This window comes from Uranotaenia lowii, chromosome 2 (genome assembly GCF_029784155.1).
Source record: "Uranotaenia lowii strain MFRU-FL chromosome 2, ASM2978415v1, whole genome shotgun sequence".
NCBI lineage: Eukaryota > Metazoa > Arthropoda > Insecta > Diptera > Culicidae > Uranotaenia > Uranotaenia lowii.
Genome location: NC_073692.1, coordinates 161,562,737 through 161,634,825, shown reverse-complemented (window position 1 = coordinate 161,634,825; position 72,089 = coordinate 161,562,737). Strand labels below are relative to the sequence as shown.

The 72,089-nt window shown below is 36.7% G+C and overlaps 1 protein-coding gene across 1 annotated transcript; it reads right to left on the bottom strand.

Moving 5' to 3' along the window:
* Window positions 1–35,852: 35,852 nt before the first annotated feature.
* On the bottom strand, window positions 35,853–36,218 carry LOC129742039 (uncharacterized). The gene has a single exon (XM_055733884.1). The coding sequence runs from the start codon at window positions 36,216–36,218 to the stop codon at window positions 35,853–35,855; it is 366 nt and encodes a 121-aa protein (XP_055589859.1).
* Between the last annotated feature and the right edge of the window lie 35,871 nt (window positions 36,219–72,089).

Below are 72,089 nucleotides of genomic sequence, written 5' to 3'. Positions count from 1 at the left end.
GCAGGCATAGAATCGATCGGAGAGATGGCCAACAAAATCATCTCCAACTTCAGAGGCAAATCGATGCAGTCTTCCATCGCAGAGATTCGTTCTCTTTACAATTAAGTTAGTTTTTAGGATTTAGGATTAAGTTTATACATCTTTTTTTTTTGCTTAACAGGATATTCTCCTATAAATCAAATTATTTATTGCTAAAGCAAATTTCAATCAAATGAACAATGTTTAATATTAACTGTATCAAAGAGTTGAACTGATCATAATTGATCTGAACACTTTAATTTAACTTTAATAATGTAACTTAAATGTAATGATTAAAAGACTAATAAAGACATATTAAAAAAAAAAAAAAAAAAAACAACAAAAACATTCCTTCAATTCACCGGCAAACAATCACCGGCCAAGCTGCCCCGCTTTAGCAGCTGTGTATATGTTGCGTGTGTATGTAATAGCAGGCAGTAAGCAAACACAGTTATCATTCAATGGGTTTCCCGTTTCCTTCACTCCCGTTCCCTTTCCCGTTTCCATCAAAAGACAAAGGAATGCATTGAAAGGAGACCAAACGCCGGGAAGCCGCCGTTGTGCGCAGAGTGCATCCAGCTACAGGTGGGTGCATATTGAGGAAAAGTAGGCAAGAGGTACCAAAAGTTTCTCATTGGTGGGGATTGGAGACGGAGCGCTTTTTGACAGCCAATTGTTCGCCTACCATGCCTCCGATTACGATTGCCTGTCACAAGATGGACGATTCCGTGCATTGGTATAAGAACACACCTGAAGCTTTACACGCCTTGGTTGTGCGTTTTTTTTTTGTGATTGATCGGTGACAGAAAGCCTATGACAAATATCCTTCGTCCTGCATGAAGCTCGAATAGTACACTGGTTAAGATTTCGGACTGGTAAGACGATTTGAATGGTGATTTGAGTTCGAATCTCCCCACGGCGCTGTGGTTGTAATTTTTATTTTTTTGTTTCTGGGATGGATTATGCAATAGGAACGAAATCCCATAAAATGTTTTTCTTGTTTCGCTTGAATGTAGTGGTCATGCATAATTTTGGTTGAAAGCCGAGTCCTTATGCCAGTTACGGTTTTTCAAACATACCGTCTTCGGCACAGTGCACATTTCAGAGCATTATCGGCACAGAGATTTGCTAAAAAGGCATTGGATTTCTGTTACCTCTTCTACGGGTGTAGGATAAAAAGAACGCATCAGCTGTTGCTAACAGAAACGTGGTGAAGTCGGTTTCTGTTAGAACAACAGAACGGAGAAATATGTCTTTATTTGTTGATGCTTTTAGAGAGAAGCTAAATTTAAAAACAATACAGCAGGGTCTTCCCTACCACATTGTAACACTTTGTTAACGTTGTAGAAAATCGCTCTTTTGGTATTTGTGTCTAAAAATTAACGTAGAGATAGCTAAAATAGAGCCACTCAAAGAACAATGACGAAAATTTGTTTTGCGCAAACTGCAGAAAAATACTGAACTCTTTCAACGGGACGTTGGAAAACAACTTTGAGTTATGCTCCAACTGTGAGTTTTGTGGAATCCAGAAAATCGTGACGGCGAAGCCAAGCCGCCGAAGTCCGAAATGTCGAAGATAATTTTCACTGGGACCAAATGAATACGCTGGCTAAGGTCGTCAACAGTGAAGTTCTTTTACCGCGGTCCTATGCGCCGGAGAATCGACACGTGACCATTAAGTAAGTAAGTAAATGTGAGTTTTGAGACTAAACGCTACCCCACAACTATGAGGAAATAGATTGGTAGGCTGTGGCCAATTGTTTTCATTCCAAAATTTATTAACGATTGCTATTGTCTCACTCTCCACTTCCCAAGCAACCAAAAGTCTCGTAAAAAAGGTCGAACCCAGCTTAATCAGCATAATCAATGTGCTGAAGTTCGTTTTATTCAGCCCAAAATTTAAGTTCTTATTGAAACTTTGAAGTTCCATTACAGATTTGAACGGCCTTCTATTCAGCCCACAAGTAAACGTTTAATCAGCAAAAAAAATTCTTCTCTCTTCTCTTACTTTGGTCACCACCAGCCCATGTGGTGCTGCTGGTTTCTCGGCATCCATCTTTATTCCTCCCATCACCTCTCCCTCAATTGATTTTACCTAATTGGTATGTTTTTAACTTTGTTCGATACATACCAGCACGCACGCCAGTTCTGCTACACAATTATTTGATTCGCTTAAAAATAAGATATGAACAAAATATTACCATGAAATATGGGCATATGACATATGTTCCTAACTATGTTTCATGCAAAAGAACTAATGATGTATGAAATTTCACCAACATTTAAGCCTTGACGTTCAATTAAATAATATCAAAATATTGCAAGCGTAAATGAAATAAAGCTAAAAACATAAATATGCACATTCAACCCGCCGGTTTCGGAAATCGGCTATTTTGACTTCTTTTATTATAAAATTCTTTTCACAAAAACTATAAGACATTTTAACAGAAAAATTGGTCTAACGTATAGAAAACAGATGTCCGCTTATGTGCATAAAGTTTTTAGACTCCTATCTCTTGGAATATGAGATAAATTGAGTACTTTCCTTAAAATGCGCATTGAGCCCGCCTCTCCCCTACCCCTTAACAATTACTTTTGAACTTTTGACCCTTTATTTAGGGATACCATACGTACTCTTTTAAGAGTACATCGATCGAGAAATGAGCGTACTCTTCTTTTTTGAAATCTTGCCAAATGTACTCTTTTTTGTTGAAAGACATTTTATTAGAGAAACGAACTTCTTTCTTCCAATTCTTAAATTTGTGTTCCTATATGTACAAAAAGTCTGAAGGAAATGCAACATTTTATGCATTCATGGCACGGTACTTCAGGTTTCCCTACTTTGTTGCGTTCTCCAAATGATGAATTGAAATGGAAAGCATCGCAAACCGATTGAAATTTAATTTTTTCGTTCAAAACAAGTTTGATATTTTACTAGCAGTGCATTTTTTATAAGAAAAATACAACAACTTCGGAAGTTTTAACACCGCTTTTAAAATAAGCGCCCAAACAGTTGGCAATGAGCACAACAGAAATTTTGCTTACAGACACGTACACAAATCGGAAGTGAACAAATCGAGAATAATGATACGCTTCTACATATATAGAAAAAAAACAATTCTTGAATTGCAACTTTTTCTCATGTCGCGATGTCTAATCTTCATCTTTTCGAATAATCCAATAAAATTGATAAAATTGTCTTTTCACTTAATATCCTCTAGAAAATAAACCAATTTTAAATCATATTTGCCAGGTAAGTCACACAACTAACAACTAATTGTTCATATTTTAATGGCCTAAAATTTATCGTTTTTTTTTTTCGTTTCTCCTAAATATTTTGGAATGTTTTGTTAATTTACTCTTTTTGGCATTGAAGGATATGGTAACCCTACCTTTAATCAATAAGACTGGAAGAACTCCTTTCAAAGGAAACAGCCGCTGTACCCTTTAAGAGGTTTTCATATTGATAACTTTTGTAGCGGATGAAAATTACCCATTATTTCAAAAGCTTCCGTATGATAGAAATTTAAGGTTCTGCTTGTATGTAGAAATGTTTTTCCTGAAAATAAATCAAAACAAAATGTTGTGTTTCATTTTTTTATTGAGATACTAGATATTTTTAGGTTTGGATTCACTTTAATAATTTTTTGATTTTTTTTTCCTTTAGTTGGTTGGAATATTCGGTTTTTTCGCTTGAATATTATATTTACCTAAAGATGAATTCTGAAATAAAACAAAAGATAAGAATGTAGGTTGAGAAAACAGAAACCATCAAACTAATTTCCAAAGCTAGTCCGCCACGAGGCGTGTTTTCATGTTAAATTCTTTTTGTGTTCGTCTAGCTCGTCAACTTTGCTGTACTGCTGAAATAAAATGAATGAATATAAATTCTGAAAGAATAAAAATTAAATTTTTACAATAACAACCTACCACAACCTCTCCCATTATGCCGAATTCAACGCTTTTCATGTAATGCATCTAAAACTAACCATTTTGAAGGGAATCTTTTCAAAATTAGGGTAATATTGATCCAATAAAATGAACCGATATTTGAGAGATCATACTGGTTCTCAATAACGGGTCAATTTTACGCCTTCATGATACTTTTACTTATAATTGAGAAAATAATACACAAATTTAGTTTTTACAGCATTAAATGCGTAAGGCTTGCATTTGCTAATGATTAAAGCAGACCGCAAAAAAAAAAAACGGTTTACATTTTTGGCTCCATTTGCCAAACTATGTACTGGAGCGATTTTCATCATTAATACCATTTTGCAATTGGTTTAAAAGACATTACTAAGTTTTTCAGAATGTCTGATTTCAACCGAGCATCCATGGATTAAAAAAAAAAAAGAATAGAAAAGTCCGTTCCGGTTGCCCAGATATCAAGGGAAAGAGCTTAAACTATTCCGGGATTTATCAACAATATTATTTAGCCACTCCTCTGTAGTTTTCTGCTAACGCTTTAGAACCATTCTTGTGAATAGGAGTAACTCGAGATATTTTCCAAATCGATGGGAATGCTCCAGTACTTAGCGACGCATTAAATAGAACAAGGAGAGGACACTTGATCTCGTTATAAAAAACCTTCAGCCACATGTTTGGTTTTCCATCGGGATCAGATGATTTTCCGGAATCTTACTCTTTCAATCCTGCTTCAATTTCATCAAGAGTCAAGCGCATATCACTTTTTAGGGAATCGTGTGGCATTTTAAATGAATTGTTTCAAAAAAATCTGCATAAAAAGCTGGGCAGTGCTCTGAGTGCTCTTTTTTACTTTATATTCACAATTTTCTGCTTGAGGTTGAATTTTTTTTCTCACCTTTTTGAATTCTAGAATGTGACCGGGGTGCTGTTCTTGACGTTCGAAGGGAACGCATCACTTTTGGGTAGTGTAAATGAGCTCCAAAGTACCATTTACGGTAACTTTCTTTCGGGAATACATTTAATTTCATAATCCATGTTTTCCGTTCCAAGAAGTGTTCCGAATATCACTCATTTTCAATTAATGTTTCTGATTGCCCTTCGCACCTGAACGTACAGCGGTCGGGTTTCGTTATTGATTGCTACTCGACCTACCCGATCATCGATCGTTCAATTCATCGCTAAAATACAGATCACCTCGCACGATGCTTGCTGTCAAAACAGTGCAGCACCATCATCAAATTGGAATCTCACCAATGCGCAATGCATATGGCGAATCTTGTTGGTCTTCGATCAGGAGTGAATGGATCAGGCAGTGAGTGAGTGATACATGAAGCCGATCATTAGCGTATTTTGTTTGATTTGATACATAGCAAATTAATAAATTTATTTGTTGTTATAACGTTTTTTAACATCAGTATGATTAAAATCAAATTGTAGTTGTGTTTTTTGAGGGAAAGATGTTCACTTTCGCCGTGTTTTTCAATTTTTTCAAGTTCTTTTACTAAACTGTCGTCCGTCACGTTAAAATTACTGAGAATATATGGTGTTCCTCACAATTGTTTGATTTTTCTCGTCCTGCAAAAAATAATTTTGAATTTCATATAATTCAGGCAGATACTGAGTGAGCTACATTCAGAATGGATCAGTTTGTATCTCAATCATCTCCGATATGCGATGTTTGCTAAACCGATTATTCTGAATGATGCGACTCGGTTTGCATAGCTGATAGGAGCGCTGATCGAGATTGCATACCAGCCAGGCGAAGCAGTTGCGAGAGGCGCTATCCCATTATACAATCAGAATGTTTCCAACAGGAAACGCATCCTGAGTGTTTGTTTTGATTGATATTCGGAACACTGGTTCCAAGTAGGTATGCACCTTCTTTGAAAACATTTATTCTCCAGCATAACACTCTAACCTTCCTTCTCGAAAATAGAATCTAGAATGATCATTCCTATCTGTTCATCCGCAAATCTGACAAGCCAGTTCACTCTCTCCGGTCACACATTCATCCATCCAACTACATCTTCTCTCACGAAGCACTCAGGTATCAGAATGGGGGTAGGCTTAATAGCGGCACGTTAGTATAACCTATATTTACGCATCCGAGTATTTGAGTCCTAGTTGACTTAATTGGAAGTAATTATATTGAGCAACGAATAAGAGTTCATTTAACTTCGTTTTATTAATGATTTTCAATGTTATTCTTTTTCTCAAGACATATCTGTGGTAGGTAAGTCCTCGAAGAGAGTTGTTAAACATAATAACAATAAAAACTAAATCAAAATATAGTTCTAAGAAAAGTTTTAATATAAACTAGACTTTTATGAAAGTGGCTCTTATACGATGGTTTTACCTGAATGCTTGGCTGCATAAATCAGGTGATATGTATTCATTTAGTATTTAGTATTAAATTCATTTTCAAAAGTTATAAGATGCTTTAAAATATTTGGAAAATGATTACTTGAATATAAGCGTGTAAATGTTGGATGAGCAGTATGGATGAACTTCAGTGTCATGTTAGAAAAGGAGGAGATGAGCGAGTGTACATGTGCGGGATAGTTTATTGATGAGCGAGAAGATGCATGAATCGACTCTGAATGGTCATTCTATAATCCAAATTAGAAGATGAAAGATTGAGCTTCTGAGTTGGAGTTTGTTTGACACAATTTTACATGCAAATGGCGAGTTAAAGGCGCAAATTAAGGAGAAGTTGTGCTTCAAAAGAACGGTTACCACAATATCTACCACGCCATTCATTTCACCTCTGAGCGAAATTGATCACCTCGGTCAATCACGGACTAGCAACCTGACAAATGATTTTTCTAAACTTTGAAGTTTGAACCTCTTGGTAAAAAACTGAGGTACAATAAAAATAATCGATGGAATCCTTCCTGGATATAAACAGGCATTGTTGGATGCATTGGAAGTAATCCATCGAATATTTTTTTCATTAAGTATTTTTTGTATCTTAAGCTTTTCACATGCATCCTCCACCAAAAAAAAAACCAAGTTTTTTTCAGTTAGCTTATTTTGACGGCTCATTCTTTCTTATACGCCTTTTCGACTAAGAACTAAGAAGTGCATTTAACTCAAAGGACATAGCAGCTGTTTTTGAAATACGTCCTGTGACAAATCACGGTATTTATTTCCACGGTTCCATGCCCAGGGCATCCGTTTTCGCGTTCCGTGAGCTCGTTACCAAGGCGGATTTCCGTCGCCAATCACCACGACCCAGAACCGGGCAAGGCAAGACAACCTGACCGGACACGTCTACTGCCGGCATGGCGAGATACCCGAAGGTAGGACACGACAAATGACGGGGCCCACGGAAAGTTGAGCATCGTTGTTTCCCCGTTCTGAAGGTATCGCGTAAATCCTGCAGAGCTGCTTCCCAGCAGGACCAAAACCGGCATCGGCATCGGTCTACCTGCAGGTCGTTGTCGTCGTCGGTTGCCTAAAAAAGACATTTTCCCGAGCTCATCCCAGCCCGGTACAATCTGGGGCAAATTTGGAGCTGCGACGCCGGGAGAGAGAGACACTTGCTTGGTGAAGCTGCCTAGAGCTATGGCTGACTCAGGGCTTGCTGGCACGTACTTCTGGTACCGAATATAATTTTGGCCGCAGCTCACCACACTGCCGCAGCACACAGGGGCCTCTGTGTTCCAGAAATGCTCTCCGGAGAGGGGCCAACAAGGTGTGTGCAACGCGACGTGTGCTTGCTGCTTATACTCTATCGGGTCCACGAGGCTGCCATAAGTCAATGCGTTGAAGCTGTTGCCGGCTGTCGGATCTAAAATGGTCCCTTAACGAGGTAGAGGTACCGATCTCGTCCTTCCTTTCTTCTTACCTATAGGTACATGCATAGACCTCGAGCTTTCGCCTTGCCGGGAATATAAATTAGCTCGTTTTCGCCAATGCAGTTGATGGAAATTGTAAGTTTGTCAAACAGCTGGTTGGTACTTCTCGAAAAAAGCTGTTATAATCAAGTGCTAACCAGGGAAAAGTGTGGAGTTTAATTTTCATCACAAAAACACTTTGGTATCATATTTTTTTGACATCATATCGCAGAAATACTAATAATGATTCGAACAAAAGACGGCATTTACTATCATCTCTATTGGATAACTTCGTATTAATCTTAAATTTTTCGATGCTTCGATGCGTGAAAGCTTTCAGGTTTTCCGGAAATTTTTACCCAGAAACCGGGCGAACCGGAATATGACATATCAATTTTTTTTTAAAAATACCCGGGTAAATCAGCCATAATCTAGGTGTTTTTCAAAATAATCCAAGTGAAGAAGTGAAATATAAACACATGATAAATTATCTTTATCGAAGAACATCAATGGCATGCAAACAATTTTACCATTCCAAAAAATGTTTGCAAGTTTATCTAGATAAAACAATTCCTTAAAATTTCGTTGTTCGAGGCTAGAACCATCAAAAATGTGAATGAAATTTTAGTTTACGGCTTGAAATTTGCTAAAGGGTGATACGGTCAAAATTTGGTCAAGGGAAAACGCGTGTAAATCGGTGAAATGGTTTATTTAAAAAATCAAATTAAATTTCTTTTTCAAGTTTAATTCGTATAAAATTCAGGAAAAATATTCAGTTAGGCTTCCGCTTTTCCAAATCCGAATTGCCAGGCCTTACGCATAACCCTTGCCATCAGATTTTGTACAGCCACCTTGTCCACCTTCTTCACCGCAGAAAGACAGTTTGCCTTAAACTGCTGCTCGTCCTTAGCAGTTTTTTTTTGTTCTTCTTTAGGTTCCGCTTGACAATAGCCCAGTATTTCTTAATTGGGCGGAGCTCTGGCGTGTTGGAAGGGTTCTTGTCCTTGGGAACCACCTGCACGTTGTTGGCCGCGTACCACTCCATGGCCTTTTTACCGTAATGGCAAGATGCCAAATCCGGCCAAAACAGTACGGAACAACCGTGTTTCTTCAGGAGAGGCAGCAAACACTCTTCACGTAAATTTCTTGGTTGACAGTCCAGGAAGCTATGAAAAAGTTGTTTCAAGCCACAGGTACAGATGGCTTACCAAACCAGGTATTTCTTCGCGAACTTTGACAGTTTCATGTGCTTGAAAATATCTGCTATCTTTCCTGTATAGAAACTCCTGTCCCGGAAGCTGCTTGTAGTCGGCCTTGACGTAGGTTTCGTCGTCCATTACCACGCAGTCAAACTTCGTCAGCATTGTCGTGTACAGCCTCCGGGATCGCGCTTTGGCCGTCGTAAGTAAATCAGAAAACTCAAATGCTGCGTTATTCAACACAGTAAAAGGAACAGTGAGTGCTATAATTTGATAATTAATAAGTTAAATCTCTTTTTCACCGATTAATATCATTAATTTTTTTTTATATCTTTTTCAAAACACCTCGTTTCAAACGATTTTATCAAAAAGAATGAATGATTCCAAGTGGTTAAAATCCCTTGTTGATTTCACGTTATAAAAAAGCTCTTAATATAAGAATAAAAAATTTATTGCATCTAACATTTTCCAATAAAAATAATTAAAACTGAAAACTTAGGGATCATTAATTCTGCTTATTTCAAATGAAGCTGTACGGATGTTGGACAACATAGTTGATTGTGCTGATGCTTTGGATCTGTTGATAAATGACATCATCCTCTTGAGCCGTTCTAGGGAAATTGCTTTGAAGAAAGCTTAATTGAGGACTTCAGGGTCTAAGGGATATTGAAGCAAAAATAATCGATTGTAGGTTATAATGCCAACCGATTTTCATTTTTCGAACTTTGTTTCGTCAGTTTTGCAGATTTTAAGAAATTTTGTCCACCTACATTTGCGTTCGAGGCAAAAACTTGAAGAATTATTTCTCAAGAAAACATTTAGCTAGCGACAGTTTTAGTGAAATCACTTGAAACCATGTTTGAATAATTTTTCTTTTATTTATTCAGTACATTATTCCAGTTGATATCTAGTATCAATAAAAAGCTGCTCAAAACAATTCCCCCATTTTAAATGCATTGGAAATTATCATTTCGAATCAATAACTCTCAAGAAATCATATCACCATTTAAACAGAAGATGATGGTTATAAAACTAAAAGCCATACAAGCGATGATGATGATGATGTCTCTCCAGGGAAAAGGCAGCTGGATGCAATCACAACCCAGCTGGAGCAGCAGCAAACTGCATTCAATAGTTTTCGCCGTAATGGAATCCTTTCAAACGTTACGATCGAACGCTTTTGAAGAACGAGCCTCATTATATGTGCAATAGCGATGAAATGTGCAAGAATTTTCTTCCGAACGACCTTTTCTGCAGTGAATTGAAAGGCGGAGAGGGCAGAGAGGCCATTTGAATTCGGAAAATAAAATAGCATTCCGGTCCTGTACTGACTGTGTTGTCCAATTAAAGGGAAAAAGGAAATTGAGGTGGTAGATGGTCGAATTTGATAGTCAATGAAATTGATTTTTTTTAAGGTTTTATTACAAACACTTTATCATTCTTGTGGCATTTTTTGTCTTGATTTGAAATAAGATGTTACTTATAAGATGTTATTTTACAAAAAAAAATCTTTCCTTAATAAGACCAGATTCCAACCCTGAGCTTCGAACAAAATCAGTTCCTCTACCGTAGGTCGATAGGTAATGACGTGCAACTTGAACCAGGCACTGCCAATCGATGCCTAATAGATACTTGAATGGAGCACGGGACTGAAGACGGAAAAACTCTGTCTAGGTGATTGGAAGCCAACATTCGCAAAGACCCATCACCGTTCAAACATCCGGAAACTCGACAAACTCAATGGCCACAGGGTTGAGTGTTATCCAATGAAGGTTTGTTTTTTTTTCTTTTTTCTCTCTATTTCTGGATCTGCTTGTAGAGTTGTCAAGACTTGGTTGATCGTTTTATATGCAATACACTATGTCCTCCAATAGTTGTGGAACTATGAAATCACAGATAACAAACAGAATAAAGTTTCCCGTATTGATGCAGACTATAATTTTTCAAGCGGCAAAAAATATAGCAAAAAAGCATTTTCCAAATTTGAAAAAATCGCAAAAAACTTAACTCCCTATGGGAGCACATGTATCAGAACCTGCTTTTCTTTATTTTAACAGAAGGTAAAGACCAAGTTGGCCAGATGTAACTAAACTAAAACCACCTAAAACTTATGTTTCTGTTTTCTGTGTCAGTGATAAAATGTTAGTTGTTAGTATGTAAGATATGAAAATTAGTACTAAATAAGGCTAAATCACTCACACCAGATAAAACAATGACGACACATTGAGTAAAAAAATACGATATGTAATACAAAGTTCAGTGATTGTTGAGATGTATCACGTTCAATTTCAAGCTCCAGTTCTCTTGATAAAATTTTAATTAATGGGTTAATGTCAAATCAGTGCATGAACCATAACGACAAATACTTTTTGTTTACTGAATGAAATTGAAAGATTTTTTACCTGTATTTATGAACTCAAACTCCATTCAATAACTGGGCTGACTCTAAAAATTAACTGCATAACGTATAAGAATCTGAGTTTATTTTAAAATAATAATGTGTCATTTTTTTCTTATTATAACCAGAAATCTGCTTTCTCTAGTTTTAATCTGGCATCCTTAATGAGTTCTGTAGTGGTCGAAATTAAAATTTTCTTAACTATTCTAAGTCTTTTTTATTTTAAAAACTCTTTGGCCGAATGGTCATTAGGCCGAATGGACATTTAGTCGAATGGACATTAGGCTGAATGATCGTAAGGCCAAATAGTCGCAAGGCCGAATGGTCGTAAAGCCTAATAGTCGTAAGGCCGAATAGGTGCTAGGCCTGAAGGTCGTTAAACCGAATGGTCATTAAGCCAAACGGTCGTGAGGCCGAATGCTTGTTAGGCTGAATGTAGTTAAGCCGAATGGTCGTTAGGCCGAAAATGTCATCAAAAATCATGGAGGAATGGTCATCGGGCTATCATCTATAAGGCCAAATAACCATCGGCCAAATGTCCCGTTCGGCCTATTGTCCTATTCAGCAGAAATCTTTTGGCCTGGTAGCCCATTAGGCCTAGCGGCCTAGACCTTGGCCTAACATATTTCGGCCTAACGGCCTTCAGCCGAATGTCCGGGCCCCAAATTATGCATACTATTGAGAAAAAGAGTCTTTTGAAGCTTCCTTCCTACTAACCTAGTAAACATGATGAGTACATGATTATAGACGTCTCAAAAGCTTACTTATAAAAGTTAAAGGTTTGGATAAATCATTTTGAAAAAAAAAATCAGCCACACGAGACAAGTATAAACAGGGTGTCAGGGGTGTTGCAAGCAAAGCAGTATTTGCGGTATACTGCAGTTGGAAAGATAAAGGTTCAAAAAGATTAAACTTAGTTAGCCCATGTAAACTTGTTCATAGACAATTGATTTTGAGTTTAAAAAAAATGCATTAATGTATAAAAATCTGTATCTGAATCTCATCTGTATTGTCGTTAAAAAATCGGAATGATACAGGCAAATCTAATATATGACACCACTGGTAAATTTAATCAATAGAATATTTATTTGATTTTGAATAGAATAAAAGAATAATATGAACGCATCAAATCATCTTAAATGAGCAGAATGAAATCTGGATTTCCTAATCTAATTTTATACTTAATTTATTATTGTAACTTAATGTTTTAAATAAATGGTTGAAGCTATCAAGTTTATATTTTTTTATTTTTTTTAAATTATATATTGTATTTTGGATCTTGCTTCTGAAAAAAAATATAATATTAGCTATTTTTCTAAAACAAGTAATTTGTTTTGAGTTTACTTCTAGAATTTTTTTCGTTGTTTAAGTACTTTTAACACAAACATCCCATTATATTTGTTATTTTAGTTTGCAGTTTAGAATCTTGAAATGAAACTAGTTCTTGTGTCTTCACCAATTGTTTCCATTTGAAAGTTCAATTTCGAAGAAAAACTCTGATCCTAATTCGTATCTTATGTAAAAAATAAAATTTTTGTCATAGACCCTCTTTGAAATCATTAATCCACATTCATAAAATACTTTACACACTCATTTGAAAACAAGCCCAATCTTTCAAACTCTATTGCATATTCCAAGTTTTCAATCTTTGATGAAAACAAATAAAATTTTCCCAAGAGACAGTAAAATCGTGTAGATGATTTTTCTAAAATATAATTTGGGGTATTTTGCATTTAACAAAACTTATAAAATTAACTCAAATTCTACTTTATATTAATGATCTTTTTCGATTGATGTTTCTCGGTGATTATTAGTAAGTGCGGTTATCAAAATGAAAAAAAAAAACTTTATATTTTTGATTTTATGATAATCACAAGCTTAGTCATTTTCTGAATTTTAATCCTGAATTCTAAACCTGATTTCAAAAATTGAACTTTGAGTCTGTTTCCGAATTCCTAAACGATTTCTGAAATGTACAAAAAATACGTTTTCCGAATTTTAATTGCAGATCAGAATTTTATGAGCCAAGTTTTAGACCCTCATTCATGATTTTTTTTTAATTTAAATTCTGTGGTGCTTGTTTAATCCTAATTTATTATTTCCATTATTTATTTTTAATCTGTTTTGTGAATCTGATTTGGAACTTGATATTTCAAATGATGAATTTGAATCTAAGTTTTCAATTTTGGATTGCCACTAACGAGCTTTAAATGTTTAAATAATGTTAGAATAAAATTTAAAAACATCGAATTACAATATGAAACTAATTTTTTTCTTTTTTTTTATATTCGGAAAATTATTATCAAAACGTTTGAAATGCATAAGATTTTCTAAAAACATGATTAAAATTTGATTTGAAATGCCAAACCGAATTTTAACCATGATTACAAAACATCCTATTTTCTTAGATTCCTAATTAAATCAAGAATCCTAAACTTGATACAGAATCAGAAATACGAAAATGTGAAAATAATACAATTTTTGTTACAGGAATATGGAACCAGAACCTCCAAATTGGTTTAATATAAAATTCAATATTCAGACCTGAATTTCTATGATTTTGCCTGGATTTATTCTCATACTTAAATAAAAAAAATTTAAAAAAAAACAAATTATGTTTCGATTTTTTTTTATCATGCATGGAGCATGTTTAAAAAAATATTCATAAAAGGTTTTTTCAATTTTTTATTCTTGATTTTCGATGAGTAATTCCTAGATTTTGACCAAAATTGCCCGGATATTGCTTGAATTTTGGTCGACAATTTTGAAATCCAATTGGCAAACAATCTACTGTCGCTCGTCCGTAAGAAACTGACGAGGCAAAAATAAAAAAATTGGGTGTTGTATCAACAGAATCTTGGAAAATCTGGGCAACTCCGCCCGGTGGGATTTTGCAAGGTTTTTATAAATAAACAGCCCGGATTTGTCTGGCCCGGATACTTGATGAAAAAATTCTAGCAATGCAGCAGTGAGAAAATTTTGAGAAACTAGCTGGATTTTGAACTTGGGATGGATTTTGGAGGGTTTGGCATTAGGTTTTAGTCTAGATTGTTACTCTTGAATAACTTAGCGCTATTATTATAATTTGTTTAAGAAATTTAAAAATTTTAAGTGTAGAGTATAATACCTCGCTAACTTTTTTTGACCCTCATGGGGGGGGGGGGGGGGTAGGGGTTTGGGATTAACTCCCAAAACATCCCCCGTTACTACGGCCATGGGTGCGATTCCCAGTATCGGCAAGTCAACTTTTGGGTTCGAACTCTTCAAGTGCTCGACAGGTAAGACGTGTGTTTTCTTGTATTATTAGTTTATAAGAATATTCAATCAGTTGCCAGCTGGCTAGGTAAACGAATACCGGATTCCCAGCTAACATTGAGCGAGGTATATCTCGGAAACAACATAATCATTCAAACTCATATACAGTGAGCGAAATAAGAATAGCACCAATTTGTGTTTTGCTTGTTTAAATATGAATGATTGAAAATTTCGAAAATTTTCTTCCACAGTTTGTTCTGAGTTACTCAACGGATAAATCAAGCATAAGTTTACTTTTTTTGGAGGAAGCAATTGGCGTTGAGGACCAAAAATGGGAAAAAGGGGTGCGAAATAAGAATAGCATCACTTGAGTTTTTCAACAAAAACAAGATTATTTTTTTCAAAATTGACTGTGTAAAAGTGAATAATAATGCTTCTACGAATTATTTGAATAGATAACTGCATTTTAAGGAGTTTTCCAGAATTCCAAAGGTTTTCAAAGGTTTAAAAAGGGGGATTTGAGAGATGCTCCTTTAGAACTAAGGAATTTGATATTTGAGCTTTAATCCTTTACCAAACTACTTACCTTCTTCATTGAAATGACGTTTAATGATGAAACAAACATTTGGGATTTATTTTGAATCAGAAAAAATAGGTTGGAAATCAAAAACTTTGATTTTGTTCAGTAAACCCACTTTTTCCAGTTTCAAGTCGTAGATGGCAGCACTATCTTGCAGTTAAAACCTTATTTAGTCTCAATATTGATTTTCCAGGTTTATTTAGGCCCATATTCATCATTTTGAGGTATTTTCCCATCTTAGTTTTGTGGAAGTTCACGCTGCAGAAAGCTTTTCCGGATTTGCGACAGAATCACCAGCACAAAATTGTACAACCGCCGAAATTCCTGCTCCTCTCAACTTCCGATTTAATTGCAAATCATACCAATAATACTACTAGACATCTGGTCCATCGAGCTCCATCGCAAAGTATAGCTTTATTGTGATAATCGGTTCGAAAAATTCACTTTTATTGACCTTGATGCAATTCTATTTTCTTTTTGGATTTAGTGATCTAAGAATTTTCAAAGCGTTCACACGGTACATGTATTTATTTCTTGAACAAAATCATCCCGCACTCCCTAATTAATCCCGGATATTCGAAAATGGGCACGAATTTGGTTAAATGGCAAGATAGTGCTGCCATCTATGACTTAAAACTAGAGAAATAGTGTTTGACTATTAAAAAACATTAGTATTTTTGAATTACAACATACTTTTTGGATTCAAACTCAGCCTTAAATCTATGTTTCATCATTTTGCATCATACTTATGAATGTTAATGAAGAAATTTAGCAGTTCGATAAAGTTTTAATGCTCAAATATCAAATTCCTTAACGCTAGAGGAGCATTTTTTAAAACCCCCTTTTAACACCTTTGAAAACCTTTGGAATTCTGGAAAATTCCTTAAAATGCAGTTATCTATTCAAATAATTTGTAGAAGCATTATTATTCACTTTTACACAGAAAATTTTGAAAAATAATCTTGTTTTTGGTGAAAAACTCAAGTGGTGCTATTTTTATTTCGCACCCCTTTTTCACATTTTTGGTCCTCAACGCCAATTGCTTCCTCCAAAAAAAGTAAATTTATGCTTGATTTATCCGTTAAGCGATTCAAAACAAACTATGGAAGAAAATTTTCGTTATTTTCAACCATTCATATTTTAACAAGCAAAACACAAAGTGGTGCTATTCTTATTTCGCTCACTGTAGCAGATGAAATGGTCGATAAAAACTTACCAAAATAGCATATAAATAGCTATAAAAGAAAAGGTGGTATATCTATAATGACACGATTTCAAACAAAACAATAAACTGGCGATTTCTTTTACCCTGCAACAAGTTAAATATACGAGCTTGAACAAATTGAGCAAAAAATAGGTAAGACCAAAATCGAACTCATGTCCTTTGAGTTCACTCACCGGTGTATAAACACGAGACCAGCTCACCAGTTACGGTGGGGGAAGAGGTTATTCTTTCTTTCTTGTACCTAAAAATGGATGCGTTTACTTTGTAACACCTTTACGTACAAACGGGCGGTCAGAATAATGTGAAATTAGGTTTCCGAGATTCAAGAATATAATTTTTTATGGAAGGGGGGGGGGGGGGGCATAAAAAATGAACTTAAAATGCAACACAAGTCGAACAATTTTTGTACGATTTTCATTAATCACGAGCACGAAAAAGTTAAGGGCTTGTAGATAAAGTTACACATTTATAACGATTTATGAATGTGAAGGTAAAACGAAGTTTACCGGATCAGATAGTAGCTCTGTAACAGGGAGTTTCAAAATTCAGCTAATGTTATCTTTACTTTCGGAAAAGGGAGAGACGCGTTCGAGTGACAAAAACCCGCCCATTCTTTGTAAATAGAAATATTTCAATGATAATTTAAATCACTAAAAACCAATCAAAAAATTTTCGACTTAAGTCATTTTTAACTACTTTAATTATAAATTCTATTACGATTTCATGTTGGTTGGGTTACCTGAAGTGAACTCCTATCTGATTAACTCGTTCTTCCAAAATATGCCTTTATCGACACACGCAATACATTAGCTCCATAACAGTTCATGGCCATGGGAATTTATGGAAGTTTAATTGGGTCGGGGTCGAGTATACCGAAAAAAATCAAATTGTTTGAATTTATTACCTATTTTTCTGATCTAAATTGAACTCAGAACGTTTGTTATATCTTACATCTACATCTACATCTACAACGCTCGTGTCGGATGATTCCATCACGTTCATCGTGGTGAAATTGGCTAACGCGCCGTTGTACTAAAACAGAGATTGCGGGTTCAAGTTTGAGCCGTTGTATCTTTTTCGAGACGGCTCATGTTCTTCCCTTTTCTTTGATTTGATAATTTTCAGATATAAAATGTCCCAAGACAAATTTTCTTCTATTAACCACTCCGGGAATACCTTCCGTTACTGGACACTGTTTTACAAATATCGAACTTTCTCGTTATATAGATGGTTTGAAACACTTACGAAAAAACTGCATATAGGATTTTAAAAGACTTAATCCTACAAGTTCGTTTATTCGTTTATTTGATGTTTTCGTTTTGATTTTGACAATATTGGCACCAAAAATTACCAGGCAAGCACCCCATCACAATCCGAAACCATTCTGTGTGCTTTATGGTCCTATCAAAGCTTCCTGAATTGTGCGTAAGCACACACATAGTTATTTATGATTTCAATTTTCATCGACGTTTAGCCACGTTTGGCCGAATTTCCACAGGTGAATTTTTTTGGCTGATCCGTGCCACTGTAGGGTGGATCAATATGAGAACAAAGGGAAAAAATATAGTCTGTATTATTTCAAAAATAACTGGTAAAATTCGACTTAAAAAAGATGACTCGTGGTGTATTTTAAATAAAAAAAATTTAATTTATTTTATGTTTTTTTTTTATCTTATTAAAATTCTGTTGTATTTGTGAAACTACCTTGTGTCCCGAAATGTGATAGAATGTACCAAAAAAACTTCACCTGTTGTGACCGGAACGCGTTTGCAAACAGGATCTGAATTTCAAGGCCGGAAAAGCAGCATTCAAACCGTGACATTTTTTCAGTCACATGAAAATAAATCCATAAACAGCAAGAAAAAAGTATCCAATGAATTAATCTGCACTCCAGGCTACGTGCTTCCTGCCGAGCTTTCGATGCCAAATTTCAGAAAACCCCGTTTGTATCAAACTGTTTAATTTTAAACTGCACCCCTCACGCGATTTGCTGCATTTCCTTGACACGTGACCATGGACGATTGCCCGCACGTGTGTATGTGTGGAGTGAATGTGTTTTTTCGGGTGAATGATTGAACTGTGGCCCTCCGGAAATTGTTCACGGGAATCCATTCAGGCAGCGCGCTGACAGGATGCATTTGCACTCATAATCGGAAACCGGAAGCGGCAAGAGCACACAAAAAATGTCATCATTTTACAAACATTGTTCCATACATCGATGCCCCTGCCCTCTGATTCGTGCTTTTATCGGTCAGTGAGCCCTTAATTGCATTCATGATCGACCATTTTCGACTGGCCCTTCATTTAATCGGTTGCAACAATTTATGCCATTTCCCGTGATTATTCCTGTTCATTTCCTCTGTCAGCAGAAAATAAAAATAAAGCGGTGGAAAATCGGAAAACTCATTTCAATCAAATTTCCCAAATTTTTAGTTTAATTTAAATTTTTTATCAGCAAAATGAATAGAAATGACATATTTAAGGCTTTTAGTCCGGAGAATTTAGTATTTTGGAAACAAACAAACAATGGCTTTGTTTAAAATAATAACTTACTATTGTGAAAATGACAAAAACTGAGATTAGGTTAGTTAAACATTGAATTTTTCAATAAATTAATTTGCCTATACATGTCCAACTTTAGTGTGGATATTTATACTTTTTTAAAACTTACTCCAAAACGTGCTTCTTTTGGATCAAAATGACGAAATAATTGAAAAAAAAAACAATGTGAGAAAAAAAGCAGAATTTGAGAGTAGCTATCTCAATTTCATTCTAATGTGTTATTTGAATAAAATAAAATAGTTTATCTGGATTAGATTTTTATAAACTAACTTCAATATACCATAAAATGTATTCTACAAAAAATAGTTATAATTTGGTACGTGGAAACACCTAAATATAATAAATCATCTTTTTTTTTGTTTCGATGGTTAATGTGGGGCTCGAACTTGCGGACATCGGCTCAAGAGGCAACTGGCGTGCCAATTGAGCTAAATCACAAGCCCAAACAATAAATAAAAATATTTAAAATTATTTAAAAATTCAAGGTGTACGAGGCTGTCAAATAACAAAATAAAAAACGATTTGTTTTCAAATCTGAGTAAAGAAAATATCGTCAACTGGGGCATCATGCAACACTTTTCAAATAGTTCCGCATTCAGCTGCGCCTCAGTACAAGATTGTTCGCTTAAGCATTTGCCACAGCACGCTGCTAAACATTGAAACTGAATTATGATTATCACGTATTATAATATTGCAAAACCCGCATTCATCACTCGAGGCGTCATCGTTTTGCATATTCTCCATCCGTTCGATCCACCGACTTCTAACTGGGCTGGAGCTTGACTCGTTCAGAAATAGGAAATATTGCTCGGTTAAAGTGCAACGCATACTCACTACCATCCCTTGCACAGTCCTCCTAGAAGTCGAAGGATGATGCTGAAAATGATTGGTATGGCTCCCTGAAACAACTTGCTCCTCGTTCATGCTATCCTAGAGTCGGATGCGTAAATTCTCGAAGCTTAAACTGCAGAGATGTCTCGTTAGGTGCCGAGAAAATCGAGCAGCTTAGCATCACTCAAGACATTAACAACACAACTTTCACATCTCAAACGTAAAGGATTTTATCACCATGACTTTTCCACTTCCGCGCTATGGCGTCGCTCTGTTAGACCAGGACTAGCTGCTCGAGGATACATTCGTCGTAGGCGCTTCCCCAAAAGGATAAGGCAGCCAGGAAATGTCACGTCGGCCGCACACCTCCTTATGTGGGACAAGCTAGAGCCATCTTGAAGTCGAATGATATGAATATTAATATTCAAAATACCACGCATTTGGAGACACTCGTTCGTCTTCACTCTCGTCCAGCCACTCCAGGAGAGTGCGAAATATGGGCACCGATAACTGGTCTATCATTCGCCAGAGGCATCTCTGGTGGCATTGTACCCTAAAATATGAACTCAAGAGCCACTTTTCAATGAGTAAAATATATGTTCGAAATTCTTCAAGAAAAACTTAAACTCCCATTCAGAAGGAATTTCAACAAAGATTCCTGGAGTTCAACAGGGTCTAGTGAACTAGTGTTCACTACTCGCTAATTTTGAAATACTCAGAGCCCGACTCCATTTAACTCAGACATTGCCTTTTGTATGGCGCAGCCGTTGCTTGATCTAAACCGACTCAGTTTTAGATCAGTGGTTTTTGTTTGTTTTCTACTACAAAGAATTGGGAAATTGATATGGTAAGTGTACATTTTTAACAGTAATCAAATAATAATAACGTGCTTTTGATAATTTTACAGGGAATCGCGATGATTTTTTGTCGAATCAGTGGTGCATCAAAACACATCCTTCGGATTGCGTTGCAAATTTACCGGCAGTAAAGTCCAGAAACGAAGAAAAACAGCATCTTGGAAAATCAGGCGTACTATGGTTGCGTTGGTTCCAAAATAATGTTTTCCAATCCGGTATCGCAGAATATATCCCGCAGGAAGCGTAGCCCAACGGAGGACAAACAGAAAAAATAAAAAAGATTAACAAAAAAAGATCCAGTAAATCTACAGCATAGATCTGGTTTGTACAAAATAAGTTTTTCTGATTATGATAAGGTGTACATTGGACAAACCAAAAGGAAACTGATAGATAGATTGGGGAACACTTGGCTATAGCTAGATCAGACTCAAAGAAGAAAATTCTTCCTTCACAGAATCCTAGATCTGCTGTAGCATTACACATGTGTTAATCTGGTCACTCTTTTGATCGAGAAAATGTTCCGTCGATTCAGTTTCTGAATTCGGGATAGCGGTCTTTGAGTAGCAATAAATTAGACGTTGCTGAAAGCAATGAAATTTTCAATAAAAAATCAGTTAATCTCTTAAACGAAGACACCGGACCAGATCGCACTTGGTTATTCAAATTCTTAGGTAAAAAGAAACACAAAAATTTACTTGCCAATATCCAGAAACGAGTACTGAAACGAAAATATTGAAGCACTACCAGACAACACCCAAAATAGGGTAGATAGACCCAAAAAGCAGACATTGGTACAACCGCCGAGCATTCGGCGATTTAAGCGACCTAATAGTAGCTTACCTAACTCGGATAATTTGAAAGAAAAAAAACGACAAACATTTATCAATAAAAACGCTCAATGAAAAAGATAACCAGATAACCAGAAATCGTAAAGTAGTTTTCATTGTAGATTGTATAAGCATCCAGTTTAAATTGGAATTGTATAAACATCATGTTGTAGCTAAACCAAGTTATATTTTATTGTTTATGGTTTGTATAGTTCATTATATACGATAACATTTTGTTAATCGTATAGAAAGATCAATAAAGTTGTTATGAATTGCAGTAGAATTGTGTAAAGCTTAATATTTAATCCCACTGTAGAATTCCCAGGCAACCAAAAGTCTCGTTAAAAAGGTCGAACACAGCTTAATCAGCATAATCAATGTGCTGAAGTTCGTTTTATTCAGCTCAAAATTTAAGTTCTTATTGACACTTTGAAGCTCCATTACAGATTTGAACGGCCTTCTATTCAGCCCACATGTAAATGTTTAATCAGCAAAAACGAAAAAAAAATTCTCCTCTCCTCTCTTACTTTGGGTCACCACCAGCCCATGTGGTGCTGCCGGTTTCTCGGCATCCATCTTTATTCCTCCCATCAACTCTCTCAATTGATCTTACTTAATTGCTTTGTTTTTAACTTTGTTCGATACATGCCAGCACGCACGTCAGTTCTGCTACTCAATAACTTGATTCGCTTACTCAAGCAATCAAACAACCTAATGGAAAAGAATAGTCCTGGTACCAGATTTGAACCCGATCCTCCGAGATGATAGCCAAACACGCTGCCACGACGCTACGCCTAGATGTTGCCTTACCGGCAGCTAAAATTCGAAGTGATTATAAGCTTCCTAGAATACCCACAAGGGCAGCCAGCGGCCAGCCAGCCAACGGCATATAAATCAATCATCGGTTAAAATAATATCGGTTTAAAAAATGAAATTCCATGTTTATAACTGTTAAGCATAAAATTATACAAATTCTTGAGTTTACCTTGATATTAAATTTATGAATTGCTTCAACTGGCTTTCAATGTGTGATAAATTCGTGGTAAGTAAATACAGTTGGGCGAAATTTTGTAAAGTCAAAATTTTCAAAAACAATCATTTGCGAGTTAGCTTTATGTTGTTCTGAGTTGAAGTTTAAATATAAATTATACGTTTCAACAACTTTCAAGCACTAAAAAATGATTTATTTATTATATGCCCTTTTGTGATGTTCGTTCACATTTCATAATCATCAAATGGCGGACATGTCTCAAAAAAGGCTATTTGAGGAACTTTTTGGAACTTCGAGTCCATAGAAGGCTGTTTGAGACCCAGTTTGTAACTTTTATTCTGAATGATGCGATTGACATGTCACAAAAAAGGCAATTCGAGGAACTTCTTGGAACTTGAAGTTCGTAGAAGGCAATTTGAGGAACTTTTTGGAAGTTCAAGCCCATAGAAGGCTATTTGAGGAACCTTTTATAACTTTTATGCTCACATTCGAGAAAATTCGGTACCAATTCCCTTTGGAACCTTGGTTCAACGAAATTCGAACTTTGGAGGCACGAGTTTAAGTAGATATGAGACTTTTGGTTGCTTGGGTTGAGCAATCTTTCATGCTTGCGATCTATGATGACATATTATTCCCATGAAAGGTCGTACAGTAATTGTAAGGACATCGTATAATGGAATTTAAACAATCTGCAAATTGTCGAATTGTTTAACAGTACAGTAAATAGTTAGCTAAGATCGCACAGCACTGAATACAATTATTGATTGTAATACACGGAAAATAAAAAAAAGGTAAAATTTACCTTTTTGCGAGGTGATTTTTTTCCACCCCTCTTTCGAGGTAAATTTTACCTTTTTTTCATTCACCTAGCAAAAAGGTAAATCTTACCTTTTTTCAATTCACCTAGCAAAATGGTAAATTTTACCTTTTTCGCATTCACCTAGCAAAATAGTAAATAATATCGTTTTCCCATTCACTGATTTGAAAGGTAAATGCTAGTTGGTTTGGTTGGTTTCTTCAATAAAAATGAAAACAAAATCCATTGAAAAATTTATATTTATTTTATAAATAAATATGGACAATTCATTATATTATTTTTTAAATATATTACCTTGTTGAAAAATTATTGAGGTAAGTCCTTTTTTCGCCAGGCTCGTGGCAATTCGGCTTCTCGTTCTTCCATAATGGCGACTTATCCAGTCAGGTCCGGCTTTTCCGGAATGATATCTGGAGGATGACGTGGAATACACCTCGAAGCTGGGCCGATCTGAAACAAAAGCAAATTATTATGATGAGAACCAGCACAACTAAATAAAAGCTAAGAAAAAACTTACCATTCTGTTCCGATTTTTCCATATTGGCACGAAACAAAACTTCCCTTCTGAACGACAAAACAGCTTAACCTCAATAAACGGATTCGGCGAATAGTCACTTTTTTTCGAGAAGAATAGTACCGTTTTGTTTAGCTCAATCCAGGTCAACTTCACCTCGCTACGAGGTAAGTTTCACCTTATTTGGTTTTACCTTTTTTTCTAGGTGAATTATACTTTTTTATTCAGCTCAATTCAGGTGAACTTCACCTCGCTACGAGGTAAGATTTACCTTTTTTGGATTCACCTTTTTCCTCGGTGAATTGTACCTTTTTTCCATCCTCGATTCAGGTAAATTTTACCTCGCTGTGAGGTGAGTTTCACCTCGAAGAGGTAGAAGTTACCTTTTTGGCTTTCACGAGCGTTCACCTTTGCTAACTCGGTAAATTTTACCTTTTTATTATTTTCCGTGTAGAATCGTCTATGACAGGGGTGAGCAACCTGCGGCCCTCGAGGCATGTTTGTGCGGCCCGCGGAGCTAATCTCAAATTAAATTAAATTCCCGATTTTTTTTACGAAAGATTGTTAATTATCATGAAATAGCACCTACTTAACCAAAACATGATATATCAATAACTTGATTTGCACGTCGAAATTCCCAGTTTTTGCAGGTTTGGATAACAAGAAGGAAACTTCCATATCTTTTTTCAGAATTCTAAATTACTTGTAATTTTATTAAAAGTTGATCATTGAGTCAATAAGTATTTGTATTTATCTGTTTTGTCAAAAAAAAAGGACATACATTGAAACTTATTTTTTACCTATTTTTTTAAATTATCTCGAAAACTAGAGCTGACAAAAAAATAATTGAACACATATTTGGATTCAGCGCCCCTGAATAAGTCAAAATCAGTTCTGAGATTCTTTGCACTTAGGCAAAATGTGAATTTTGTTAACTTGTATTATGTGTGATACAATTTTGAGAAATTTCACAGACATATAATGCAAAACATTGATTAAAAGGAGTCATTTAACTTAAAAATTAGACATCCACATTACCGAATCATAAGAATTTTATGATTCAGCCTCAGAAAGCCTGTCCGAGAGGTGTCTGAATTAAATTTAAAATGAAAAAAAGAACATAAGCCGTAAATATCATGAATCGAACGAGCATGGTCGCTCGGCTAAAATCCCGTGTCGATGTGTGGTGATAAAGAAACAACAGAGAGATCATTAGTAGGCTTGTCGCCATGTTTACCGTGGTGCAATTGGCTAACGCGCCGCCTTTGTACTAAAACCCCGAATAGCAGGAACCATGGTATTACATTCATTTTTCAATGAATTCGAAGGTGATCATGTACTTCATGGTAAAAAGTACATCCTAGCTTTTAGTACAAAAATTTACACATCTCCAATTTTTCGTGTAGGGGTTTGACAGCCAGCGCGGCGATTTTGTTTTGCTTACAAAAATTTCGGTCGGTATCAACATTATTCGATGATTTTTTGGCAAAAATAACCGTCAAGTGTTTGCGTATGATTTGGGTTAAGTTGCTAAACAACCCCCTTTTTTCATGGTAAATTTGGTCTAAACCATGAATTTCACTGTCAAAAACGATGAATTTTACAATGCATTCATCGTTTCTTGTACCATGGTATTTATAGTGTCAACCATAGAATCCATGGTAATGTGAAAATGAAATTCATAGTTTTTTCACAATGTTTTTCCATTCGGGACGGAAAATGCGGGTTCAAGTCCCGTCGGTGAGCTGTTATATGTTTTATTCGAAAAATTCATGATATTTACGGCTTATAAGCTTTGATAGGTCATGTTTCTCTAGAACTTGCCATCATTTTTGAAAATGTGAATTCTTTTGTAATGGATCGATGGATGAAGCTATTTTAAAGAGAGATGTCGCCACCAGCGTGTAGAGCTGTCAAACCTCATGTTAAAGAAAACGACTAGCGTAGCATTTCATAAGGGCGAAACCAGCAGTTAGCTCCAATCGAGAAAAACGTGCTTGAGATTTCCGAACATATTTGCAAAATCTAACAAAAAATCAAACACCATTTGTTCACAAACTTAGGCTGAATATTCAATTATTGTTCGTTTATAATCAAAAATAGTGCCTTTTTTCAGAAAGTTTTTGTTATTTGCAAGTTTTGCCCTGTCTTGTTTTTTTTTCAGTTATATCTGGAAGATTTCCTCAACTCATCGGTCGTATTTTATCGGTTTTTTAAATGTACACTTTTTGTTCGTTCTCGAAAAACTAATAATATACCGTTTTATTGTGAGGTGATGTAGAGTAAAAAAAGATAGCTGATCTTTTGTGTTTATGTCATAAATTTATTGATTTGGAATGAAAGAATCTGAGTGCATGTAATCTAATTTACTACCCCTTTATGGCTATAATGACTAAACTTTTAATTTCAATATTTTTAAATTTGTTTACTCTATAAACATAATTCCAATACGACCAACCCAAAAATCTGTCTTGTTATTGTACCGCCACCTAATAGCAGCAATCATTTTGATTGAAAATGCGACAGATGGCATTGTTTTTTCCCTTTATCGGTTAAATAATTCAGAAGGTCTTTTTAATGTATCTATGTAAATTGATGAAATTTTCAGTGAAGCCACCTAATAAAGTAATGTGTACGTGTTAAAAATTTGGTCAAGTGTTCTTTGAGAAAGCATCAAATACTGAAGTTTATTGACAAAATATTTCTGGCAGAATCGAGAAAAATCCAGAAAAGTCCCAGTGGGAGATCCAAAAACAGCTGTAAATAAACTTTTCGACCAAAGTTCTCATGGTACATTGTTTAAGAAGTCCTAGAGGACTCAATAGTAAGCTAAAATTTGAATAAAAGTGAAGACAATTGAATCCAAGAAGTAAGAGGAATGTGAGAGTTTTTGTCAAGCTCAATCCAAAAAAAAAAAAAAATGAAAAGAGGAAGTGATGAAAAAAAATTATTTTTTTCTAACTGGTTTGTCTAGCTGACGTATAAATAGGCCTGACTTCATTTCAACAAAGTATAAAAGTCGCATACCGGTAAAATAAACAAAAACGGCGTTCAAATCGTGCGCAAAATTGTACTGTTTGTGGGGAGATATTTTGAAAAATGTCGTAATGAACAGCAAAACGAACTCTTTAGCGAGCACATGGCAGGTTTCCAACCAGAAACTATTCGTTAACAAGTATCGCCTGTATTTCCTGGAGATAAACAAGAAGGAAAAAATTGATGTCTAGTCCTAGAGGAGGCTAACGATCTGTGGAAACTGCAAATTACTCAGACTTTCATAACGATTGACACGATGAATGACAAAAAAAACCTTGAAGACTATCTTCAAATGCAACCGTTTTCGCTGTAAAGCACTTCAATAGCTCCCCACAAAACAAATTCTGTGTTTGAGTTGGATCTGTAATCGTGCCATTGCGCAAAAAACGGTGTTAGGGAGATAAAAAGTCAAATATGTTGTTTTTGTGCCGAAGGAGGACAATCGGCTTAATTTTTTATTACTTCGACCAAATTCAAAAAAATTAAGTTATTTTTAAGGTTAAGATTCAGGAAACAACAAACGTAATCAAAAGAAGTCTTGATTTGAAAAAAAAAACGAATTCACTCCTTATCTCGAATATGTGAATTTAAAAACAAACATACCGGGAATAAAACATTCATGCACGGTATGGACTGTTTCAATTTCAAGCATTTAGACCAAAAAATCCAACTGTGTTTTTTCACATTTATTACCCGTTAAAGAAACCTAATTTAAGTCATAAATTATCGCTGATAAACCAAATATATAAGACAACAACATTTTATTATATTTCAATTTTAAATATTTGATTCATTACTGTAAAACATTTCAATCTATTTAAATCCAAACTACAATTAGAAATTATGACACTTAATAAAATCAAAAAAGCGTTTATTGGGGTTTGATGATTATAAGTATCTTACAAATGGGGATTTGTATCTACAATCAGACAATTAAGGCCTGGTCAAGGTCTTAATATTTTATACAAATTTCAATATATTTAGTTATTTTGTGTGACTGAAAAACACATTATATTTTAAAGATTATTTATTTTTCTTAGTGAAAACTTTAAGAAATTTTCAATATGCTGTACTATCGTTTTTCAACGGAAACTATAGAAAAGCACATCATAAAGCGTTGGAATGTTATAATTTTTTTTATAAAATATTCAAAACTATTTAAGATAATAACTTCTGGTGTTATGAAACAATTTAAAATGAATCGATTTTGTTTTTTACGAAATAGCATTTCTTGATTTTATATAGTTTATTTTGTTTTATTTTGTTCAGATTCGTTTAATCCTGTTTGACATAGATTTAACATTTTGTTTGCCTTGTTTCTTTTTTTTTGTACTGTACATATATCATATTCAATATCTTAAAAGTTTGTATCGGCTTGTTCCATCTAGTTATGTTTGGTTTTATCATGATTTTTTTAATGTGATCTTGATCTCTCTTGCATTATTTTGATCTATCAAGTGATTTTTCGTTTTTTTTACTTTGTTTTATTTCTATTTATCTTGGTTTGTATTTTAATCTATTTGTACCATATTTTTACTAGTTATGCCTTATTTTGTCTTGTTATTAGTTATATTACCTTGTTTGGTCTCAATGTATTTTATTTTGTTTTGTTCAATATTGCTCTTTCTTGCGCATAGTGTTTTATTCTGTTGTACCTCATTTATTGCTATTTTAAATATTTTAGTCATATTTTATCTTTTTTCTTCCTTAATTTTCTAGTTTTATCTATTTTCATCATGTAGGGTAAGTGATCCTTAACTTGGCATGCTCCTAATCTTGGCATGCCAAAATGCATTTTGGTGATTTCCTTGTCAAACATACGTCTAAAATTGAAAAAAAAAAAAATAAACATAAAAGGAAATCGCATATGGCAACATTCTGCATAGCATTTGTCCACAATTGAATCCAAATGACTGCGTAATAATTTTTTTTCGCATGACAAACTGCAAATAAAATTATGATCTTCGGAAAAAATCTTAAATGAACCTACCTTGCTAGTGCATCTGCCTTCTTCGGATTGATTTTAAAATCATACTTCCTTACGGAAAAATCGTTAAAAATTACCGTTGGTTGCAGCAAAACATGGCAAAAAATATAAAATTATAACTTATTCCTAATAACGTACATTTTCTATCTAGAATTCAAGAAAATATAAACATATTTTTTGCCTAATCTTGGCATGCAATTCCACAAATAGAAGTATGCATGTACCTATGTGTGAAAACGACATCAGCAGGCAGTCGGCAGCCGGCGGCCGTTCGTCGGCCGACGGTGCACAGTGGTCTGGAAATTGAAAAGCCGGTCGAAAGTAAAATGAATGATTGAAATTAATTAAAAATATCATGAATGTATTTTTGACTATGATCAATTTATTGATCTCTCAAGCCGACTCAAGCGTGTTTGGCATCTTTGTTGGAATTATAATGCTACAATTTGAGCTGCTCTTTTATGGCAAATTTCGAGAACTTTTCTTCTCAATAAAATTTACCTCTCAGTAAATTAATTTACCAGATCCGAATCCGAATTGATATCTTGGATCTCAATGTTGAAGTTACTATATCCATACCCAAAAAATTCCACATGATGAAATGAGGTTTAACGTATTTTGATTTAATTTTATTTGTATTGAAAATGAACATTTGCTGCATATCTGTCGCTTTGAAAGGAATTCTTATAAGACTCAAATTATGACACTCTAAATATTATGTTTGTCTAAGGAAATAATTACACTGCAATGTTGAAATACTATGTTGAAACGAACATTAATTTTTATTGTTTGCAATTTCATGTGAAATCAAAAATAATATTTTGACCAAGTTTGTTTTTTATTATAGATCACTGTGCATCAGCAGGAGGTGATGACGTTTGTTCTCTGTAGGAAAGGAATATGCGAAAGAAGCGCTGCCGAGTTTGGGTGATGATTTTGCATGAGTGCGAGTGGGATGCAGCTTGAATTTCACCCAGCTTTTGAATTTATTGTTCGCTTCCATTGCCTATAGTTTCCAAACGAATGAGTGAGATGCAATCTATTTCTATCAGGCTGGCTAGAGTGAGCGAAAGTTTGTCTTGTTTTGCTATCCCGGTGTACGCAAACGATTGCTAGAAAATTCCTAAGGGCGACATATTAGATATGTATGATTCAAAGAATCGTTCGCTGACTTAAGTTTCAGCTTTAGCTTGCTTCTTGCCTCGATCATAATGGTTTTTAAAATGTCGGTCCTCCTTTTATGGGAGTGGAATAAAAAAAAATATGAACATTTACTATCTTATGTTAATCTGTTAACTTCAATGGAAACATATCTATCATGATTGCATGTTAAAGATTTAGCAAACGATTTGTTTGCTTGATTAATGAACACATTCATTTTAACCAATGCAATAGTTTGGAACTTATAATAGAAATTATAAACACAAACAAACTGAAATAAACAAGTTAAGCTTTTTTACGTAAGATTATAATTCTACATGCAAATATCAATTATAAAAATTGATTGACATTTCGCACTTCCGACTTTTTGAAAACAATACAGAACATTGATGTGCTTCCTTCCGGGATATTTTCAATGAATTCGTGGGGGCTGTTGTTGTATTAGTGAAGCAAGTTTTTCCTAGAGACGGCCAATTTAAGGAACTTATAAAGGGCCAAAATTAGGCGCGGGGGCTACAATAAGGAGCATTTCAATCAATAGTTTGATCAGGTTTATCTCAAATTATCAACCGCTTTCAAGCAAAGACATATTTTTACTGCATTTCAGGCTAGTAAGCAATCATATTTGTCGAAGGACTTTTGAAGGTACACATTACAGGAAGACTACAATCATGGGAAATCTAGTCAACCATACCTTAGGGGCCAAAATTGGGCACATTTACCCTATCTGTATAACATTGATCATTTTTTAAATTCATTTTTGAATATTTTGGAAGGGATTGCTGTTTTGTAACAAATAAAAGTTTAAAAAATACTTTCTGAGGTAAGAAGTATAAAGCATGATCATTGATAGCAGAATATTCAAATGACATTAGTGGCTAACATCAACATCATCAATAACAGTATTTTTTTGTTTGGACTCATTTGAATTTTTCAACCTTTTCTTTATAATACAAATATTTTCAAAAGATGCACAATGTTGCGCATACATTTAGGAGCAAAAATTATAAACATTTTTCATTATTTTTGGCCTCAAAAACAAATGAAATATTACCATCATGCAATTGCCTAGGTCCTTTGTTCTGTTTTTTTATTGAAACTTAACCATTTGATAGGATTGTTAGCCATTTGTTCTTTTCGAGCTTTCTCATAGAAAATGTCTGGTTTTTTAAATATCCAAAGATTATCATATAATGACCATCAAAATAACATTAAAATCATACCTATGAAAGAGAAAAAATTTAAACTTTCATATTAAATAACCTATTTTCTTCTAAATGCAATAATTTATCAGGAGATGTGTTTGTTTCTGAGTTTTCTAAAAAAAAAACAGATATTTCAAAACGTTAAAACTACATTTTAAGAAATATAGAAAAAATCTTCATCTACATACCAAGTTGAGCCTATTTGAAACTCAATTTGAAGGCTTTCAAACGTAGGAAGCAGTTTTCAGATATTTTAACTTCAGACTTAGTTAATGATGATTATTTGAAAGAATTTCATATTTATCAAAGTTACCCCGGTGATCAAAGTTCCCCCAGTTTACAGTACGTTTAAAATATATAAGTGAATTCGATTTAAAAAAATTTAATTGAGTAACTACTTATTCGAACTACTTTGATATGTTTGATAAAAAAAAAACGATTGGAATCTGAAAAGAATCTGGCATATTATTTGAATTGAAAATGTCTGGGTTTTGAATTCAGCTTGCGGGATTAAAAAATCACAAATCATTAAAAATTACCAGCAAATTTCGGGTATTATCCTTTTTCACAACTTCACAATTAATTGAATTGTTCATTAGTGTATATGTCCAATTTCTATTAATATATTGTTAATGTTAGAGTTGTTTTTATCAGAGATCAAAATCATCTATATATATAAAAAGTAATTTCCGTTTTTTTGTTCGTTTGTATGTTTGTCTTCAAAAGGCTCAGCTGCCTTAAGAGCTAGAGAGCTGAAATTTGGCATGGGTGCTCATAAGGACCAGGAATGATGAAAAATGTTTTTAGATTTTCGGATGACCCCTTTTGAAGGCGGTCGTCCATACAACAACGGTTTTATTCCCACGAACCAAAAGTCATGGCACCCATTTTTCGAACCGACTTTCGTTTCCGTTTTGTTGGCGGGATTATTTTCACCATCACCATGGGCAGGCTATTAGAAACGACCATCCAGAGCTCACATGTAGGTACTGGATAGCAAATCGAAGCTTGCTGAGCATTGAAAATTTGAAAGTGAAAATTTTGGCGGGTGCTTTTTGTACCTTCTACTGTTCAAAGCACATGCTACCGGTACGAGATATTTGGATACAATTATAAGCCTACATTTTGATTGAAAAATACAACTAGACTGTTGAGAATATATTGACCAGAATAGTAGTGGCTTTCAAAGTGCTCTTTACCACTGCTGGGGGGTTTTGAAGATCAACCATTTTTATATTTTTGGAATTCCTCATGGAGAAAGAAAATTTTTTTAGATTCAAAGTTTATAAGTTCAAAGCTGCGATTTTAATGCTTCAATTGGAATATTGATGGGGGATTAGAAAATTGATAAAATAATAAAATTTGAGGTTTTGAGTTTTATCCAATTCGATTTCACTGACCAATTCCTAACTTTTGAGTTGTCATTGATGACCAATGTGGTCGTGCCCATGAAAAAAAAAACTCAAAAAAAACCTTTTTCATAATAAAGAAATCGTGTTTTCGAAATGATTTGTTTTCGATAGCATTGGCACTTAGGGGTTATTTGGGACAAACAATTGAATTCACTTATCCAAATTAAAGTCAGGGATCGGCCTAAGGGGTCGTCCATCTTAACTATTCACTGTTTTTGCGATATTGTCGTTATTATACATCTATTTAAAGGAAATTGGTACACGAGAGTTTTGAGGGACGATCAATCGATTTTAGGTATTGAATTCAGCGTAAGGGGCCGGCAATAGGGTCGTCCATATTAACCTTACAATATTTTTGAAATATCGTCGTTATTATACATCGGATTGGGATGAAAATTTGCACACGGTAGTTTTCAGAGACGGACAATCGACTTCAGATATCAAAAATTGTATTAGAGGCCACCAAAAGGAGTTTAACTTTTTGGCAATAATTGCGTTGTTATGCGACGATCGACTCGAAACTTTTACACGGGGTTTTTTTTGGCACGGGCAATCATTTCCTGATTTCAAATGAAGTAGCAGACGACAGAAGAAGTATTCGTTCAATATTTTTGGAATTATAACTTAACGATTAATTCGGAAATGCATCAGGAAAATATTTGGCTATTGACTTTCATACAAACTGTTCATGACATATTCCAAGTCGAAAGCGAAACGGAGTTCGTATGGGATCAGCTAGTAGATCATAAATAAAAAGAAGAAATTTTCATCTGAACTTTTTTGGCCTTTTTAGCAAAAGCCTTTTCGAATCCTCGCTACCAAACCAGCTTTGGATTTTCCAGCACCAGCTTCCACATTCGTGGAACGTGTTGAGGAAGATTGTTCAGTGCGAGCAAGTTGAAAGATTATGCGTATGCAAATCAGACTTATATTTGACTCCAGTAGTGATAAATTGGTTGTTCCTGTGAAGTATTCACAGGCCTCTCAGGAAGGCCTAGCACAGTCTGTTGTTTGTTTTTATTTTTTGAGAAGAATGTTCCTGTTAAAAAATGAAAATGCACCGGGATTGATCGAAAAGTGTATTTTTTTGCTAGTAAGATTTGCGAGATCATGTAACCTTAAGAAAAAATTGAATAAAACACTTAAATTTTTTGAGTACAAGGTCTTTATGTTAACTTTACGTTTTTAAAACGTTCGAATAACAAACGACAATAAAACCTGATTTAACAAACTGCCAGAAAGTTCTCAACTTAAGATTCAGTCCACACAAAGCTCGTTGAACAGTTGTGCCCATTCTTCATTGCAAGCAAGCAAGTATGTAACCACTTTTGGAGACTTGATTAGTTTGATGAAAGAAGCTTTCCAATTTAGAGAAATGTCAGATTGCACTTGAGCCATGGGTCGCATGAAACATGCATCAAACGTTGGCTAGTTGCATCAATGGCATTGGCCTAGCCCTGGCACCAGTTCAGCAGTGGACGAACATCTCCTCTTTTCAGTTTGGGGCTGTGAATGGAAAAGTTTATTTCAGTTCGTTTGAAGAGCCAGACGTTCAATTTCCCAGCTGTGCAGTTCTTAGCTATAGTTTTTTTTTTGGGGTGCTGCCCTTACCCTTTTGGCTCGGCCTTGAATGACAAATGGGCCAACAACTCAAGTGAATGGGGACCATTTGAAACGAGTCTACCGGGGGGACAACTTTGCCAGATTCTTTTCTCAATGAAGCAGCATTCGAATTGCAAGCGATAGAAAATGTTGTGAATGGAATATTTTTTCTGAAATACTTTGAATTCAATAAAAACTATTTTTAAGTTAAAATTTCATTAAACTCAAAATATCCAAGTTATTTTTACATTGTAAACTCAATAACATATAATCTCTCATGACTTTTCGTTTGATTGATTGTCTAAATACATATAATTGATTCTGCTTTATGCATAGCATTCTCGTGATATACAAACGATATATTTTTTCGTCACCAAGTTTTCCATCCAATAAAGTTACTTTATTCGTCCAAATATTGAACATTTTGCTCGGTTCAGCGACTTCTACGTGGAGCTGCCCTTTTTTACATACCAACGTACATGCGATTTTCAACCAACCAGGGCAGGGGGAGAACGTCATACATCATAATTCAGAGCTCCACCAATTCCACTTGTACGGACGAACGAATGTATGTATGCCCTGTGGCCATGTCGGGGTGTTGTTTGAGCAAGCATAATTCACTTTTTCAACTTTGCCACCGAAACCCCTTCGGTTGACACGTTTCGGGCACTACTGACTGGCTGAGTTCCGTCCGGTGCAATTCCCCAGCTGGATATCACTATTCAGTCGGTCATGTGAAACTGAATTTTTTATTGTTAGTGTTTTTTTGTTCTTGAACTTTAAAAATTAATAAAGTGCTCAAAAGTGTAATTCTCATTTTTTTATAATTTTTCCAGTACGTTATGAAAAATAATACAAAAACATCATGAAAGAAAGTTATCATACTAGACCTGATTAAAATAAAACCAAAAAAATAAACCGAACTCACGCGAACTTGGAGATATAGTTAGTGGAAAACAGCTTTTTCAAAGTTTTTATTTTCAGTAAATCTCGTTTCAGCCTAAAAATTTTCAATTGCACAAATGTCCATTTATCAGAATTGGAAGAATTTCTAAAGAAGCAAATTATCGACAAATATCATTGTGAAATGCTATCTTTCGACATTAATACGTCTAGTTGTGGAATCGCCTTTCCGGAAACTTATTAAAAACTCCGACCACTTGTTTTAATCAAAAACCGAATTATATTGCAACAAAAACTCAACTATTTTATTTAAACCACGATGTTTAGGAAACTTTTAATTATGTCCGTATGGTTGGAACGGAAGAGAGTCTAACTTCTTTGCTCTCGGTTTATTTTTTGGTTTTACATTGACATTTAGAGTAATTCAAATCTAGATCAAAGCATAACTGAACATAATGTGAGCACTTCAATTTCAAAGGTATTAGAATAGTTCAAATTGTGGAAAAATATAAAGTTAAGAATTAACATAAGCCGGTCGCCTGAAATGTGCCATTTCACAGTTATTCACTTAATTTTAACGTTTTCTTCGATGTCTTCATTTTTCGCTGGATCGGGAATCACCTCGTTGTCAGAATTCCTCGTTCGGCAACGAACAAATCATGCTGATACTCCGCTTGAAGCTTCCAGTTGGTGTGAGCAGAGATTAATTGGAATTGGTTGGACGGTTTGTGGGAACGTCTGACCAATTCAAATCCGGCAGGGCTTGAAGCGATGATCCAGTCAAGAAACGACCTGGAGTTAACACTTCGTAGTCATTTGGATCCTCGGACATTTGGCAAAGCGGGCGGAAATTCGTACAACTTTCAATCTGCGTCAGGATGGTCACCAAATACTCATAAAACAGCGTCGTTGTTCCAACTTGACGGATAAGATGTCGTTTGGCAATCTTAACCGCAGCTTCCCACAATCCTCCGAAGTTGGGGGCGCGCAGCGGAATCATGTGCCACTGGATGCGTTCTGATGCGAGACTGGAGGCTATTTGTTTTGCTTCGATACTATTATGAAGCATGTCGTAGAGGGCATTGAGTTAATTTTTGGCTCCCGAGAAATTGGTGGCATTGTCGGAAAAGATGTGCAGAGGCACCCCTCGTCGAGAGACGAAGCGGCGAAGTGCGGAAAGGAAAGAAGCAGCAGTAAGGTCACCGACCAGTTCGATGCAGTTCACATGGTCGAAAAACACACTAATATGGCGATGTAGGCTTTGATTGGGCTGGCTCTGCGATTGGGATACTTTACAAAAACAGGCCCACAATAAGCTATGCCAGTGTGCAGAAATGGGCGACTTGGAGTAATTCGGGCAAGGGGCAATTGACCAGTGGGTTGGCTCAGGGGGTGTGGATTGGTTCGAGTACAGCGATAACAAGAGCGAATGATGCTTCTCACGGCTCTTTTCCCATTTACGGGCCAAAATTCGTCGCGGGCGGTGGCAAGGGTGAGGGAATTTCCTCCATGCAATAACCTCTCGTGATAATTTATCAGGAGCAATCTGGTGAAGAGGTGGAATCTAGGCAAGACTATTGGGTGTTTAGAGGAGTAGGGATCACTCAGGAGTTGCAGCCGGCCACCAACACGAATAATTCCATCGGAGTCGAGAAACGGGTTCAGAAGTTAAAGTTAAGAGCGCTTTCCCACGGAGTTCTTTCTCTTGAGCGCTTTTATTTCTTCTTCGTAACTTTCCCTTTGAACAATCTTTATCAAAACCGATTTTGAAAGCTCAATCTCCTCAACTGATAATTGAGACGATGGTAATAACATTTTCTCCCAAGTGTTTCTGGCAAAGCGCAAGCAATAGGCTATAGATCTCAACATTCGGTCTTACCTAGAGAAGCGAGTAATGATTGGGTTGGGTGATGGTGAAGGTTGGGCAACAAAAGCGGAAATCTTGAATTCCAATTCACTCTCCGGAACGTCTGGCTGGGTGATTATTTGTGGGGGTCAACTCTCCTTCTCTCGCTGTAGCCAGTCAGGACCATTACACCATAAGCTTCTGTTCAGTCGTTGGTTTACAGATGTCCCCCGAGACACTAGGTCGGCAGGATTGCAGTGCCCGGGAACATGATTCCAGTTTGATGGATTGGATTGTTTCTGGATATCGGTCACCCTATTGGCAACGAATGTTTTCCATTTATGTGAAGGGGATCAGATCCAATATAAGACCACGGTGGAGTCCAACCAAAAATAGGAATCGATTATATTGATTTTTGAAGCTGAGTGAACTTCGGAGTGCAGCTGAACAGCAATTTGTGCTGCGCAGAGCTCTAGTTGTTGCAAACTACGTTTTTGCAAGGGGGCAACTCTGGACTTAGCTGCAATAAGCAAAACTTTCACATGTCCCATCGGATTAACAGTTCTCGCATAAATGCATGCACCAAATGCAGATTCAGACGCATCCGCAAAGCAATGCAATTCAATTTCTCCCTCTTGAAAAGCATAACGATCGATTCGGAAATCAGCTAAATTAGGCAAATATTTCAGAAAATTAGTCCACCTTGATTGAATTTGTTCTGGTACTTCATCGTCCCAACCAATAGAAATTGTCCATAAATTTTGTAGCAGGATCTTTTTTTTATTTATTTACAAGTAGTTTCATTAAGACATTTAACTCATAAAGTTTTTTTGTGCCGAGTATTAATTTCACTTTTGTGTGATGTTAGTAAGAGAGGTAGCAGGATCTTGGCTCGTACTACAATGGGTGCAATAAGGCTAAGTGGGTCGTGCAAGCGAGCAATGCAGGAAAGAATACCCCTTTTCGTACCCCTTTAGTCCTTGATGTATATTCGGGATGAATTCGAAACGAAACTGGTCTGTGGATGGAACCCAAGACATTCCTAATGTCGTTATCGACTCCTCAGGGTCGAAGGTGTGTGGAATTTGTGATGCCAAATTTTCTAATTCAACTCCCACCAGATGAGCTGCTTCATTTGAACACCATTTACGTAGAAGGAATCCCCCTTTCAAAGCTAGTGTGGCAGCAAAGTGCGGTGCCGTTTTTGGCAAAGATGACACGAAAAGTTTGAAGTGCAATTTCGAACAAAGTGATCGCTCCTAAAGCAGTTACTGCATATTTTTGATCTATTGACGAGGTTCAATTTTTCATTCTGATACATCCTCTCGAAAACCGGACATTTAATTAATGGGTGGGAATGGTTGCATGCCAGGCATCCTGGACGAAAACCATCAGGAGCCGAAAAAGTGTTAACCCGAGAGGTGGATGGGATTTGGGAGTGTTTTGTAGTTTTTTCTTGTGGAATGGTTTTGATAGCTTTACCGACGTCTGTTCTGAAGATATTGCCAACAATTCTAAGGTGCGTATTTTTCTTGTAAGAAAATCAACTAAATTTTCAAAAGTGGGTTCCTTTCCCTCCGAAATTACTTCCTCCCAGTCCTTCTGTGTTTGATCATCAACTCTATAAAGAAGAAGTTGGACAAGAAGACTACTTCAATGCATAGTAGGTTCTTCTAACTGCTGTAAGATTTTTACGTGACGTTGAAAATCTTCGATCACCGCTTGTAGTGTTGAGGTTGATTTGCAGATGACCTTCGGAAAAGATGTTATAGCCTGCAGGTGATTTTTATTTAGGAGATATTTGTTGGAATACCTTGACAGCAGTGATTCCCAAGCCACCCCCTTAATTGGCAGAAGCTATTGTAAGCGATTCTACCAAAGCCAATGCGTCGCCTTTTAGTGCTGAGCGTAAATATTGAAATTTTTGGATGCTCGGAATTTCAGTAGAGGAATGTATGAGGGAGTTAAAGGAATCGTGGAACGTGAGCCGGTCGTTTAGATCACCATCGAAAGTTGGGAGAGAGATTGTGGGAAGTTTTACCGAAGGAATATTAACCGCCATTTGTGATGTGTGTTGCGATGGGGAATTAGAGGTTGTTGGAGGAACTTTCGAGACCAATCCACCCTTTGTTCGGAAATATTGCTCTTCTATTTTAGCAGTGAATTAGCCGCAATAGTCCGCTTGTATTTCTTCGAAGCTCTCCATTTTCAGGACCAAAGTGTGAATCCGTATGGGTAGCTCGATTACGTCACGTTCCGGTTCGAAGTTGTGCAGGAAATCCTCAATTCGTTGAATCGATGCGATGATATTGCGCCTTTTCAGCTCCGTTTTAGCTAGCCTCTTCTCCACAGTTGTCGCCATGTCGACTCGTGATGAACAAACACTAAAATGGTATGGGAAACCAGGATGCACCTTTTGCTAACGGTGTAAATTATTGGACAGACACTCACCTGTGTCTGACCAAAAACAGGCCTTGTATTTTTATAATAATCCGGAGCCAGGAACCAGGAATGTGATAAATATCATGGAAAATTGTTGAGTTTGAGAAAGAGGTTAGGATTATTGGAAAACCCGCCAAAATTGTTGTCCGTCCACAGCCTGATGGAAAGCCAATTTTTTCATACCCCGGGGTACCGTAGAAAGCAGGAAATTTATCCAAATCGGGATAACCATTTGGTATTGGAGACACGTGGTAGTCCTAGATTGATCCTATATCGACCTTCTCCGATGTCTGTTTTTTTGGGAAAGTAATTAAGGAAACACAGGAAGCACTGCAAAAATGTCGGGAATTTGTTGGAATGGTACTCACATGTACCCGTAATAAAACAGGCCTTGAAAATTATAAAAAAAAACCTGGGGAATTGTTCCGATGGTCCAAGTGTGGTTATGGATCCTGAGTTTTGTCGTCGGTTTTTGGGGACCAATCCTGGCCATGGCACCAAATTATGATACGTTTAGTTGTGGAAGTTGTGCCTTTCCGGAAACTCCGACCACTTGTTTTAATCAAAAACCGAATTGTATTGTAACAAAAACTCAACTATTTTATTTAAACCACGATGTTTAGGAAACTTTTAATTATGTCCGTATGGTTGGAACGGAAGAGAGTCTAACTTCTTTGCTCTCTGTTTCTTTTTGGTTTAACATTGACATTCAGAGTAATTCAAATCTAGATCAAAGCATAACTGAACATAATGTGAGCACTTCAATTTCAAAGGTATTAGAACAGTTCAAATTGTGGAAAAATATAAAACTAAGAATTTACAGACATCTCTCAAGCTTATGATATTGTTAATAGAACTACTGTAGTTAAAACCCAAACAGAAACCAAATTTTATTTCGAATTTTTTAAAAATATTTTAAATTTCTTATTAAATCGTTCATTCAAAGTGCAGATAGGGTCATACTCTTTGTCAACTTAAAGAACTGCCCGAGGAATTCCTTATGGATCCGTTAAAACCGTAGCCTTTTTCTTAATTGCTATCAATCCATTGTTTAAAGATTTTCCATTCCTGAAAACATTCAAATCGTCGTTTATGCGGACGATACATTAATAATAGCAAACGGGAAACAAAAGATGAGTTTGAGGAAAAAAATCAAAATGCTGCAGAAAGACCTCAAAAGTGGCTTTCGTCTGTTGGATTCAATGTTTCTATTTCTCAATTTAAGCTTTAACACAACTGTTCAAATCGTCGTCATCGAGGACAATTATCAAACGTAATTTCAAGTTATCTTCCTGTTCCCATTGTAAAAAAAATATGAAAACGGGAGCTATACATACTCCATAGTGAAATGACTTTTATTAACCACGCAAACATTAGAAGAAATTCTGCATCAAATATGATTAATCCTCTGAAGATGATAAGTTGAAAAGTAAGAGGAAGAGAGATTCTTTTCAGATTCGTTAACAGTGTTGTCGTCTCTGATTACTTTACGGAATGTCAGAGAGATCTGCCGTGAGCGCCAGATGTTTCGGAGACTAGCAAATGCAAATCGAGCTTTTCTGATACAGGTTTCGATAGCTTTCCGGGTACCACCATCAGGCGATATCTGGCTACCAAGATACTGGAAGTAGTCCACTTTCTCAGCCTGTTGCCCAGCAACCACGAAATTGGATCGTGTTGATTTCCATAGACTTGGTCTTTCCGACATTGATTTTGAGACCTGCTGCCTTGTAGCTTTCGGTGAGTTCGTCGAGTTTGCTCTGCATGTCTTGTTGTCTTTGAGCGAGCAAAACAATATCGTCTGCCAAGGTCAAGGTCGTTAAGCTGCTCCATTGTTGAAGGATTCTACGGCAATCCTCGGTTTGGTATCAGTCAATCGATCCAGTCAGAATCTCACCTATTACAATGAGAAAGAGTAGCAGTGATAAGATTCATCCTTGTCTCATTCCAGTAGTTACCGGGATCAAATCAGACAAGACACCATCGTGCAGGACCTTACACGAAAATGCCTCGTTTTGTGCTTCGAAGAGATGGATTAGTTTCTCTGGAACTCCTCGTCGCCTAAGAGCCGCCAAGATGTTTTCGTGGTTTAGTTTGTCAAAATCAACGAACACCAGCAGAAGAGAGTCCTGGAATTCGTTTATTTATTCCACTAGGATTAGAAGCGTTGTGATGTGGTCCACACATGATCATCCGGAGTGTAGCGTCGATTTTCTCCTGGATCCTGTACAGGATTACTTTGCAGAGTACTTTGAGAGTTGTACAGATCAAAGTTATGCCACGCCAGTTACCGCACTCGGTCAGGTCTCCTTTTTTTGGGACCTTTACGGGGATACCCTGCATCCAGTCGGCCGGAAATGTTGCTGTATCCCAAATGTCAGCGAAAAGGCGATGCAACATTCGTGCCAACAAGACAGAGTCGGCTTTAAGCATCTCAGCAAGAATACAATCGATTCCAGGCGCTTTGTTGGACTTCATGTCTTTTAATGCCGCTTCTTTGTTGGCGCATCGAGCTGCGGGTTCTGTTGGCCATCGCTTTTCGTGACTCGGAAGAGGTCTTCAAAATGCTCGGTCCAACGCTTGGGTTGATCTGTTCGATCTGTCAACAGCTGACCTGCTCAGTCTTTCAGCGGCATTCTTGCATTAGTCCTTGCACCACTATGGCGGCGAGAAATGTCATGAAGTAATCGAATATCTCTAATGGCGGCGGCTCTTTCTCCCTCTTCGGCTAGGGAGTTTGTCCAGGCTCTCTTGTCTCGTCTACAAGTTCGTTTAACTGCCTTTTCCAGCTCCGCATATCGTAAGCGGGCAGATTCTTTGGCTGACCCGTTACATGCCTGCTCTATTCCGACTTTCGCCTTTCTACGATCATCGATCATCGTCCAGGTTTTATCCGACATCCATTCACTTCTTCTTCCACAGACTTTTCCAAGAGTATCATGGCTCGTCGTGATAAAGGCATTCTTGATTCCAAACCACTGTTCTTCGACTGTTCCGTCTGTTCGCAATTCAAGCTGTTCAACGTATGCCCTTTTAACCTCTGGATTTTCCTACCGGTGGGCGTCGTATCGACATCCGACTTTCTTCTCTCGCCGCTGGTAACGCGCGACTCTCAGTCGTATACCACCAAGGACGAGGTGATGGTCCGATGGTAGGTTTACGCTTCGCTTTTTGTGGACATCAAGAAGGCTCTTTCTCCATTTTCGGCTGATGCAGATGTGATCAATTTGATTTTCTGCTCGGCCATCTCGGGATATATAGATGATTTTATGTGCTGGTAGATGGGGGAAGCGCGATCCACCGATCACTATGTTGTTGTTGTCACCGAATTCTACAAACAGCTCTCCGTTTTCGCTCATCTGTTCTAGACCATGGCGCCCCATGATGCGCTCAAAGTCCTGATCATCGGAGCCAATCTTTGCGTTGAAGCCGCCTAAGTGGATTTGGATGTCACCCTTCGAAATTTTCTCAACCACGCTGTTCAATTAACTGTAAAACACTGGACCATTGTAAGGTTTCTAACCCGTGTTCTAAATCTGGCTACGATTATTCTTTCGTTTATCGATTCCCATCAAATGAAAGCCGCGTGGACCTGCGGGCTTAATAAATAATCAACTCCTCGTTTCCGAGTAGCGTGTTCTCCTCGCATGCCAGAATAAACCAGTACTTGCCCGAATTGTGTCTTGTATTCTCCAGCGTTAAGCCAACGGACTTCACTCAGTCCCAAAATTTCAAGATTGAGGCGGCTAGCTCCTCCAGCAAGTTGAACCAGCTTGCCTTATTGAGAAAGGGTTAAAACGTTCCAAGTTCCAATTCGTGTCCGTGATTTCATGCTAAAAGCCGTTGCCAAAGTTCCAGGTCGGTCATTTCTAACGGATTCCGTAACAATTTAATGAATCGGAAGCATTAGGTTGTTAGCCTAAGGTCCCTATCCCGCGATGGAGCTGCCATCTTGGACTAAGCTGGCGATAACCGCATTTCATATATTCAACTAAATACTCATTGCGAAAAAGATGCTGTTTGAGCTGTCCCTTACCTGTAGAATAGACGCTCGATGTTTTTATTTTTTTCCAAAAAAATATTTTAAATAGTTGGAATTCATGTGTTCATCAAGAAATTTTTTTTCAAAAAATAAAATTTTCAATTTTTCCATACATATATTGTTGCTTATTTGTTACTTTATGAAACGAAAGGTTAATGATGTCTAGAAGCATAGGAGATGTAGGTAAATCGAAGATCGCACTGTTTTCCTAAAATGACTTCTGTATGTATGTATGTATGTATTGAATCCACCTTGGGTTTACGGCAGCGCCGCGGTTGTGGCAAAAAAAATAACCCACACGACCATCTTAGCTACCAAGCAACACAATCATAACCACTCAATGAGACTTCTATGGGAATGGAATCGTAAGCAGAGACACTTACGGTATCCAGGGTTAAAAGGGGAAAAGTCTCGAGAAACTATAACCATGTTGTTGACTAACCAAGATAGCATGCAAACTATAATCCCGCCGCCAAGGCTTCCGAAAAAAGAGTGCGTCCTTATTTTACAAAAAGTAATCAAATACTTTATTTTTCTCAACTATGCCAAATTCCCTTGACATAAATTGAGGAACGTCCAGTATTCAATACGGTACTAGCATACACGGTAACCCGCTCTTTTTGTAAAACGAGGATACCCAGATGCCCCTACCCTAGATATTAATAAAATACAATAGATATATAATACAATAAAATATAATATGAATATAATGTGCATAGTTTTACATTTATGAATCACGTTGAATTAAAATAATATAATTTAGTACGATGAAAAAAAAATTATATATGTAGATGGCCGGCTTTCGACCGAACCGAACTGACCGCCATGAGAAAATTTAGAAACGACTGAAATTGAATCTCTTTTCATTTTTATTGTAGATCGAAAGGAAGAATATTATTGATTTCAATAAATTCCATCCCGTTTCAAATAAGAAATAACTAAACATTAAATTCTATGGATTATAAACTATCTACTCTGATGGATAAACATCAAAGATTTTGTCTTTAGATGAAAATATAAGCTCAAAAGTTAAAAAAGATGCTAATGGCGTTCAGTTCGGTCTGATCGAATTCATAACATTATTTTATGAAAATATCCAGTGGGTGCTAAATATCAGTTGAATGAACATGTTTATGAATTTATGTGAATAATGGTTACTGTTATACCTTGGTTAAACTAGTATTATTTATTTATATGGTAGAATATTTATAAAAACGATAATCTATTTGAATTTATTTTAATATCTAAGAAATCTTAATAATGAACATGAACATAGAACGATCGTTAATGGATTTAACAATGAAATAAAAAATGTGCAGACAATCGAAGTTATAAAAGTAAAAATATAATTAAACAAGTGTACCATTGAACAAACATCATCTGAAAAAAGTCTTAAATGCCCGTTGAATGAATGTGGACTGAAACTAAAAACAATTGTATAAATTGCTGTAAGCATTATTGTGTACATTAAAGAAATTAATTGTTCAAAAGTAAAACTGCTAAAATTAAGAAAAAGTTTTCAAAATAAATTAGCGGTAATATTTAAAAATAGTACTTATTAATTTAAGGTTTGCGTTAAACCAGGCTGAAAAATTGGAGGGATTATGATTTATTATAAACTTTATTATAAATCATTATAAATTATTATAAATCATTTATTAATAACTTATAAGTGCTCCAAATCCCGAAATATAATATAATACAGCAGTAAGTAATATAAGATAATCAAATATAATAAAAACAGAATCCAAAGAAAATAAGTGTTTTCATCTGTTAATATTTCGATAAATTATTTTTGTCATAATGAATCTAATAATCAAATGAATGTAATTTATTGTCTTGGTGAACTCCAAACGCCTGTGCTAAGTACAAGGAACCAGTGAAAGCGTTATTACCTAAAAAAATGATTTTTTATTTAAATATGTCCCTTTGGCAATGAGAACCTGAAAACTTGAGTAAAAACAATTAAACAATAATAAAACAATAATTAAAACAATAAACTTGTATAAAAAAAAATTTCAATACAAATATTTATTCAAGATTATCAAAATACTCAGTCAGATTACTTTCCGTGTTTCCGGATTGAAATAAATACCTGCAATGTTATAAATGAAAAACACGATCCAATAGTAAAAAAAAAAATCCTTCAGGCAGTAAATATCTAAAAATAAATATCCGGAATCAACATTGCAGAAAATTATCTGAAAAAGACAGTAAATTATTTTGACAGCTACATGTCGCAGCTGTCTGTATGTCCATGCTAGAAAAAAAAAGGTGAATAAAAAGTATTTATAATCTGATACGCTTGCGAGGTCCAATATTAAAATATTATAGTTAAAGAATAACCTGTGAAAATTCAAATTACGAAACATATAATTTCGGTACACAAATAATTTAACACAACTGAGGATGCTGAAAAAATAAAATAAAAAAATAAAATAGAAAATAAAAAAAAAATATCTCAAAGGGTTCAAGTTTAATTATTAGAAAAAATAATGATTGCTTTGGTGCTGATTTGAAATCGCTTGGTCTTCCATTTGGCATCATTTCGAATTATAATTCGTCTACCTCAACTCTGGCCTTATGACTCATCGGTTTGGACATCAAATCTATAAACGTCAATTTTAAAATGATGCTGGAAAAAGTACAAAAACTAACAATGGAAGTTAACTATGATACAATGTTTTTGTTTGTCGGCCTAATAAGAATGTTACACACTGTTGCTGAGGATAGATATAAAAATTATGACATAAATATTAAATAATAAAAAACTATGATTCAACCTGCATATTTAATAAAGCATAAAGTGGAAGTATTTAGGAGAAATTAAAAGAATAAATAAGAATATACTCATCTGTATTTTGATGCAGCTTCTACCAGTACTCTAGCAACCCTGCTTCTTTCAAATATCATCCCGGCTTACTTACTGGGAAATCAAAGCAGGCTGCGCCAACAAATATGCGATGGCCATAATAAACAAAAAGACATGTTCGGTCTTGTTTTACACCTGTTTTCATATTGAATACGGCTGAACGCAACCGTATTTGCGTAATTCATTTTCGCATTTCCAAGCCATTCTCTTCACGCCTATAATTTCTCTCAAAGGAGAAATAACCGCTGCTCCTCGGCCCTCAGCACAATTTCACCATTCTCAAACTAGCAAAAATTATTCACCACAATATCGGCACTTCCCCTCTTCCTCTCTTAACTACCAACAACAAACGTTTTCCTAAAATGACTTCTGATCTAAAACCTCTTCTTTACTTCCACAACCCTTCTTGAGATACTTGAATATAGATACGCAGATGTATAAACGGTTCCTATAACTGGTCATACTGGCTTATCATTGTTTCAGAGTTTTCAAAACAAGGTTTTGAAGAAATCAAGAATAACATGTTTATGGTTGATCCTAAAAAGTAACAATCGTTCTTTCATCCCTTATGGACTACTAGAACCTGGCCGGCGTCTTTATTGATATTTATTAAGAGAGCAAGAGTTTTGTGCATTGAGAATGAATTGCTAAACCCAAGCTGCATTATTTAAGCCCTTGCAGAGAATTGTTGGCCTCGTTCAATCACGGAGTAGCAACCAATGGCGATGTGGATCTCATTCTACTTAGCCACGCGAGCAATCATGGAGCACGAAATGTACTTAATATGTATTTTTTTTCTTCAAATAGTCGAAGAATTTTAATGTTTGCAAACCCATATTGTAAGTGAAGCATTTCTGGTCCAATGATTTAAGGTAAATATGAATAGTCAAACATGTTAAGCTTACAAACTAAGCTAAGCGAAGCATCAAAATTTTCGTTTATGAAAATCCGCGAAAACTTTAATAAATTGTTAGGTAAAAATTTTGAAATGATCATAGAAACTTGAATTAATGTTTTTATTGATTTATTCTTACATGAGCTTTTCATTGCCATTTTACTTAGCCCTAACGCTAGTAAATATTTTAGAAAACATTTACCGGTTTGCAGCTCATCGTAAGTGAAGCGATAAATCTTTCGTTTCTCATGTTGTAAACGAAATTCCCTTAGTAATGCTCTCTTGGTAGCAAATCGAGGGCAGAAAAAAATAAAAAGTACAAGGAGCAAAAAACAATCCTCTGTAATGATTGTCTCTTTTACCGTTTTTGAACTGGAGTTAAGTTAAGTAAATCCATAACAGCTAAAAAAAAAAACGAAAAGACCAACACGTTAGTTTGGCAAGAGTAAACTTGAAAAGCAAACACGTTCCCCCATCCGCCATTCTCCCAGTATCCGTGAGGCGGCAAATTTGTGCTGCTGCCAAGCTGTAAATTTCTCTTCGGGTACACCGTGGCCTGGCTTGGCCAGGTTTCGTCGTCCTGGGGAATCCCGCCTTCAGGTCTGTTCATTTTCTGTGATGGTGTCGAGAGGAAGAAAAAAAAAAGTAAAAAGTGAAAAACAGTGGAAGATGCCTGTCCGTTTCGTCTCCCAGGGAGCTTTTATTTTGTTTGGGCACAAAGCAGCAGCAGCGCCGTGCTACGTTTTTAAGTTTTATTTCCCATCCTAAATCCCGGACCCGGATCCGGATCCATTCTATTCCGTTCCGTTCCGTTCCGAGTGGGTCCGGTCGGTGTGTTGTGCATGCAACAAGAGACGAACCTTTTTCCGCTTGTGACCTTTGATTTTGGCTGAGTTCTGTATAGAACAGAGGTCGGCAACCAGCGCCTCTTCAGCTTCTGTGTTTGACCTATTCAACGAGATTTTTGGGTATTTGGGGTAACTGCATCTAGCCAAACGGACTCTTTTTTTGTTTCGATAATAGTCGTTCTACCATCAAAAAAAAAATTGTATTTTGCTTTCGATCGTGAAAGTATGCATATTAAATTCAAAAAAATTAAAAAAATCACCAAATATAGTTTGCAACATGAAAAATCGTTTGGCACCATTAACTCAAAATCGACCATTTTGTCACTTATACCCCTTTGGCTCTGAGGACCTCATATGATCATTTATCTGAAAACAAAACCGCGAAGAATTATGATTTTTTTTAAAGTACAGAAATATGGACCAAGATTGCCGAAATCACAGAAAAATTAGAAAACAGAATTTTGAAAATTTAACAGATTTCACAGAATTTTTACATTTTTAATGGATTTCCGAAATAATATTTTTTCCGGGCATCAAATTTTGATTTCTTACTTTTAATTAGAAAAGTATGATAAGATTGGTAATGGTAATTGATTTTGCCCAACTAAATTGTAAAAAAGACCCAATTCATCATGAATTTTCTATGAAATTCAAGGAAATAGCATCACAGAAAATCACAGGTAAAATCACAGATAGTCAGAATTATTTTTCTCAAAAACACAGAATTTTTTTTCGGCAATCTTGATATGGACACGGACATTTTCAAGAAATTTCAATAAAGGTTCAAGCAAGAAGGATCTTTAGTTATTTTTTCAAGCATTAGGCATATTGCCGACCCCTGGTGAAGAAGGAACCATGAATGCCGCTCGAGGGCTCTGGGCTGACTGAACTGGGTGAATTTACGCTGGGTAAGTGTTTTATTTGGGGATTTCCGACTAGAGTTATGGGTGGAAAGATGGTTTTCTTTTGGGTCAATGGCGTCAAGGTTTCGGTGGAACCTAAATAAATATTATCCTGGTTTGTATTTTTATATCTGTGGTTCCGAGGGTGTGGTGTATTTCAATTTTAGAAATTCCTCCTTTATCGAGAGCTATTTGCTAGTCGGTGAACTGGTCAGGCAGCCTGCAGTTTTGTGCTTGGTATTTATTTTAGACTAGCTGACCCGTTGTGCTTTGCTACACCTTCCGGAAATAAATGTAATTTGTAAAAACTTATTAAAATTTAGATTTTAGAGAGCATTTTTTTAAATCAAACCTCATCATACTTCAGAACCAACAACTTTGAAATGACAGCTGCAGTTGTAGTTCTGAATTGCAATTCAAAGATGGTATATATTATTTACTGAAACTTGATCTCTAAACTCGTTTTTCAAGATTTAAAATTTGTACTCTGTACCCAAAAAAAACCTTTTTAAATATGGTCCCTTCTTTGAAAAGCTCTTTATCTTAAATTTCCATGGGAGCTCTCCCATCTTTTCCAATTTTGTCCCCCACTGCTTGAAGATGGTAGGCAAATTTAACCGGCTTGAGACCCAAGCAGCACTTATCATGGTAATGAAAAATATATTAAATTAGTTATGTATTAGATACAGTGCAAATTTCTTTATTTTTTAAATAAATTTACTGCGGCAAAAATATGAATATTTAAAAAAATATCAGTTGCATCACTTAATAAGTTCTCAGCGTTTTTTTTATTTTCTCTTTAAAAGTCAAATATGCAAAAATGTTGGCAAAAACAAATTTCTTAATTTACTTTTGTCCCGTATATTGGGGCAAGTGTCAATGCAATGCTTATTTACAGATGCGTCAGAGTAATGGCTTAAAATGGTTTTAATACGAATTCCTGTTTTATGTTCTATCAAGTTTCACTGATATATCTGCAGTATTCCTGCAGAATAAATTTATGTTTGTTACTCCACTTTTAACGAATGCTGTTCAAAGGGAATGACCTTCATTTAAGAATTTTCAATATTCGCTTCAGTTTCAACATTCGGAATACCCTTTCTGATCTTTCCAACATATTGAATAATTTTGAAGATGAATTTCTTAAAATTTCGACGTTTACCCTTGTCCCACCGTGTAAGTTTACAGGAGGAAATATTGTTTTGACCACTTTAACGGTATACTAAAAAATTTTCGTAAAAATTTTGCTTCCAGTTGAATATCAGTTCTAAAGTCTCGCTTTTCAAAAACGAAGCGGATAAAAAGTCTCTTTTATGCAGCCATGTAACAAAAAAACACTTTTCATGTTAAGTACGTACTTGAATTGGTATGTAAGCAAAAAGTACGATGGTTTTTTTCAGAATTATTTAACATAAAAAGCTCCCATTTTCATTTCTAAATTCGTTTCAGTTGTGTTTTTTGGCTGAAGTAACAATTTCTAGAAGAAAACATAATTTTTATTTTTTTTTAACAGAAAAAGTTGAACGTTTGAACATGTTCTAATGTTCCTTAAATGAAAAGTCGAATGCTGCCTACATTAACACGAACTAAATATGGAAGTATTTTTGCAAATCTTTCAATTGGTTTTGATTCGATTGATAAAATACCAATCCGCGTCACATCTAGGCGTCATTTATTACCACGTGCAATTAAGCAAGAAAAAAACACATCAAGGTTGCATATCGCCCCCACGTGCATAAGAAGTAAAGGTACTTGGTTGAGAAAACGGCGCCTGATTGTTGAATTTTTCCAGCGATCAATGAACAGTATGCTTTAGTTACTATCCACTTGCGACGACGACATTTGCTTGACCATAGAGACGAAAAACAAACCCCTCAAATAAAAGAAAATCTCACAAAATGGATGCCATGACTTTTCAATTACAGTTTTGACAAAACAAAATGTAGGTATATGTTTTAATCGATCGGCAAAATGTCAACCTGGGTCTCATCTAGGCGTCATTCATAACCATGTGCTGTACAAATGAGCTTGAAATTGAGTAGAAAAAAAAATTACATCAAGGCTTCATATCGCCACCCCTTGCATTGAAAATATGCTTGGTTGAGAAATACGCGCCAAAATATTCCCACTGATCAGTATGCTATGCCATCGTTACTATCCTTTTGCGACGTTGGCTCGACGCCTCGACCTTGGAGACGAAAAACAAACCACAAAAGGAAGAAAAATGTCGAGAAAATGTATGTCATGACTTTAATTTGTTCCGAAAAACTACAAATTTAGTATGGAAGCCCCCCTTCCCTTAAGTCGGATGGAGTTTTGACTATTACAGAAACCATCCCCGGCCTCAAAAACCCTCAGATGCCAATTTTGACGATGATCGGTTCAGTAGTTTCCGAGTCTATAGGGAACAGACAGACAGACAAACATTCATTTTTATATATATAGATAAACTGTAGTGCGAGTGAAATAGCAAAAAACACTGCTGCAAACGGATGAGCAAATTAGATATTTTCTGAAGGAGTTTCATATTTATTAATGGTGGTGGAAATTTGAAGTGCATTAGGTATTTTATCATTGGGCAATTTAAGAAAAATTGTAGAACAAACTAAATTTTATGAGCATTCAGTACATTTGCATCGAAGTCATAGCCTAAATTAAATAGATGAGCGACTTTTTGGAGTTGACCAAATTAGCTTAAATGTGGCATGCAATTTCCTGACAGGCCATGAACCTATTTTAGACACCAGATCAAGATGCAAACAAAATTAATTGAAGTATGCTTCTGACATTTGTGGGTAATAAACAGGCAGATCTAGAAATCTGTGTTTTTTTACCCGTCCAACAAAAAGTGAAGTTCGTTAGAACAATTTTCATTAAAATAAAATTTCAACACTTTTAAACAGCGATCCTTTTACATGGAAGCATTGCTTCTAAATATTTATTTAGAGGCTCATCCTTTACGAAAAAATAGGAGCGATCTTCAATGCAAGAGGGGGGGGGGGGGGGGGGGAAATTATAACAATACCAAAAAAGACAAAAAATACGCAAATTGATTTCTTAAACCATATTCAAACCCATAAACATCACACAAACTCGAAAAAAAGATACAGATACGAATCAAAATGAATCATAATCCAAAATTTCAAATTAATTATATTTCCTGTAAGTCATTAAAAAATCATTCGAAAAGTTGATTTTTATTCTGAACAAAAAAAATTCAGACAAGTATTTTCAAAACATCAGAAACGGAATGTGAATTAAAAATTGGAATAAAGCTAGAATTTGAAGCTTCGTTCATAACAATCAATGCACAGAAGGAGAAAAGATCAAATATAACACCAGATTAGAAAAGAAATTTAACTCGAATTCTTACATAAAATTAAATCGGGTAAGAATAATTGATAATAATGTAAATTATCAACTATATCAATTTACATTCCTTTTCTTCAATTTTAATTGAAGTTTTGGTTGAAACATTCCTCTGTACTGTCATCCATTTGAAATACTATTCAATTACAATTTGAAATGGTAATTATCGATGAGGAAAATCCATTTTGAACTTCAGAGAATTTATTCGAAATATGTAGATGATAAATTTATAAATAATAATAATTAATTCTATCAAGTTATCAAGTTATAAAGTTATCAAAGATAAAATCCGTTATTATTCAAATTGCACCAGTAATCATTATAAAAGGCAAGAAAACATTAGTTTTAGATGTGTTCGCAGTTATAACTTTGCCGACAGACGGAACAGTCGAAGAACAGTGGTGTGGAATCAAGAATGCTTTTATCACGACGAGCCATGGTACTCTCGGTAAAGTTTGTGGAAGAAAAAGTGAATGGATATCAGATGAAACTTGGAGAATGGTCGATGATCGGAGAAAGGCGAAAGTCGGAATTGAGCAGACATGTACCGGGTCAGCCCAAGCAGCCGCCCGCTTAAGATATGCGGAGCTGGAAAAGGCAGTTAAACGAGCTTGTAGACGAGACAAGAGAGCCTGGACAAACTCCCTAGCCAAAGAGGGAGAAAAAGCCGCCGCAAATGGAGATATCCGATTACTTTATGACATTTCTCGCCGCCTCAGTGGTGCAAGGACTAATGCAAGAATGCCGCTGAAAGACCGAGCAGGTCAGTTATTGACCGATCGAACAGATCAGCTCAAACGATGGACTGAGCACTTCGAACAACTCTTCCGAGTCACGAATAGCGATGGCCAACAGAACCCGCAGCTTGAAGCGCCAACAGTAAGTCGTATAAATGGCGTCAACTCGGAAGCGGCCTCGCTGGCTGAAATAGAAGCGGCAATCAAAAACATGAAATCCAACAAAGCACCTGGGATCGATTGCATCCCTGCTGAAATGCTGAAAGCCGACCCTGCCCTGTCAGCACAAATGTTGCACCGTCTTTTCGCTGACATCTGGGATACTGCAACATTCCCGGCCGACTGGATGCAGGGTATCCTCGTAAAGGTCCCGAAGAAAGGAGACCTGACAGAGTGCGGTAACTGGCGAGGCATAACGTAGATCTGTACAACCCTAAAAGTACTCTGCAAAGTGATCCTGAACAGAATCCAGGAGAAAATCGACGCTACACTCCGATGCCAACGAGCTGGATTCCGATCCGGACGATCATGTGTGGACTACATCACAACGCTACGAATAATACTGGAACAAATCAACGAATTCCACGACTCTCTTCTGCTGGTGTTCATTGATTTCGAAAAGCATTTGACCGACTGAACCACGAAAACATCTGGGCTGCTCTTAGACGACGAGGGGTCCCAGAGAAACTAGTCCATCTCATCGAAGCACAGCACGAGGCATTGTCGTGCAAGGTCTTGCACGATGGTGTCTTGTCCGAACCAATCCCGGTAACTGCTGGAGTGAGACAAGGATGTATCTTATCACCGCTACTTTTCCTCATCGTAATGGATGAGATTCTGACTGGATCGATCGACTGTGCACCGAACCGAGGATTGCCGTGGAATCCTTCAACAATGGAGCAACTGAACGACCTTGACCTGGCTGACGATATTGTTTTGCTCGCCCAAACACAACCGGACATGCAGAGCAAACTCGATGACCTCACCGAAAGTTCCAAGGCAGCAGGTCTCAAAGTCAATGTCGGAAAGACCAAGTCAATGGAGATCAACACAGGAAATCCCTCCAGTTTCATGGTAGCTGGGCAACAAGTTGAGAAAGTGAAGTGCTTCCAGTATCTTGGTAGCCAAATAACGCCTGATGGTGGTACCAGGAAAGACATCGAAACCTGTATCAGAAAGGCCCGATTTGCGTTTGCGAGTCTCCGAAACATCAGGCGGTCACGCCAGATCTCTCTACGAACGAAAATCCGAATCTTCAACTCAAACGTCAAATCCGTATTGCTGTACGGGTGCGAAATTTGGTGCACATATGCGGTGACGACGCGAAAACTGCAAGTATTTGTAAACCGCTGCCTGCGGAATATCATCCGCGCTTGGTGGCCTGGCAACTGGATCTCGAATGAGGAACTACATCGCCGGTGTCATCAAAGAGCGCTAGAAATCGAGATTCGGGAAACAAAGAGGAGAAGGATTGGGCACACGCTGCAAAACGATGAAAACGAGATTTGCAGAGAGGCGCTAGATTGGAAACCAGAAGGACATCCAAGAAGAGGCTAACCCAGAATCTCGTGGCGGCGAAGCCTAGACGCTGAAATCCGATCAGTCGATGAGAAACTTGACTGGGACTAGGTGAAGACGCTGGCTCCGGATCGTCAACAGTGGAGGTCTTTTACCACGGGCCTACCCGAGCAACCAAAAGCCTCGTTAAAAAGGTCGAACACAGCTCGTTCAGCATAATCAATGTACTAAAGTTCGTTTTATTCAGCCCAAAATTTAAGTTCTTATTGAAACTTTGAAGTTCCATTACAGATTTGAACGGCCTTCTATTCATACCACAAGTAAACGTTTAATCAGCAAAAACAAAAAATAATTCTCCTCTCCTCTCTTACTTTGGTCACCACCAGCCCATGTGATGATGCCGGTTTCTCGGCATCCATCTTTATCCCTCCCATCACCTCCCTCAATTGATCTTACTTAATTACTTTGTTTTTAACTTTGTTCGATTCATACCGGCACGCACGCCAGTTCTGCTTCTCAATTATTTGATTCGCTTACTCAAGCAATCAAACAACCTAATGGAAAAAATTAGTCCTGGTGTCAGATTTGAACTCGATCCTCCGAAATGATAGCCAAACACACTGCTACGACGCCACGCCTAGATAAAAACTTGCCAGCAGCTAAAATTCGAAGTGGTTATAAGCTTCCTAGAATACCCGCAAGGGCAGGCAGCGACCAGCAGCAAAGACGCATGTTGATTGTTAAGAAACATTACGAAACGGCATATAAATCAATCATCGGCTAGAATATTATCGGTTTAAAAAAAAATGGAATTCCATGTTTAAAACTGTTAAGCATAAAATTATACAAATTCTTGAGTTTATTTTAATATTTAATTGATGAAATGCTTCAACTGACTTTCTATGTGTGATGAATTCGTGGTAAGTAAATACAGTGGGACGAAATTTTATAAAGTCAACATATTTACTCTTTTAACAACAAAAATTTGCGAGTTAGCTTTAAGTTGTACTGAGTTCAAGTTTCAAAATAAATTAAACATTTCAACTATTTCCAGGCTCCAAAAAATGATTTATTTATTATACGCCCTTTTGTGATGTTCGTTCAAATTTCATATTCATGAAATGGCGGACATGTCTCATAAAGGCTATTTGGCAAACTTCTTGGAACTTGAAGTTCACAGAAGGCTATTTGAGGTTCTTTTTGGAACTTGAAGTTCACAGAAGGTTATTTGAGACCTAATTTGTAAATTTTATACTGAGTGGATGCGATTTACATGTCACAAAATATGCTATTTGAGAAACTTCTTGGAACTTGAGGTTCACAGAATGCTATTTGAGACCTAATTTGTAACTTTTATACAGTGTGGATGCGATTGACATGTCACAAAAAAAACTATTTGCGGAACTTTTTAGAACTTCAAGTCCATAGAAGGCTATTTGAGGAACCTTTTGTAACTTTCATGCTCACATTCGAAAAAATTCGGTACCAATTCCCTTTGGAACCTTTGTTCAGCAAAATTCGAACCTCGGAGGTACGAGTTTAAGAAGATATGAGACTTTTGGTTGCTTGGGTATGCACCGGAGGATCGGCGCGGGATCATTAAGTTATGTAAGTAAGTACGTCAAAAATCCGACATGGTCGGGTTCAAAAATCGCGAAATCGTTAAAAATGGTCAAATCGACCGTGTGCAGCGTTCTTAAACGTTTCCGTGAGATGCATACTATCGATCGATAAGTTTACCTAGCGTCGTGGTGGAACTAAGGATCGGAAACTGCATTTGAAGGTGTTAAGACAATCAAAGCAAACCCAGGGCCGTCAGACTATTATTATTATTATTGTTATTAAGTTTTATTCATCGAACATTTTGTTTTAATGAATTATCTTTACTAAGGATCTATACAAAACCATTAGATAACACGAAACAATGAAGACTGGCTTACTCGGTTGATGAATCGGCTAGATGGCTCCCCCAATTGATGAAGATGCTCAGCAATCTGGTAAGTACGCATCATTGCACTCACTGGTTCATTATGGCCGTAGAATGTTCGGTGGGTTCGATTTGATAGCAAAGAGTGATGACGTAAAGTCCTCGAAGGAGCATTGAAGTTGATCATTCCTAGCAGGTTTGGCGACTGAATTTCTCCATTCAGTATTTTTGCGATGAATGATGCCTGTTGAGTTTTTCGGCGGCGTTCCAATGTTTCTAATCTCAGAAGCTGGCACCGGTCGGAATATGCGGGAAGTTTTTCAGGATTACGCCAGGGTAGATGTCGTAGAGTGAATCTAACAAAACGCTTTTGTAGACGCTCGATTCGCAACATCCAACATAACTGATAGGGAGCCCAAACAATTGCAGCATGTTCTGTAACTGACCGGACAAGTGCGCAGTAGAGTGACTTCAAGCACAATGGGTCTCTAAACTCTCGTGCTACTTTGGAGATGAAGCCAAGCTGACGATTCACCTTTCTTATAACTGAAGTTCGTTGACTATCGAACGTAAGCTGAGCATCGAGGATAATTCCAAGGTCGTCAACTTCAAATACCCTGTCAAGGCGCTGGTTATCGATGTTATAATCATATAAAATTGGCGTTTTCTTTCAATGGAATGTAATAACGGAGCACTTGGAGACGCTGACTGATAGCTTATTAAGTCTACACCATTCACCAAAGTGATCTAGTAAAGATTGAAGGTGTGCACAATCGACAGTGGATTCAACTGAATCGAATAGTTTCAGATCATCAGCATATCCTATTTTGGTTCCAATTTCCAAGCTAAGGATGAAGTCGTTGAAAAACAGAACAAACAATAATGGTCCCAAATTGCTCCCTTGCGGCACGCCAGATCGGTTAGTAAATGGAAATGATATGCTATTACCAAATATAATCCTAATAAACCGTTCAGTGTATAACATCACCAAGAAAATCAATGCCGACCGGTGCACCGTTAAAAGGATTCGTCTGCGCGTAGGAATACGATCTTATCGGGCCAGTAAGTAACCAAACCGGACATTGAAGCAGAATGTAGTAGCCAAAGGACGTACCCAGAAGTTATACAGCAAGGTTCTAACGAACATACGAAAAGATGAATTTTGGGCAGCTTCCTGGCCAAAAATGTTGTAAAGTCACTGATCGGGGTGATGTCCCCGGCAAGTTCAAATTCGTTTTTGCCGATAAGCTGCAAGCAAGTGTTTGATCTGACAAGGTTTTTGCAGCTGCGAACAAATAACCCCGGTTTTTGTGACAAACAAGACTATGGCCTTCAAAATGTACAAGAAGGAGTACCTTAGAAAACGTGTCCTTCGGTACATTAGATCTCACTAAGGACCAGTAAAGTTTTGACCTGATTTTGCAAACTGCCACTACAGCAAAGAGGTACTACAGTGGTATCGAGACAACGGGGTGGATTTTGCCAAAAAGGACACCAACCTCAAAAACTGCTCTCAATCCCGTCCTATCTAAAAATATTGGACAATTGTCAAGTAGAAGATAAAGAAGAATAGGAGGAAGACTCGAGATGCAACAAAGATAAAGAGAGGGTGGAATTGCCGCTGAGGTCAGCTAATAAGGTGTCCAAGCTAGCAGTGGTTTGAAATTTCATCAATTTCACATCGCAATAATTTTTTTGAATATTTTTCCTTCAAAGTGCCATAAAAAACCTACATTTTTAATACAAAAAATTTTTATTTCATTTACAAAGCTCCGAAATAGACCCGTTCTAATGCGTTCAGATTTAAGGTTATCCATGCTTTACGCACTGGCCACTTCAGAAAACGATTTTTGGTGGTCAATTGATTCGGACGTTGCTTCTCGACAAAATCATGGCCGGATTGGCTAGTAAAAAACAGTGCGGATATTCTGAAATTACCGTAACAGAAAACAACCTCCAACACTGATCTTTTAGCTTCCCAATTTCTCTCAAGTGAAATCAAAATAGTCTACCGGGTTGGAAATGACCAATTTACAGTCCAAGTTAGCCACTTTACTCGAAATGAACGATGATTTTTGCCCAAAGAAACTTTTTTAAACAATTTTTTTTACATGTTCAACTCTTTAAAAATGATTCCAGTGCTGTGTAATTATAAGTTTGGTTCAGTTCATTAGCTTTTTTTTTTGGGATTTTCATCCTGTTGGATTAGCTGCAAACATGAAGAAACTCTATGATTAATAAATTTTTAAGTCGGGTTAAACAATCCATGAAGAAACAAATTGATTGAATGTCAAACTGAATATTTGAAACTTTTATGATAACAGGTAAACTATCGAAAGAGCTGAAAGAAAAGAAACTTTTCGAACTGACGTTTTGTTACCAAAATTCCACTAAAACTTAAGAGGAACTGACGTTCTGGTTTCAATAAGTCAGTACAGTCCGTTTTTACGTGGTTTGACAGCTGCTTCATTCCCTCGAAACTATCTACTCATTACCTTTAACGAATTTGATGTTTCATGGTAAAGTATTTTATTACACTCTAAAATTTTATCTCTTTTTATAACTGAAACAGAATGCTCAAATATTGAAATGACTTTAAAAAAAATCATTTTACTTTGTAAAATTAATCTGTCAAATCAACCATCAATTAGACGTCCAACCACTGCACACTGGTACAGAACATCAATCTAGCGGAACTAAATTAATAGCGCCCAGGGATGAAAAGATAGACTTTTGGTGTCTTCGACAACATTCCATAGTTTTACAAGGCGCATACTTTGAAATAAAATACAGAGTCGAGGGGTCCACCAATAGCAAGATAAAAATGCTAACTTTTTTGTTAAGCATTTTAGAGCTTTGGTTTCTTCTACAAAGTTGTTTATCTTAACAAAATACATAACTTTGCTGAACAAGTCAAAGTTCTACAATTTTATTCTAAGGAGTTACAATGAAATTAAGAAAAATACCTTGAAAAAACAGTTTTTTAAATCTGAAACGTTGTAGGTAAGACAAAACAATTTTCAGTCTTCGAAACAAAGTTGTAAAATGTTAAGTTCTACAATCGCTTAGTACATTATGATGTGTTTTGAAATTGCTGAAGCGCTGCAGAAAGCATTTAGTGTAATATATTAACGATTTTCATAGCAAAGTGGTTCGAATTGCGCAAATTTTCGCACCATCAGCCAATGTGGATTTTATTTTTGGTATTAAGAGGAATCATTTCCATATAAAACTAGCGTGGAACTCGGTGGAACTCGAAGCAATTTTAAGATTGAAAATCTAGTATTTTGTTCACAAATATCACTTTTTAAGACACTTGTTTTTACAACATTTGCTTCGGTCAGGAATAAATGGTGTATATCAACGTGTTGTCAGCTCTGGTTTCAAAATGGTCATAAATCCTTTGCTCAAATTGAGTTTGTAATCCAACGAAAACTTATTATCTCAAAAGTGTTTTTATCGTTAAATAGAGCCAAAATTGGCCTGCCACCAGCTACTGAAAGCTGAAAGCTAGTTTACTTTTGGAATTAAATCACTTTCACGTGTTGGTACAGATATCATTTATGTAATGATGTACTAGAACAGTTTCTATTGATAAATTTGAAACGGAAAACCGGTTAAATCATCTAATTATTTCTTTTTCTCAAATTCTGCAAGTAAATTGCATCAAAGAAACTAAGAAACTAATAAAGTGTCTTAAAAAAAGTGATATTTGTGAACAAAATACTAGATTTTCAATCTTAAAATTGCTTCGAGTTCCACCGAGTTCCACGCTAGTTTTATATGGTAATAATTCCTCTTAATACCAAAAATAAAATCCACATTGGCTGATGGTGCGAAAATTTGCGCAATTTGAACCACTTTGCTTTGAAAATCGTTAATATATTACACTAAATGCTTTCTACAGCGCTTCAGCATTTTCAAAACACATCATAATGTACTAAGCGATTGTAGAACTTAACATTTTACAACTTTGTTTCGAAGACTGAAAATTGTTTTGTCTTACCTACAACGTTTCAGATTTAAAAAACTGTTTTTTCAAGGTATTTTTCTTAATTTCATTGTAACTCCTTAGAATAAAATTGTAGAACTTTGACTTGTTCAGCAAAGTTATGTATTTTGTTAAGATAAACAACTTTGTAGAAGAAACCAAAGCTCTAAAATGCTTAACAAAAAAGTTAGCATTTTTATCTTGCTATTGGTGGACCCCTCGACTCTGTATTTTATTTCAAAGTATGCGCCTTGTAAAACTATGCAATGTTGTCGAAGACACCAAAAGTCTATCTTTTCATCCCTGGGCGCTATTAATTTAGTTCCGCTAGATTGATGTTCTGTACCAGTGTGCACTGATAGCTTCATGTATTCTCAACTCAACCCATGTGTATCATTAGTTTGGCCATAAAGATACGAAACGTTAAATTACTACCCCTAGAAATCAGTTAGACGTTTTCCTTCGGCCGTAACCGGATACGACAGATTGATGGACATCATTATATTCAACTGTTTATTGAAAGTGTATTCATCCCTTTTCCCCAGCATCGAGTGAGAAGGAATCTTCTTGGCAACGAACGAACAAACGAACGAACGGTGTGGCTCGGTCATTGATCCGTCCCTAAATGATCATCCTGGATAAAAAATGCATGACTGCACACACTCCCATAGACACTTCACACTTCCATCGAGCAGTCACATTTAACGAAAACATCACTTTGTCTTCGGTCAAACTGCCCACATAAATTGCGGGTTTGTTCAACGTCCGTCTGTCACACCCTGCCGAATGCAGCTTTTCCTATCTGTGTGCTATTAGTTTCTACTGAACAGCTTCCAGAAAACCCGGGCGAAAGACTTGTGGTTTGATGGTAGAAAAATTTCTTTCGGAAATAATTGGATTCCGGTGGGTAAGGGTTCAGCTTCTTAAGCACTATCCCGGAACCACGTTGCCAGTCGCCAGTCCCTTGCCATTCTTCTTCCGGCCTCAGTCAGCCGCAAAACCGACCACCACATATTACATTCATCTTATCCGCAAACCCACAACATTTGGCAGGAATTTCGCCTCCAACTAGACTGCAAACTAATGACACGTTCCGGACAAGTGGACGAAAGGACTCGACACGACACGACTTGGCGACGCGTTCCCGAATCTCATCTCTCAGAGAAGAAGAAGCACGTTCCGATATCGGGTTTCAATAACAGCTTCCGGCGCACAGTGAAGCAGACCTGGCTATTTCGTGGTCAAAAACTCATATGTTCTGCATGTTCAATCCAGCATATTTGGTGGCTTAAGACTTAGTACATCCATAATTTGTTGACATGGCCACTATTCTGTTATTTTTTTTCTTCTCACAAGTCCCAATTTTAGACATCAATGAGACAATTTTTGCATGTTTTCAACGTCCCATTATATCATCTTCATTCATCATCAAAATATACATATATACCTATTTTACAAGGCCTGGCAAACGCGGGAGGGGTCTTAGAAGTTTAACCCCCCCCTGGAGATTTTATCCAAGTAAAATTTTCACCGTAGTTTCGAAAAATTACTTGATCTTAAAAGGTGTTTAAAATAATTGTCAACAAGCAAGACAGAAATTTTCCTCGCCTCTGGCGGAATTTACTCTAACATCACCCTAGACATTTCATTTTACGATACTATTTGACCTTTACGAATTAAAACTAATTTTAAATTGTAAATTTTGAGTTGCTATTCAATTAACCTTTTTTTTATTGAAACTCCAAATATGACATTCAAAAACCCTACTTCGTCCTTAGAATAGGTTTTAATTAACCATTGTTATCTTTATTAAACAAAAACAGAATTTGAAACGAACCATTTTAACTTCAAAATAAGTTAATCAATTAGATACTAACGTAATACATCGACAAGTTGAAAACCATATGACAAAAATTTACCTCTAACGAATAGAAATAGCAAAAAAAAATCTAAAATTTAATATCCTCTACCTTATTACAAAACTTTGTTTAAAAAAATCGCACGGTGTCTGAGATGTAACCATTTTATGTATCGAAAATAAGCATCGCTAATATTTTCACCATGCAACAACTAGGACTTTTCCTTTAATTTGAGTCCAAATTTAAAATCATCCACCGGAGGGTCTAGAACAATTTATTTTTTTGAAGATTTATTAACAATATAAATGGTGTTTTCAAAGACTAAATTCTATTTATCACTGTGAAAACATTTCTCTTACCTTTAGAAATAATCCAACTGTATATGTCAATAAAATGACTTAATGGGAAATTTCCCTGGCTTCAACTTTGCAGAAGACATCAAAGTGAAACGAATTGAGAGAAAAGAGTTGGAATGTCACAAACAGAGTGATTATGTTTTTATTTGAAAAATCTAATAAATCTTCCCATTACTGATAGTAGCAAGACCAGAAATATTATTCTACCAACTTAGTTATTGCTCGTAGAGTATATAAATGTTTAAAATGGTTTATTGACATTAAATAATCAATCTTTTACACAAATTAGTTCAGGATTATCTTTAGAAAAAAAAAGCCTTTGTGGAGTTCAATCAATAATGTCATTAAAAATGTTAGGCAGATATGAAATATTCTTCAAGAAATCAATTTCTTATTTTTCTTAATTCTCAACATCACATTGAAAAATGCAGAATGCATAGTGTATAATGAATTTAAAACGTAATTTTGTCTTATTCGAGTGCCCTGAATCTAAATATAAATTTTTTTAATCAGATTTTGCTATTGAAATACAGTACCGTTCATAATTGTATAGAAATTGGAAGCACGCGCACTGTCACTTAAACTTTGAATTTCCATAACTTTTTACTCTGATGATATTTGTCTATCAAATTTCCTGCGTTCATCAACTATCACACTATTATATCACAAAATTTGAGCTTTCTGGAGTTTGTGTGGCATGAGATACAGTAATTCTACGAAAATCGGACTTTTTGGACTTTTTTCATTCAAACTACAATATCTCAGAAACTATGCTACAGTTGTTGTTGAAATTTTGCAGAGTGATTGTTGAAATGTAAAGCTATCATGTCTGAAGTTTTTAAAAAGTTTTATCGATGGAATCAAAAGTTACACGAGGTACATTATTTCAGGCATGAACCTAGAAATGTGATTTCTATAGAATAATGGCCGAATTTTTCCATAGGAAAGTCCTATTTCATGTTTAACAACCAGTAAATCTATTTCAACCAAAAAATCAAAACAATATCGCGAGATTCTGATTTCAAAACACAAATAGATCTTTAATTTCATCTTTTCTTTTCTTCATTGCTTTTGCCAGAACTTTTTTGACTGATTTGTTGATGGAAACGACTTTGTTCTCAGACATGATAGCTTTATATTTCAACAATCACTCTGCAAAATTTCAACAAAAAAATGTAGCGTAGTTTCTGAGATATAGCAGTTTGAATAAGAAAAGTCTAAAAAATCCGATTTTTGTAGAATTACTGTATCTCAGGCCACACAAACTCCAGAAAGCTCAAGTTTTGTGATATAATAGTGTGATAGTTGATCTATCTAACGCAGGAAAATTGATAAAAAAATATCATCAGAGTAAAAAGTTATGGAAATTCAAAGTTGAAGTGCGTGCTTTCAATTTCCCTACAATTATGAACGGTACGGTAGCTTTTCAATATAGTTTAGAATTATTTAAGGAAGTTCTGCACTTTTTTAACAAAACTTGAAAACAAAAACAAAGCATTTTAAGATAAAAGTTTTGAGTCAATAATCGACATTCCTCAAGATTTAAAATAAATTTTAATTTTGCAAAAAAAGTTATGGAATGTAAAAAATACTTGATGTGATATATCCAAATCCAAATAAAAAAAAAATATATAGAAATTTTCCTTTTTTAGATCACGCATCATCATCATCAAAATATTATTCCTTATTTGAATGAAGTATAATGAACGAAATCAGATTCAGATTTATTCTTAAACATGAGTTTGATAGTTTATCAGTTACAGTGAAAACCCGATTTCATCACCCCCATGATGAATTTTAGAGTGATAAATCGGGGAGAGTGATAAAATCGGGAGATTTCGAAAAAATGATTTTCATCCGTCATAATCAAATAAATAACTACAAAAAACGTATATTAACCCAATAAAACAGTGTAGAGGTTTTGTAGTGGATATTCCCTTTTTTGACATATCACTAGTTATAGGTCTTTTTTACATCAATACTATTCTATTCTATTTTGTTTATTTATAGAGGATTTTAACCACCTTGGTCATTCTTCCTCTTAAGAAAGTGTGTACATTTGGTCTTAATTCTACAGTTTATCTAACAATTTTGCACTTTTCAGGAATACCAGTAGTTTGTTCTCGTTCGTAATGTTTAAAGCTGCCGATGAATCGTAACCGATTCCACTGCTCTGCCGTTCCGTTGCGTACAACCTGCACTCTCCGATAATATGGGAAACTGTGAGTGGCACATTGCACGTGTTGCATGTGACTATTCCTTTTGTAAAGAACTCCAGATGCGTTAATTTCGTGTGCCCTATCCTAAGCCTTGTCAAGGCACGTTGCTCGAAGGGGTTACTTCTATCGTTCCAACGTAGAGTGTTGATTTTTACTCTTCTCAAAAATAGTTCCCGATTACTAAGCCATTCTTCTTCCCATTTCGATCTTATCTCTGACTTCACCCATGTAATAGTATCGTGCGCTGGAATTTCGACTGACATTCTAGTTCCACTTCTACCTTTCCCCGCCAATTCATCTGCTTTGCTGTTCCCTTCAATGCCTACGTGACCCGGGACCCAACATAAAGTGCTTTTAAATTTATTTAGCTTTTCTTCTATCTCCTGAACCCAAGGATGGAACGACTTTCCGGACTCCACTGCCGTCAAAACGCTGGCTGAATCAGAGAAGATTACTGCTGAGTATCTTGATTTATGCACTATTTTCTTGAGAGCTAGTAGAATTGCCATAGCTTCTGCGGAAAAGATAGTGCACTCTTCTGGAAGTTGGTAGAAAAGCTCTTTGTTGTTCCATGATATGCCAATGCCAACCTGACCGTTTGCAACTGATCCATCGGTGTAGATCTTGAGAAGATTTGAGTAACGTTGTTCCAGGTGATTTTTGAACAATTGAACAGCCTTTTGATTGCTTTCTCCTACTTTGAACCTATTTTTGATAGACCAGTCGATGTTAGGGTTGATAGAATTCCATGGTCGCGTACACACCATACTAGATCGAGCAATTGTGGGAATCGGTTTTCCAGTTAATGTTTGAAAAGCCTGAAGGGACCTTTCTGAGGCTGGAGTTGTTGTACCATGTGGTTTCTCTAGCATGCGTATGGTGTTTGTTGCCATGCGTTCAATTAGGCGATATTGCCATGGCAGTGTTCCACTTTCTGCGTGAAGAGATAGGACAGGACTGCTTCGCATGGCTCCGCCTGCAATACGTATACCAGCATTGTAGCTGGGCATGAGTGGTTTGAGCGAGTTGATGCCTTTTCTCCCTATGGTGTTAATCGCGTAAAAGATTTTCGACTCACATATGCTACTATACATGTTTAGGAGGGTTTTTCTTTGGCCGCCGTAAGAGCGACCACCAATCGCACGCAAAAGGTTTAAACGGGATTCTAGTGCTGCTTTGGTTTCGAATATTTGAGAGGAAAAGTTGAAGGTTTTCGTAAATGTTACTCCGAGAATTCGCGCTTTTTTTACTTCCGGGACATTTTTTCCATCTATCGTTACTGGCGGGACTTCTTTGTGCCGTCTTCTTTTGCAAATATGGAGAATATTAGATTTTTCCGATGATATTTTAAATTTAATTCCATCAGCCCAATCGATTACATTTGTTACAGCTTTTTGCAATTTTTTACGAATGCTTCTAACTTGTGTTCCTGATACTAATAGAACTATGTCGTCAGCATAAATGAAGGATTGCACTCCACGAGGAATTTTTACGAATAGCGTCTCCATAGCTATCAAGAAAAGCGTAACAGCAAGGACTGATCCCTGTGGTACTCCATTTCTTTGCGTTTTCAGTTCAGAAAGAGTTCCGCCGACAAGTACTTTGAATGATCTGTTGGTTAAAAAGTCTTGCAAGAAGTTGTACAGATTTCCGCTGATACCCCATTTAGCTAGAGTTGTGAGTATCGGTGCTCTTTGTGCCAGATCGTACGCTTTGCTAAGATCGAGTAAGGCTAGCTCTGAGTGCTGTTTATTTTCAAAGGGGGTGTCCAACGCGGCTTCCAGATCTGTAAGGTATTGTTCTACACCCCTTCCTTTCCTGAAGGCATACTGGTTAGGGCTCCACAACTTCCGGTCTTCTATCCACTGAACAAGCCTTCGGTTTACCATACGCTCCATTACTTTACCGATACAGCTTGTGAGTGATATTGGTCTGTGATTTTCAGCATTTTTTGGGTTTTTCCCAGCCTTTGCTATTGGTACAATTATAGCTTCTTTCCAGGAGGGTGGAAAAACTCCGTTCTCCCACAATTCGTTAAAGCAGTCCAGCAGTTGCATTTTTGTTGCAATCGGGAGGCGTCGGATCATTTCGTTGCTGACATTGTCAGGTCCAACGGATTTGCCTTTTTTGGACTTGGTTGCAACGAACAACTCCTGAATAGAAAATTTTCTTCCCATTTCAGAATCGTCATTCCGATTTCGTCGGTTAGTTTTCGGTGGGGGAGGGAAAGGCAGTTGCGGTTGGTCTGACATTTTTTGAAAGTGGTCACCAAGGAAGTCTGCAATTTCTTGATGGTCATTTGTTACTCCACCTGGAATTTCAAGTACTATTCTCGGTGGTTTTCGTTTGCCCGAAAAACGATTAAAATTTTGCCACATGATCGACGTCGGTGTATCTGATGAGAAAGAGGCGACAAAGTTTTCCCAACTGTTTTTTTTGGCTTCCATTATCCCGCGGCGCGCAGCGTTGCGGGAGGCTTGGAACATTTTAAGAGCATCGGCGCGCATTCTATCATCTGGTGCAAGATTTCGTAAATGTCTCAACTTATGTCGTCGGTCTTTTATCAGTTGCTGTACTTGGTTGTTCCACCATGGTACGGCTTTACGGTGATAGTTTCCACTAGTACGAGGAATGCTAGCCTCTGCCGATTTGACAATCGCTTCGGTTATTGTGGTTAAATTGGGTGTAGTATTGTGGGGAAGTATTTCGAGCAAAGTATTTTCGAACAGCTGCCAGTCAGCTTGGTTTTCTAGCCAGCGAGGGCGGCTGTTTTGCTTTTTTGGTGGAATATTAAACATAACCCGAATCGGAAAATGGTCGCTGCTACAAAGGTCGTTTTCTACTTGCCACGAGAGTCGGTTGCAGATTGAAACAGAAGCCATGGAAAGGTCAATTGCACTGGTTGTGCCGTTGGAGAGGTGAAAGTAGGTGTGTTCAAAAGAGTTCAGAATGACGAGCGCATTTTCGGCGGTGAGTTGCTCAATGAGTCGCCCACGACTGTCAGAACGATTACCACCCCAGGTGGTACTGTGAGCATTGAAATCACCAACAATTAGTAGGGGGTGAGACAATGAGTGGATAATGTTCTCGAATTCCGTTTTAAAAGAGGCATGGGTTTCATTATTTGGGATATAGACTGATAAAATCGTGACTTTTATGGGGAATTCGATGGTAACTGCACACACGGGCAAAGTTGTGTTTAGGCTGACTTGAGAAGCCGGGATACCGTTTCGAACTCCAAGACCAGCACTCGATGTGTGGGGAAACACGCTAGGAGTTGAAAACCAGCTATAGTTTTTTACATACCCGTCTAGGTTTGATGTGCGTAGTTCTTGAAGGGCGATTACTACAGGATCGTACCGGCTGATAAGGTGCTGTAGTTCGGTTCTGCGTGGGCGGGCGCCGCATACATTCCACTGCAACACCAGAGTTTCCTCGCTAGCGGGATCTCGAATCCTGGTTGTTCTGGTGTTGTGGCGGTGTGTGGATGATGGTGTATTACTATTTGATCGTCTTGTGGAGGTTGGTTGGGTAGGTACTGAAAGGTATGGTGCATCGGTATTGTTTTCGATTTGGTTAAACGCTGCTGTACTTGCCTGTGTGTTACACAGGTGTCTGGTGCCAGCAAACGTCCCGGGTGAACCAGGACTTGGAACAACCAGATTTGCGGCTGGCACCGAACTAAGACTGTGTAGAAGTAAAACTTCTGAAGGTGTTTTGATGGTTTCTTCGCTAGTTGATGCTCGGCTTCTGGGTGTTGTGGGTGGTGTGTTACTGCCAGTCCGTCGATTAGAGATTGGTTGCGTTGGTGCTGAAAGGTATGGTGCATCGGTATTGTTTTCGGGTTGATTAAGCGTTGTTGTACTTGCCTGTGTGTTACACAGGTGTCTGGTGCCAGCAAACGCCCCGGGTGAACCAGGACTTGGAACAACCAGATTTGCGGCTGGCACCGAACTAAGACTGTGTAGAAGTAAAACTTCTGAATTTGTTGTTGTATTCTGGCTGGTTAGAGTTGAATTAAAGTTGGACATCTTGGTGGTTTAGTTTTGGGAAAACATCTCTTGGCTCTCCATAGGGATTTCCGTTTCAGATCCGCTGTCTGGTTCTACGCTGGGTTGAATGGTGGCTTGTTTTTTCTGAGGAGGTTGAGTTTGTTTTTGGGCATCGCTTTGATTTCTTTTGACTGGTGTCACTGAGCGGTTAACTTGTGTTTGGTTCGGCGCAAGGGAGCGGCTTGAGCGATAAGTTTGCTGTGATTTGGGTTGATTTGGATTTTCGGGTTTCGGCGGGTTAACTGTTATTGTGATGGGATTTGATGTCGATGGATGACGGCTTTCTTGACTTTTTGAACGGTTTCTCTCGTTACTTTGGGATCTTTGAATCCAATTTTTTGCCTTCTGGAAACTTGATTGGAGGTTTTTGCAGGTTGATTTCAATTCCTCAATTTCTTTCTGCAGCTGTTGGATTACTTGGTCTTTTCTTCTGAGTTCGTCGTGCAGGGTAGGTATTGTTGAGCTGACTGCAGCATAGGAAGGTTGTTTGTGTTTGGATTCGTAGAGTCGTCGGGCTTCGGGAAAACTTAGTTTAAGATCAACTTGCATTTTACAGATTTGATTTTCCATCATGTATCTAGGACATTGTCGGTGTAATGCAGAATGATCGCTTTTGCAGTGCTGACAGAAAGTAGGGTTTTGGCATTTTCCTTCGTGTTGCTGGGAGCAGTTTTGACACTTTTCGTTGCCTGAACATCTAAGTTTTGTATGCCCATACTCTAAGCATTTGAAGCACAGCATAGGTGAAGGATAGTACGGACGTGTAGGGATACGGAGAAGACCAAAATTAACATATTCTGGCCTTTCGATGCCAGCAATCGTTAGTACGAGACTGGCTGTATTTAATGTTTTCTGCTCAACTTTTCTTGTAATTCTCCGAACGTTCGTCACATTTTGGCTTTTTAACTCGTCCAATAGCTCCTTATCGCTAAGGTCTATAGCGTCATGACAGGTAACCACGCATCTAGTAAAATTTAACTGATGATGGGGTGTTATTTCGATTGGGGTTCCATCAATCAAAGTCTCCAGTTTAAGGATTTTCTCGGCTAGCTTCCGACCTCGAACTTTGATGATATATTTTGTTCCTTTAGCCTCGGTCTTGGCGTATTCAATTTTACCACCGTCAAGTTGAACCGACTTGCTTATGGTAAACGGATTTTTCGGAAGATTGTGGCCATCAGTTGGGCTCATTTGAAGGATAATAGTGTCATCTTGTGGACCAAACCATTCAGGTAGTGTTCTGCTATACACAACGTCCGGGGGGGGATCTCCCCCGGGAGGGTTTTCAGAGCTAGCCATCGGCTAGCGATTATTTTCGTTTTCTGAAATCTTGCTTTTGTCACAAAACTGTTGGTCAAAGACTAAGTTCGATTCAACGATCAAATGCGCACGAGAGTACTTATTGCAGATGCCTTTTAACCTAGCGCCAACGTAGAAGCAAGAGGCTAAGGTACCACTACTACGTGTAAAAAAAAAACACCCACTCACACTAGGAGTAGTACAGCCCTTTACCCTCTAGGCGCGGAACGAAAACGCGAAGGGCGAAGGTACCACGTTTCGTTGTTCTCAACCCAATCAAAAAAAAACTGTCAACACGTGGTGCGTAAGTCTGCTAGTCGACCTTTATCTTCTTAAAGGGAGGCGAGTGAAACCGTAGGCATTCGAGCAGTTAAACGCCTGAAGTTAGGCACACACACGCTAAGCTTCAGGTTGGATTATAGTAACTGGATTACCCAAAATTATAGTAGCCAGCTGCGACTGCCAAAACCAAAACAATAACAACACTACCGTGATGATGTTTGATGATAGTGTTGCATTAATTTCTTCGTTCGCTCGAACGTGAAGCGTTGAACTTCACCACGTTACTTTTCTTCTAGCCTCTAGCTAACTCACGAACCGGAGATAAAAATTTTTAAGAGTCCGATTCCACTAAAAAACGCTTATAAATTCCCAAAAAATACACGTGCCTTTACGCTCGTAGTAATAAACTCGGAATGATGTTTACATCAATACATCATACAATATTGGTTTTACGCATTTTTAAACATCTTGTTTCGACCGGTGTTAGTAGACAAATTAAATAATCTTTAATGGTTCAAATCCTTATGATCTAATTATTATTTATTTTGGTTATAATTTACTGAAGATAAGATTCAAAACTTCCGTTCAAATCAAAATCTAAAAAAAAATTAATGTGCCTGTCACATATTTCGCCTCTAAAAATGCCTAGATGACTCGAATGATTTTCCAAAACTGGTTCCTCTAGGACTTCGTACCAGCAGTACGCAAATTTTCAGCCGAAATGTCTATTCCTCCTAAACCTGTGTTGTTACTGGATAATTGCTCAGCACGTCATATGAATGATGAGCTAAAAAGCGATGATGGTTTGATAACTTTTATGCCTCCAAATGTGACTGCAGTGATTCAACCCACGGACCAGAATGTAATTTTCAGAACTGTAAACTAAAATATCGTCAAATACTTTTGCTACATGTCATGGCTTGCGAAATCGATATCGATCAAAGCTTGAAGAGCATAACGTTGAGGGAATTATGTTTCTGGATGCATGATGCTTGGAGTGAAATAAAGCGTACAGTAATGCAGTAGTCATGGAATAAAATTGGAATTATTTTGAATAACAAACTCGTTGACGAAGATGGTGTTCCCTTGATCCATTTGATTGATGTAAACAACCGCGATGGAAATATTTTGCCACAGGACCCAGAGGAGAGATATGCAAGTAAAGCTTTTACGGATGAAGAAATTCTGAACATGACGCTGGATGATCAGTCAGCATTAAACGAGCCCTTCGAATCATTGGAGCCATTGAAAATTTCGGATGTAGCACCAGACTCAGAATCAGCGGCATCTACCCCAAATGATTCATGTGAAACCTCAAGAAACATAATTGATGTTGAAGCTGTACGTATGTTGGAAAACATAGTTGATTGGGCTGATGCTTCAGATCTCTCTATAGCTGATGTAATCTTCTTGCAACGTATCAGAGAGATTGTTTTGAAGAAAGCTCAAACAAATAAAACTCAGTTTTAAGATTACTTGAATAT

Bases quoted from the DNA above. Each gene is read 5' to 3' on its own strand.
- LOC129742039 (XM_055733884.1), bottom strand. From the start codon at position 36,218: ATGCTTCATAATAGTATCGAAGCAAAACAAATAGCCTCCAGTCTCGCA.